Genomic DNA, 72089 nt, shown 5'->3' with positions numbered 1-72089 from the left:
ACTCTGTATCCTTGTCAGCGTCTAGGGGTGCATGGCACAGAGTCCCTAGTTCGAAAGGGTGCATGTGGTGACACACTTCCTGTGGTCGCTGGCTGTAGCTGTTAACATCGTTCTACCCGTTGGCGAGTTGTTAAGATCAGATAACACGTCTCGTGTATTACTGATAAGGGAATATAAGCTGCAGCGTTCAGGAGATATGGTGAGAACGTTAGTTGCGCGAGTTGTAACGGCGTATTTCTAGATTATATGATTTTTCATGTTTGCATTTGTGTTTAGGCCCTTCGCTCATCTCATGTCTTTGCTTGGCTTAGTGTAGATTAATACCTACTTTCGCTTGACGTATCTGCATATGCCAGTCGTTGTTCATTTCCACTTTCCCACTCATTAAGCAGTCAGCAAACATTTGAAAGAGTGTTGGGTTAATTTTCTGTTTCTGTTGCGTGTATGATATTTCATACACACATGGTCCCTTGGAAGATGCTTGTATCTACTATCCCTGAAATTTCACGCTTCTTTATTAAATAGTAAATGGAGTTAATATTAATCCCTCATGAGTTACTTTCCTTCTGAAGTATACTCTCATTCTTACGAACTTTCATGTTCGATTACACGTGTACCTGTACTGCCTTTGCTGGCATTAGTAGCTGGTACGAGCACACATTATTGCAAATGAGCTGCTTTCAGCAGAATTAATGGTCCTATAAAATGCCTTTACCATACAAATCCATGGAACTTTCACACTTTTTGTCAATCACGCCCGTTATCGTTAGGTATCAAGGCATACAATCTGGTCACGTCAGCGCTGCATACGTTTTTTCTACAAGAGGACAGTCATTTGCAATTATAGGCTGTATCACAACAATTAAAGCTCTTGCTTCCTGCAGTACATATCAAACGCAACCCTTATTGCAATCCGTTGCACTATGAAAGTGTGATCACTACCTCATATTTCATGAAGGCCAGGTTCTCATTGAAATGAGTAAATATGTAACAGGCGAAGTCTGAAATTTTGGTAAGACATCGAAAAGACATACAAAGGATGTTTGGAGATTATGACTGACCATACTTTCAACTTTTAGATTTTCAGTGCAAGAAACAAAAACGAAATTGTGCCCACAATTATGGTTTGATCAAGGGCCTGCGAGTTTGAAGCATTTCAGACTGCGTGCAGCGTAGTCCCTCAGGAATTATCTGAAACCAAAAATGGATAAAATTAGACGACATTAAATTAAATTTTAGAGCTAGCATCTAATCACAATTAGAGAATCCTAAATTTAACGGTATAGCGCCAACTACAACTTTGAATTCGATTTGTGACTTTTTTCACTCTATATGGCTTTATAAGAAACAGTTAATATTAACAAGTTTCACATATTATAGGTATAAGCGCCTAACAAAAGTGCTTACTTTCCTGGGATCAAAGGTAGAAATTAGTAGGATGACTCGTTTTTATTTTATGCTAAAAATAGTTTTGAAAATTTTCTTCTGGAGATGAACCTGTTTAAAGTTTAGGGAAAACTTTTGTATGTTTTATTATTTAAATTTGCATGAAAACTACATGTCATTGTAAACTTTTAATGTTGCTGAACACAAATCTGAAGTAGATTTTCAACATTCAAAATTCATAATCCAATGTGGCGGACAGGAAATTATGTTTTGAGCAATTTCGACAAAAAGAATTGTTTTCGTTACTACGTTTACTCTGCGATTTCAGGACCGTATTTCAATCCTTCCTTTAACTCGTGTTGTTCCTGGAGAGCAACTCTGTCGTTCTCCTTGGCGAGAAAAGCCGATCTGGCTCAGCTGGATAGACTGTGCCCGGCTGCCTGCATGCATTGTTCGACAGCTTTTTCGGCGAATGTTTTTGCCTGCGTACTGCTATATAAATGATTTTGTGAACGTATGTCGCAGCGCGAAAAGTTCTCAGCCAGAGCCAGATATCTCGGGCTGAGAGCTTCCCACGACGGCCGTGACACTGCGTAAAAAAATGAGGTATAGAAACTTTTGTAACGCACGCATTGAAAAAACCTTTTCGTCCCACCATCTTAGACACACATACCTTTCAAAAAATGCAATTAAAGAAATCGAATTTTCGACCATTTTGAATGACAACCCGGCTTTAAATGTTGCCAGGCTGCGCAGTTATTCATTCGTGATTAAAATTTCACAAAAAAGAAATCATTTCAGGAAATTAACACAACTGGCACTCTAAGGGAAAGCAGAAATAGGTTGTACCACTTTCAAACTATGTCAGACTAGTCTTGCGACTGAAGTCTATTACAAATACAATGTAAAATCGATAAGTATCAAACTTTAATTGTCTGATTATTACATACACGGTGACTGTTATTGAACTATAAGGAATTAGATCGTAATAATTTACGAACGTTTTATGTAAGTCTGCAGTCTTTCGTGGCCGTTGTCACTGAAGTTAAAATCTTCTGGGTTTTTAGGCAGGGTCATGTTTCTTCTAAAATGTTCGTCGTTTCGATCCCTCTGCTGGGATCTTCCTCAGGAACTTTGGTGTCCAATACTGCTAGAACACTGTCAGAGACGAGTGTCGAGTCCACTTATAAAGTGGGAATTTTCTGCCGTTCGTGCTGGATAAGTGATAGTATTGGTTAAAATTCATATGGCTAACATTGGTGGGCCGCAGTCACAGGCTAATTCTCCCGCTCTGATGCAGAAGAAGTTGGTAGCTCATCTCCTGTGGATACCATTGGCGGTTCACCGTCATTGGATAGAAAGGCACTATTCCACACCTATGATGGAGAAGACTTTTTCCGACGGAAAACGGATTCACCTGATTACCTCCACAATGCAGGCGTCTATCAAGTGTCTTGTGGCAGCGGCAAAGTGTGTATAGGCGAAACGGGAAGAACTGTTAAAGAACGCATTAAGGAACACGAACGGCACATGTGGCTAAAACAAAGTGCAAAATCGGCATTAGCGGAACATCGGGAGAACTGTGGCTCTGACATCCGTTTTGATAACGTACGTGTACGGGCTAAAGAAACAAACATTTGTAGACTAAAGGTGCGAGAAGTGGTTGAAATTTCTAAGAATGCATCTAATTTCAATAGAAAGGACGGCTATAGGCTTCCGGCATCGTGGCTCCCCGCCATTAAGGAAGTAAATGCGCGGCCACTGTGTGTGAGCGGCTAGAACAACGCGCTGCAAGTCACCTCGGCGGACAATAATATTTTGGGAAAATATTCCCCTTCTCTTGATCTGTCCATTTCGAATCTAGCCACTCATGACGAAGAACCAATAGCCGTAGAAGGCATTTCAACCAATAACCCTTCTCCAACATAAGTGTGGAGCAGTGCCTTTCTATCCAATGATGATCGACCGCCAATGGTATCCACAAGAGATGAGCTACCAACGCCTCTTCTTGTGCGTCAGAGCGGGAATGTTAGCGTATGGCTATGACGAACCAATGGTAGCCATTTCAATTTTAACCAATATTATCACTTCTCCAGCACGAACGCCAGAAAACTCCCCCTTTATAAGTGGACGCGACACTCGTCTCTGATAGTGTCCTAGCAGTATTGGACACCCGAAGTTCCTGAGGAAGATCGCAGCAGGGGAGTAGAAACGTCGACCATTTTAGAAGAAACATGACGCGGTCTAAAAAAAACCATAAGATTTTCACTTGAACTTCTGAACGGTTTGCGTTGGAACGTTCAAACTGCATCGTTGGCCGCTGGGAATGATGAGAATTAGTATGCGCATTATGGTTTGGTTTAGCGTAAGCTGACTTTCATTTGGATAGGTTCGTCAATAGGCCAAATTGGCGCATCTGGATCTGGGGGGGGGGGGTCTGAGAGTCCGTATTTCGTGATCGAGAAGTCTATTCACCCTGTGTGCTATGTAATGTCCATTAAAAGAGTAATCGCTGAGATTTTGCTTCAAGACACTGTGACTTCCTAGCGATAAGTGAATGTTTTGTAAGATGATTTCACCCCAATTATCCAAAGTGACCCCGCTTTCAAAAAGATGTGGTTCATGCAAGTCGGAGCTCGACCCTATCCAAGCAGGAGACCGTCTGATGTCCTGGAGGAGCAATCTGGGGACCGCTATCTGGCTGTGGGGTACTCAACCGAGCGAGGTGGCGCAGTGGTTAGCACACCGGACTCGCATTCGGGAGGACGACGGTTCATCCCGCGTCCGGCCATCCTGATTTATTTCCGTGTTTTTCCTAAATCGCTCCAGGCAAATGCCGGGATGGTTCCTTTGAAAGGGCACGGCCGACTTCCTTCCCTGTCCTTCCTTAATCCGATGAGACCGATGACCTCGCTGTTTGGTCTCTTCCCCCAAACAATCCAATCCAATCCAATGTGGGCTACTCAGAGGCCATTAGTATGGGCCTCGATTTGACGCCATATTCTCCGGATCTGAACAGTGCTCTTTGGGGACCTATTTTAAAGACAAGATGTACAGCAATAACCTAAAAACCATTGCTGAGATGAAAACAGCCATTATGGAGGTCGTTGACAGTATCAATGCTCCGACACGTCAGCGGTTCACGCAGAATTTCGCTATTCGTCTGCGCCACATTATCGACAATGACGGTAGTCATAGCGAAAGTGTTGTTGTTATTGTTGTGGTCTTCAGTCCTGAGACTGGTTTGACGCAGATCTCCATGCTACTCTATCCTGTGCAAGCCGCTTCCTCTCCCAGTACGTACTGCTGTCTACATCCTTCTGAATCTGCTTAGTGTATTCATCTCTTGGTCTCCCTCTACGATTTTTACCCTCCACGCTGCCCTCCAATACTAGATTGGTGATCCCTTGATGCCTCAGAACATGTCCTACCAACCGGTCCCTTCTTCTAGTCTAGCTGTGCCACAAACCTCTCTTTCCCCCAATTCTATTCAATACCTCCCCATTAGTTATATGATCTACCCATCTAATCTTAAGCATTCTTCTGAAGCACCACATTTCGAAAGCTTCTGTTCTCTTCCTGTCCGAACTATTTATCGGTCATGTTTCACTTCCATACTTGGCTACACTCCACACAAATATTCTCAGAAACGACTTCCTGGCACTTAAATCTATACTCGATGTTAACAAATTTCTCTTCTTCAGAAGCACTTTCCTTGCCATTACCAGTCTTCATTTTATATCCTCCCCAAAGTATCATAACCTATATCCGAATATACAGAGTATGTAGTGACGTTTACATGCTACATGAAGTGTGTTCACGCCGTAGTTTGTATCTAATATTTTTTACCTATTGTTCAGTAATTGTCACCCTACATATTGAGGAAGGTACTGAGATGGATGCCTCACAACATGAGCGCCGGATAACAGTCAGCGAACTGATTATCTAGCGATAGTTATATTCAACTGGAACAGTGCCTCCGCGTCTCGGGTGGAAGACGGCCTGGAGCTGGGAGGAACCGGGTAGCAGTCGGCGCGGTGCGGTAACTGCGCTCTGAGCACTCAGAGTAGCGAACGCGGGAAGCCGACGCACACACCGATGTCATTACGCTGCACCGCCGCTGTGTATCAATCGAAGCGGATTACACCCGGGAATTAGGCTAATGGCCAAGATGAAGCAGTGTACTGTATGCAATCTCGGTAATTGCAGATCAAGCCTTACAGCGTTTCCACTGCTACCGACGCCGACCGCCGTTCCGTGTGTATCAGTTTCATATCACAACAGGCGCCACCCGTAAGTTTACACCGGTAAAAAACACGGTTAAAGTCCAGCTTCCACGAAGGCAGGATACTGCAAAAACTTTTGGTGAGTTGCTTTATTAACTGCTTCTGTTTAACAACATTCTACGCCAAGTCTCACTGGCAAGTGAATGTTTTCAGTCACACTTGAAATGCTATCTCCCAGTTTCCAGTTTCATCGAAACACACCGAGATCTTAGTATTCAATCGTTTCACACACCCATAACAAGTAGAGGAAGAACGTTATTTCAATATAACTGTTACGATCGTGACTTGCCAACGGTAAAAGTAAAGAGAATTTAGAAATATTCATCCAGTTTCACAAGAATATTTCTGGCCCGTAAATGAAGACAGAAAATTATAATGAATTTTATTTTTCGGCTATGAACATAAAGTATTTATTTTCCAAGCAATCAGTCTGTTGTACAATATTATATATTTTACATGACTCCACATACGACCTTGGAGTGCATTTTACAGCTATCTTTACAATCAAAATTGTTTACTTCTCACGAAAGCTCTCGCAGCCATTTTGAAAGACAAATAAAAAATAATGAATAATTTTCAGTTTCCCACCCATGAAGATATTGCCGGGTAGGCAACAAACTGGGCCGGCCACTGTGGCCGAGCGATTCTAGGTGCTTCAGTCCGGAACCGCGTTGCTACTACGGTCGCAGGTTCGAATCCTGCTTGTGGTATGGACGTGTGTGATGTCCTTAGGTTAGTTAGGTTTAAGTAGTTCTAAGTCAAGCGGACTGATGACCTCAGATGTTAAGTCCCATAGTGCTCAGAGCTATTAGAACCATTTTATCAACAAACTGACTTTGTTACATGAACAAACCGAAGTGACTGGCCCAACATCTTGCTGATAGAAACTTCACCATTGGACGCAAATTGCGTGAGACATGGACTACGGATACTCAACCTGAAAAGCGACATGCTTTGGACTCTCACGGCATGAGTGGAAGAATATAAATCGCATCCGAACAGGGCACGCAGTGCGTGCATACCACCTGCATAAGTGGATTAAGCAGCCCAGCCCCAACACTGACCGTAGAACCTCGGCACAGAGCATCCGGCACGTTTTAGAGGAGTGTACATTGAGAATCTATAGGGTGGACACAAACAACGTTTTCATGGGTACGCCATCAAACCTTGACTGAATAGGCAGATTGAAAATTAGGATATAACAACTTCTTTAATGTGTTGTGTGTATTTAGGGATATTTATGTGCTAAAATCATTAAAAAATTAATGCTACGCTTTGTTTCTGAAACTGGTTGGTTTGGTTCACGATTCAGATACACCATATTATTTCCAAGTTCTTACTCTACAAAACGTTATTTTTCACCACAACCTCCGTTCACTTACAGATATCCATAGAAATTCTGCAAGCATTTATAAATATCCGAGGTACTCTAATTTTCCGTCAAAACAAACTAAATGACAGCTCAGTACTTTTAAAACTATAGGAGGTCACCAGTCCCCTAGAACTTAGAACTACTTAAACCTAACTAACCTAAGGACATCACACACATCCATGCCCGAGGCAGGATTCGAACCTGCGACTATAGCAGTCGGGCGGTTCCAGACTGAAGCGCCTTCAATTGCTCGGTCACTGCGGCCGGTTCTGTACTTGGATCGCAACTCCGTTACAGACTTTCTTTTGAAGGATATGTATAGCACCGCCACCTATAGGATATTTGTGAAAGTAAAGTCGCTGAAACTAGAATATTCCACGAAGTCCTGCAACAAAATCCGCGTTTTTTCCAACGAAATTTTCCGAGAAAATACACTCCTGGAAATTGAAATAAGAACACCGTGAATTCATTGTCCCAGGAAGGGGAAACTTTATTGACACATTCCTGGGGTCAGATACATCATATGATCACACTGACAGAACCACAGGCACATAGACACAGGCAACAGAGCATGCACAATGTCGGCACTAGTACAGTGTATATCCACCTTTCGCTGCAATGCAGGCTGCTATTCTCCCATGGAGACGATCGTAGAGATGCTGGATGTAGTCCTGTGGAACGGCTTGCCATGCCATTTCCACCTGGCGCCTCAGTTGGACCAGCGTTCGTGCTGGACGTGCAGACCGCGTGAGACGACGCTTCATTCAGTCCCAAACATGCTCAATGGGGGACAGATCCGGAGATCTTGCTGGCCAGGGTAGTTGACTTACACCTTCTAGAGCACGTTGGGTGGCACGGGATACATGCGGACGTGCATTGTCCTGTTGGAACAGCAAGTTCCCTTGCCGGTCTAGGAATGGTAGAACGATGGGTTCGATGACGGTTTGGATGTACCGTGCACTATTCAGTGTCCCCTCGACTATCACCAGAGGTGTACGGCCAGTGTAGGAGATCGCTCCCCACACCATGATGCCGGGTGTTGGTCCTGTGTGCCTCGGTCGTATGCAGTCCTGATTGTGGCGCTCACCTGCACGGCGCCAAACACGCATACGACCATCATTGGCACCAAGGCAGAAGCGACTCTCATCGCTGAAGACGACACGTCTCCATTCGTCCCTCCATTCACGCCTGTCGCGACACCACTGGAGGCGGGCTGCACGATGTTGGGGCGTGAGCGGAAGACGGCCTAACGGTGTGCGGGACCGTAGCCCAGCTTCATGGAGACGGTTGCGAATGGTCCTCGCCGATACTCCAGGAGCAACAGTGTCCCTAATTTGCTGGGAAGTGGCGGTGCGGTCCCCTACGGCACTGCGTAGGATCCTAGGGTCTTGGCGTGCATCCGTGCGTCGCTGCGGTCCGGTCCCAGGTCGACGGGCACGTGCACCTTCCGCCGACCACTGTCGACAACATCGATGTAGTGTGGAGACTTCACGCCCCACGTGTTGAGCAATTCGGCGGTACGTCTACCCGGCCTCTCGCATGCCCACTATACGCCCTCGCTCAAAGTCCGTCAACTGCACATACGGTTCACGTCCACGCTGTCGCGGCATGCTACCAGTGTTAAAGACTGCGATGGAGCTCCGTATGCCACGGCAAACTGGCTGACACTGACGGCGGCGGTGCACAAATGCTGCGCAGCTATCGCCATTCGACGGCCAACACCGCGGTTCCTGGTGTGTCCGCTGTGCCGTGCGTGTGATCATTGCTTGTACAGCCCTCTCGCAGTGTCCGGAGCAAGTATGGTGGGTCTGACACACCGGTGTCAATGTGTTCTTTTTTTCATTTCCAGGAGTGTAGTTTGTTGCATTACGTTTTGAACACACGTCGTATTTTTACGTATTTTTGTCAGTCTTTTTTGTGTAGTACTGCAAACGAAATAAATAACTACGTTCTGTACTTCCGCAAAGGAAGTCTGGCGTTACCATGTTCTCTGCTATGCTATGTGGCGTCGCAGTTCACCCGAAGTTCTTAGACGAAGTGGCGCATAGACAGATTTCTCGACAACCCCACTCGCCAAATATAAAAACTACATACCGAAGATCAGATGACGGTTGAAGACAATGGTGCAATGACAGATCCGTAGGCTTCTTACAGCCTGTACAGTGTTAAGAAATGCTTTTACCCATAGGTGATGCTTCATCCATTGGAAATAATAAATTTTTGACATGATATCGGTTGCGTCTAACGATGAGCGAACTGTCATCTGCATGGATTGACAAAGTACAACTATGCGGTAGATCAAATTTAGTTTAGATGTGTAACTAGTAATAATGCCCATGGTACTGTTTTCATTAACGTCAAAGATCTCTAGTCTTCCGAAAGCGGATGATTCTCTTTCGAACTCCCTATAAATCACTTCCACTGAATGGTGTGTACTAGTTGTTTCTCCTGTTGTATTTTATCGCTTCTTTACTAAGTCCACTCTTCTCTGACTTTTCGAATGTTATTTACCACATATACGCTGGTCACCATCGCCACACTACCGCCAGACCGTCTGTGACAACTGGAATTCGATGTGGAACTTTACTAACAGATGGAACTGTAGAGTAGTGACTAACTTTTTGGGAAAGGATGAGAGTGATTTAAACTAGAAAAAGAGAATGAAAAACAACACGAAAATTGGCGAAATACTCACCGGACACAGTCAATCTCGTGTACACAAAATCTACTTGCCTTAAACACTGCCAGCTGGTGTGGCAAATCGGTTCTAGGCGCTTCAGTCTACCGCTACGGTCGCAGGTTCCAATGCTGCCTCGGGCATGCATGTGTCTGATGTCCTCAGGTTAGTTAGGTTTAAGTAGTTCTAAGTTATAGGTGACTGATGACGTCAGATGTTCAGTCCCGTACTGCTCAGAGCCATTTGAACCATTAGAACCTTAAACAACCCAGAGTTTACCCAGTGCGCTTCTGCGATTCACTATTATTCTTGAACTGTTAATGGTTGGATTCCAGACTGAAGCCTTCACTCAGAGGCGGAGTGCCAGCTGTATGGAAACTGTGTCTCAGATCAGGACTGGTACCTGGGACATGGACACTTTCTTTGAGCATACCTTGCTTTTGAATATTCTGTATCATGTTTCGCACGTCGTCTTTGTCAACCGTCGAGAAGTTTCACAGATCAGAACTATGGATTGTTGTAGTCGCTCTTGTAGTAGCGGTTGGGGTGTTGAATGACTGCTGTGGAGTAATGGGGTTCGTCTTCTTGTACGTCAGAGGGCGTTCTACTCCCACCTTGGGGATCGGTATTACTACAGAGTTAGGGATGTGCAGTGTTTTCCAGAAGGCATTCCAATACCTTCTGGAGCGTCCTAGGTCCGTATGATGGCAAGGGAGGTTGAAGACCATAGTAGGTAACTTCAGCAAAATAATCGCTAACACAACTGTTATTAATTATTCGATTTCACTTGAACAATAAAATGTGTGCACTTTGATCCGGCGTAAGGTCTAGTGCCGCTACGTAGCGTCCCAGTGTCGGTACAATAGTCACGGCGAATGTCCCTGTGGCAGTTCGGATCCTGGATGTGGTGCCAGTTACAGACCGAAGATGGCGCTGGCAGTCAGTGGGTGGAGGTGAAGACTTCTTACTTTGTGGTTGAGTGACCTAAAGACATGACAACTGAACTGTTTCGCCTGGAGGACGAAGTCAGAACAATTGGCTGCTGTCCTGCATTAGGTGCAATGGAACGCAGTGGCACGGATCTGGGTGATCCTTGTCTGATGCTTCCGACTGTGAGGTAGTGGCAGGATCCCAGCGACGTAGACACATGTAGGCGGCTATAGCCTGGGAAGTCCGACGGCGGTCGTGGCTGCGACTGGCACGGACATGGGGTCACATCCCAACCCAGCTTTCGGTATCACTATGGGCTGGCATCAACACATATAAATACAGCTGTCTGCCTGCTGACCGTGTGGGAGGAATATCACTGTCGATGATATCCATGTCGACTAACGCTCTTGCTAATACTGGAGCTTCCTGGAAGCAGATTATGTAGCAGGTCGACAAAAAATTGCGCTATCGGGTAAGTGCAGGGACAGTGGCACGGGGTAGGATGGTGTGCCGGTAAGTCATTGACTGCGGCAGTCGGCGGCTAACGCTCTGATTTCAGTCCTGCAAAATGGCTTTGATTTGTGCCGTTACATTACAAAGAAGGTAACTGCGAATAAACCACAGGTAACACAAGAAATAGTTCAGTTGTTCGATGAAAGAAAGAAGTACAAAGACGTTCAAGAATACAAAAATACAAGACACTGAAGAATGAAATAAATAGGAAGTAAAGGGAAGCTAAAACGAAATGGCTGCATGAAAAATGTGAAGATATCGAAAAAGAATCGATTGTCGGTACGACTGATCAGCATACAGAAAAGTCTAAACAACCTTTGGTGAAATTAAAAGCAATAGTGTTAACATTAAGAGCAATACGGGAATTTTACTGTTAAACGCAGAGGGAACAGTGGGTGGGTAGAAGGAGTGCACTGAAGGCCTCTGTGAGTGGGAAGATTTGTTGACTATGTGATAGAAGAAGAAACGGGGGTTGCTGCACAAGAGTTAGGGGATCCTGTACTAGAATCGGATTTCAAAGAAATTTAGAGTACTTAAGACCAAATAAGACAGGAGTGATAAACAACATTCCATCAGAATTTTTAAATTTTTGATGGATATGCCAACAAAACGACTATTCACGTTGGTGTGGCGAATGTATGAGTCTGTTGACATACCATCTCACTTTCTAAAAAATATCATTCACAGAATTCCGAAGACTGCCAGAGCTGAGAAATATGAGAATTATCGCACAATCAGCTTAACAGCTCATGTTCCCAAGTTGCTGACGAGAATAATATTCTGATGAATGGAAAAGAAAATTGATAATGTGTTAGATGACGATACGTTGCGCTTTAGGAAAGGTAAAGGCACCAGGCAATTCTGCCGTTGCAGTTGATAATGGAAGCAAGAGTAAAGAAAAATCAAGATACATTCATAGAATTTGTCGATCTGGAAAAGGGTGCTACAGTGTAAAATGTTTAAAGATGTTCGAAATTATGAAAAAAAGAGGGGCAAGGTACATGGAGGGGCAGGAAGTGATGGAAATAAATGCAAGCGATGATAGAATTAAAGGGAACGTTCTGGAGTGGGATTGAAAGGTGAAAAGATACCTGCTATAAGATTCGTCGATTACATTGCTAGCCTGAGTGAAAGTGAAGAATTATATGTTCTGCTGATTGAAATGAACAGTCTAATGAGTACAGAGTATGGATTGAGAGTAAATCGAAGATACTAATGAGAGCCAGCAGAAATGATAACAGCGAGAAACTCAACATCGACATTGACGGTGACGAAGTAGATGATGTTAAGGAATTCTGCTACCTATCCAGCAACATAACCAATGACGGACGGAGAAAGGAGGACATGAAAAGGAGATTAGCATTGGCAAAGAGAAGTCTACTTGTATCAAACGTTGCTTTAATTTGAGGAAGAAATTTCTGAGAATGTACATTTGGAGCACAACATTGTATAATAGTGAAACATGGACGGTAGGAAAACCGAAACAGAAGAGAATCGAAGCATGTGAAGGTGTTGTTGAAAAGTAGGTTGACTCATAAGGTAAGAAATACGCTGAACCGCAGAGGAAAGGACCACGCGGAAAACACTGACAGGTAGAAAGGATAGGATGAAAGGACATCTGTTAAGACATCAGGGAATGATTTTCATGGTACTAGAGGGAGTTGTATAGGGCAAAAGCTGTAGAGGAGGACAGACATTGGAATACTAATTGCAAATAATTGGGGATGTAGGTTGCGGGTTCTATTGTGAGATGAAGTGGTTGTCACAGGAGAGGAATTCGTGGCCGTCCTCTTCAAACCAGTCAGAACACTGAAGACTCAAAAATCCATAGTGGAATGTCAATGAACGTACCAGAAGAAAGCAACAACTAAACTGCCAGGCCATTTACCGCAACTCGTTTGTTACTTCACTCTCTCTCTCTCTCTCTCTCTCTCTCTCTCTCTCTCTCTTTCCAAGCATTAATCCCAACTTGTGGGGTCTACTGTTTTGCTGCATCTCTATTTCTCCCTGTCGTTGTCATCTTCTAGTCTTCAGCGACGAGGCTGTAAGTACTGCGCTCTGTTGGCTGACACCGTGTTATCTCCCTCCCGTGGCTTCTTTGCGGGGTGATATGGAGCGCACTGCTGTTATCAACTTTTCGATCCGTCGCGCTGCTGCTTCTCTTCAAAGAAGCTTCTCAACCGGCCTCACAAATTTCAGCGCGTCCCTCTCCTGGCCATCTACCGAGGAAAGTCCGTTGACAGACAAGGAAAGTGAACCCGGATTCTCCACACGATAGTCATACAATTCGATCACTTGGATAAAGGTGAACCATTTTGATATGTAAGGCTTGTAATGTTTAGTGAGTAAATGTGCAATTGACCTTTTCCGTTGAACAATACTCTTACAATCAGAACTGTAAGGTATTAAGTAAATTCTTCCACTCTACGCAGTAGCAGTACCTGTGTTCTTGAGACGTTCGATGCATTGTTCCTTTGGATATGCATGCGTGTTCGAAGGAACATTGCATCTTCCTACTTAATAACACAGACACTGCTATTTCGTATTTATTTGCCAATACCAAGCCCGTGACTCTCAATAAATATGTCGTTTCTGGGCGGGAGTATACATTCCGTTCGAATGCAGTTTGTGAAAATTGGACTGTGATATATGGAAGTTATTGTCTGGCTATGACTAGTTCTCTGATGGCCTAAGCATTTAGGGTGACCGTTCACGTAAAGCAGGAATTCCTGGTTCGAGCCCCGATCCGGCACAAGTTTTCATGTTCGTCATTACAATATACAGCCGTAGGTGGTTCGTATTTCCTACTGTGAATGCTTTTCCCGTCTTTCAATTTAGTTCGACATTACGGACAGCAAAATGAAATACGCGTTTCAGTGCAAGTAGTTGCCTTCATTGTACACTTTGCTCTCCTGGCTTCGTATACAATTAAGTATTTATCGGGGGCAGTGATGTGCCAAACATTTGTGAACTGGTTTTCTTTTACCAGTCATAGCAACATAAAACAATTAACTGTTGGTAAAGAGAAACAAACTTTATTGTCTTAAGGGAAAAACGAAGATGGTGGTGTAATCACTAAATTTCTTCCGCTTCCTCGTAAATCTTGAGCACCTTTTTACAGAGGGTAGCTGTACGAAATAGCGCCAGCAGAGAAACAGCTGGGGGTGAGGTGAATGATTACAAGACTGTGATTTGCGACCGTGTGCCGTGCTGGTATATAGCGGGAGTTGTTAGCACCCGCTGCGTGCGCACCCGCAGCCATTAATTTCCCGGTTGCGACATCGCGCCCTGAGGTGCTGTGTCTTTACCTGCCCGTTCATCACCCGCGGTCCCTCAGCAGTCCTACATTTTCTTTCCATCCACGCGGAACGTTGCCTCGTATATTAAAGAAAGGTTAGCTTTAATATCAAGATAGGGGGAGGGGGGGGGGAGAAGAAGGAATTAGTGCTTGAACGTTCTGGAGGAACTGTCCCTACATTCGTCGGACGCACAGGAATCAAACCTAAACTGAACGAAGGTCATATGACTAGCATATAAACCTCGAGGATCTTCTCTTTATGCCAGCCGCGGTGGTCTCGCGGTTCTAGGCGCGCAGTCCGGAACCGTGCGACTGCTACGGTCGCAGGTTCGAATCCTGCCTCGGGCATGGTTGTGTGTGATGTCCTTAGGTTAGTTAGATTTAAGTAGTTCTAAGTTCTAGGGGACTAATGACCACAACAGTTGAGTCCCATAGTGCTCAGAGCCTTCTTCTCTTTATCCACAAAACCATATCTCTTGCAGCTTTTGCTTTTTGTTTTTTCATTCAGAAGTAAGTCACCTATATTAACTAAATATTGCACCGGAACCCACTATCGGTTGCAGGGCGCCTGTCTAATACCTTCCAAGGGCAACAAAAACTGGTTTTGAATACTTCACGTGATTATTGACCAAATTTAAAAATTGAAAATTCTGTGATAATCAACTGATTACGGGCTACAATCACATAATAAAACTTCAATACAATTAGGTAATATTTTTACATTAGTATTTGAGGATGAAAACACTTTGCAGCTTCCAAAAACTTTGCACTTAATTTCAAACCTCTGTGAAAATTATTCTCGTTGAAAACCCCCACATAATGGCAAATGGAAATGATTGTTGGGCGTCATTGGCCTGGAGACCCCTAACGGGGCAGGTCCGGCCGCCTTGGTGCAGGTGTATTACATCGACGCCACACTGGATGACATTTGAAACTGACTCTATTCGCAACACAGTTTGCAGTAAGTATCGACATTTACCGCTGAATATAGCTACAAAACTGTATCACTGTACAATACATGTTTCAGGAAATATGACGTCGTAAATTTTAAGTTGTCTGAAACAGCAACATATGCATAGCGCAAAGCAGATCGATTGTATTCCACAAGTGTTTCATAATAAGAACATTTAGAAAGTATACAAACTTTAGGCACAATTATAAACTTATCTTAAAAATGTTCACCCTTGTTGGTTCTTCAAGAGTCGGACGATTACAGGTCAGCTATTTCCTAAGACAGGAAAACAGTGGAAATGAGTACAACAATTCTCATAGTGAAATCTCCCGGGTGTAAATTAAACATATGCTTTTCACTCGGTATTAAATGGTATCATTAGCTCTTTTGACACAAAGTCTTGTATGAGGTCCATCTCAGATCTTATGCTTTTAGTGTGGAGCAAAATTATTCGCAAGTTAGAAGAAGGAAAATAGAAGACAAAATAGAAGTGGGCTTAGTTCTATTCAGAAAATTAACGTCGCCGAAAAGCATTTCGTCCTAGTATGAATAAATGAAATCGGGAATACTATTGTTTACTTCATGGACCGAGAGTTTTCTCGGTTATGGTAGCCATCGAGCTCTTCGAAAGCCAGTGACAGAAGATATAAAATATAGAGACATATATAATATTTCCAATGTCTACAATAACCACACTGTAGTAACAAGAAAGCGAAGTAAACACCGACAAATTCGTGTCGTAATGTAGAAGGGTATTTTGCAGTTAATTGCAACTGACGTTTAACGTTTATCTCGAAGAAACAAAGGTCACAAATGTCAGTACTGAGAGGTAGATGTTGGTGCGCTTCTGTTGTGGCGACAAAACGACTAAATAGAACTCCCGAGAAACTTGTGAAAGTGTAGAGAAGTTACCTTACGTTGACACCTGGACTGAAAATAAAGAAAATATTATGGTCACGTAGAGTTTTAGAAAGGACAAGACCCAATAGTACGAAAGCAATATGGTATCGAGAAAAGGCTACTACCCTAATGGTGTCTAATATGGTCATAGAACAAAGAATACATTTGGAGCACAGCGGTGTACGGGAATCGTAGCAGCGCGGAGTGACCGCGTGGCTTAAGGCGCCATGTCACGGATTGCGCAGCTGGAGGTTCGAGTCCTCCCCCGGGCATGGGTGTGTGTGTTGTTCTTAGCAAAAGATAGTTTAAGATAGTTTAAGTAGTGTGTAAGTCTACGGAAAGATGACATAAAGGGTTTAGTCCCTTAGGAATTCACACACATCTCAACATTTGGGAATCGTAGGAAATACAAACGCCTGGCGAAATTCACTGAAGGCACCTTTTGAAGTGGTATTCAACCACAAAGGAACCACCTAACAATATTCAACTTCAATCTATTCTTGAATACTGCTTCTCAGGGAGATCAACAGCTAGGATTACGACAGGTGACGTAGAAAATACAATAAAAGGCATCTGATTTGTATCGTTTAGTAGGTAGAAGAGCGTTACGGAAATGTACTGCAATGACTGCCGAGAAAAGAGGGGTGTTTTCTGCCACAGAGAAGTTCACCGTTAAAACTACTGAGTCAACCAACATATTGCTTCCTCTCTCACCGTGAAATTGCAATGCATGTTGAGTGATAGAAATTGCGTCTTACGCGGAAGCTTATCGACACTTATTCTTCCTGTATGCTTTCCACGATTCGAACAGGAGAGGTGAGAAATTATGTTGGTACACGAATTACTATCAGGAGTAGTTCTATAGGTTAAGTGTGAAACATCATGCAAGAGGAAAATGGAGGGCACTTGCTTTAGGAATATATTGAGAAATATGTGGTCAAAGAATGTACGAAACTAGGAAAGAAAATTGTCAGATCAGATGAAAAATAAGAGTGAAAAATAAGAGTACAAAAGGAATAATAAATGGACAAATGAACGTAACAAAAACACCAGTATGGAAAGACTGTAGAACAAGGAGGAATAATCAGCTAAACATTGAAAGTAGTATATTCGTAGCGGATGACGAACATTTTAGTAGGTAATCATATAATCATAAACTGTAGAAATTCGTATTCAAAATGATTAGCATGGTATAATTAGTTTGACCAGTCGTAAGAAGAAACGTTGGGTATTGGGGAAACGTAACTGAATTCTGTACTTCAAACGTCAGCAACTCGATACTAATGCGGACTGACGTGTATGGCTTCGTACAATAGGTCACTGCTTAAATCATTCTATTGCCACGAGATTAAATATTCACAGCTACAGTGGAAAGATTCATGTTACCAGTAGCTGACCCGCAATACTTGTGACCCTGTAGGCAACGTACAGGATTGAAAATATCACTCCTTCCCACTCATTTTAATTTTCAGATTTATGTATGGTGAATGTCAGTTTAACCTTCGTTTAATACTGCTGAGATGACGTCGTGAACAGTAAAGTCAAATAGTCCCGTGGAAAAAAAGCAGGTGGATATATTTCAGTTGTCGCTATGACGTTTTCAGTGAAATTTATGACATTTTTGTTTATACTCCTTTGTTGGTTCATGTTTTGTAGAGACCTTTTACTAGTTATTTGAAATCTCCCAGAGGAGTGGTAGATTTTCAGATTTCATTTATAACCCACTTTCATTTCAATTCGTTCGCCACGCAGTAAATAGTGATTCTATAAAATTTGTTTTGGCGATGAGGCCGGAGTCATCAATACTGATTTAATTATAAAGATTCGCGTTGATTTTAATGGATACTTCTCTTTAACCTTAAGGAACAATCTCCCGTTTTCCTGTTAGGTTACGTAGCGATAAGAAAGCACATATCGATTTAGTAATCGATGAACAAAATTAAGCGTCAAGAATATCCCGACCCCTCAAAAATTGTGCTTCAGAATCTCTACGTGATAGTTCTCTTTCCTGATCGTGCATCGACACTGCACATTGTTTCAGACGCGCTCAAGTGTCGTTATGATCCACGTACTTCTGTAAATAAAGTGGATAATGTTTTTTGAAGACTCCGACAATTTGATCAAACCCACGAAAGGTAATTCCCAGAAATAAATGTCTGCTTCATGACACATATCTAAGTGAAGTATTTTCAGATATGAGGAATACTGAGCCGCTATTCTGTACAAAAGAACCTCTGTGTGTCTTACACCAGAGATTGATGCAGATCGTAAATTTATGTAAGAACTTTACACGGTTTTAAGGTTTTAACAAAAGTATGTTCTTGTACCCTTGAAAACTCAGTCTGTGGCCTTCTCTCGAATAGGCTGCTTTACGATTGTGCAGTCAAAGATCACCTTTGGAAGCCATTATATATGGCAGGCTCTCCAGTAAGAAACTATAGCTGAAAGAACGTAACCATTATTCGTTTTTCTTAGCAATAATTTGACCTGGTTATTGGAATACGTCGAGAAAAATTAAATTCGATGTCAGGTCGTGGTTCAGTGCCGAAATTTCTACAGGCACCAGTCCCGTCCATTTCCAGAAACGGGCTAAACTTTCGCTCTCACTGTTGCTCATTTCTATTACTTCTGAACATTGCAGCCAGATGTTCACAGTGAGGTATTACAGGAGCCAGGGTCACCCAATAAATCCATTCCTCTGGTTATGCTATGCTTCCAAGTCTCGAGAAATTATTAATCATGTAGTTGTAAGCTACGAGACAATTGGAGGGACGCAAAAGGATTACAGAAAACTTTGACCAGCTTTGGAGACGTGATTTATAAGATAACAGCCACAGACGGAAACCTGCAGCGGTTGCGGGTTTGAATTCTGGACTGACACAACTATTGAATTGTTATGACATACTCATTATACGCAGGATCAGCATTTCCGAAGGTTTAGTGATATCACTTCATTACTTTGCATGCGATTAATTCCAATCCCCATTACGTCCAACCACCACATTACGTTAATCTGAATTCACTGGATGGGTTGCCAATGAGATGTAACTGAAAGCTACAACTTGAAATTGACAAACGTACAAGACAGCAGCATGTAAATTCAGTATTAAAAGAGAGGGCAGAATAATTCATTCATTAAAAAATCACAATGAATGTATGGCCCTAATAAATGAAACCGTCACCGTGATAAAACGTGTGGAAGGTTCCTATTTCATTGTTAGGATGCTGACAATTAGAATGCTAGTTACAGAACAGTTAGTTTACGATTTACAAGCACAGCAGAATGACAGACTGAAAATCAACAAGTGACACACGCGAAAACAATGCTCAATATCACTTAGAAAATTCCAGGTACTATGCTCCAGTGACAAGACTCCTTTCTAGCGCTCCATTACAAACACTGACGATCATACTAGACGCAGGAATATCGGCTGAAGTTCTTCCGATGCTTGATGCCTAAATCATACTATACGATGCATCACACAACGATTTTGCCAAGTACCTTATGACGTCTCGGAGATGCTGCATGTAGTAGGCCCTGTCTAGCATACTGAGAACAGCACACGGTAAAAAGAGTCGTAGATGTGAATTAGCGTGGTCTGAGGACGTAAAATGTTCTTAATAAATATAGAAGCAGGATTGCATACGATAGAACTAGTTTATGTTACGTATATATTGTATTCATTTGGACACGACTGCATAAATTTCACTTATGGGGGAAATTAAACTTATAAAGAGAAAGTCGACTTGATTTTTATCTAGAAATGAAGCTGCTAGAAAGTGATTTGCGTATATATATCGGTTCAGTCTGGAACATTGCAGGCTGCGTGAGTCACATCTGCTGGAAGGAGTACGGCAGGTTCATCAGCGGAAGCGAAGTCGAGGTTGCAAATGCATATCAGAGACGGGGCTACTTGCTGTAGCTTCAGATGACGTAGGACCTTGCGGGTGTGGGTCACACAAACAGCAATGGACAATTTTTCACCAGAACCAGTTTGGAATAGATCACCAGTCCCACGCCCCGGTTCCAAACCAGGTTTTCGGTAGATTTCCCTTGGTTATTATTCGAATGCCGGAACTGATAGTCTCCTCCGTTTATTCCCAGTTAGCTTTACCTAACAAAATGTGTCACAAGGTTTAACTCATTGAGGTATATTCCAGGTGAAATCTGAAGTCATTTACAAGGCGTCGGTGCAGTGGAGTTGCAAGGTTGAGATATAGTCAGTAAAACATTGGGCTCAGTTCACATGGCTTAGGAAGAATAGCCATTCCTTTCTTGGCAGGCAATTGTCAGTACAGTAGAGCGTCGATTATGCGAACGTCGGTCAACCGAACGACCGCTTAACCCACCTGTGTACTCGCTCGCACCTGTTACTCTCCCACCCTACCTTCCGCCATCCCCCTCAGTCCCAAACCAAGCACTTTGTTTCAAGCACGTTAATATGTCAGGCTTTCTTGTTGTGTACACCTCACAAAAGAGTGCCTGGATGAATAGTTCGATTTTTATGAAGTGGTTTCTGGACGTTTTCGTACCCTCTGTAAAAGCTCATCAGCTAAAGAATGGGAAGAGGGAGAAAACACTACTTCTTCTTGACAATGCACTAACTCACCCGTCATGTGGTATTTTAAACGAAAAAGACGAGTTCATAAAGGTAATATTTCTTCCACCTAACGTACCCTCCTTATTACAGCCCATGGATCAAGGCGTTATTGAGACTTTCAACCGATATTACAGGAAAGAATTGTTGCGTAAGTTATTTTTAGAAAGAGAAGAGTATGGAGAAGAAAGTCTCTTAAGAAATCATAAGAATATTGAAAGACGCGTCCTACATGATCAGCGCAGCATGGAATAGTGTAAAGAAAGAGAATTTGAAGAAAGCCTGGAATAAAAATTTGGACACAGAAGAAAATTCACAAGGTATGATTGAAAATGATGAACAGAATTATATGTCCGAAATTCTCGGTATGCTAAAAGAAATAGATTGCCACGAATGTGATGAATATCGATGATGCAGATCCAGGACACCAAATTAGGCAGGACAGCGAGATTGTAAACGTCGTCACTGATAAAGATGACGCCGCCAGAATCTCATCAATCAGTGCTCTAGAAAGTGAAGTTGAAAGTATACCAACAGCTTCTGAGGCGTTTACTTGTTTAGATACTGCATTGCGATGGTTTGAAGCCCAAGATGAAAGGGACCAGTTTCAGATACCTGTAATGAAAAAAGTGCGTGACTTAGCTGCTCGTAAGCGTAAGGGCTTGCTTAGACAGACCAAAATAAAGGATTTTTTAAAACTTTAATTTTGTATACTGTGTGTATTGTTCATGCAAAACGCTTATGTAATATGTACATATTTTTGTTTAATAAACTGTGCCACATACTGTATATTCGTACTGAAGTTGCCTTTCTATGTTAATTTGTAATACTAGAAGAGATGCTTGTTTTTATGAATAAATTTACGGTACAGTACTTCTTTTTGGCAAAGAAACATGTGCAGTTCGATTATCCAAACAAACCAATTTCCCGAACACCCATGTCCCCCAATTACTTCGGATAAACGACGCTCTACTATATTTACGAAGGCGAGACTAAACCTTTCACTTACTTCATCTTGAGCGCACTTTAATTCGAAAGTGGCGTACAGGATATCACCACTGTCTCTTTCCAGGGATTATGTGTTACAGTCACCTTCGTCACACTTTGTCAGCCAGCAACATTTTACGAGCTCTACCTAGTACTTTCTTACAAGTTGGCCGATAATTTCTTCTATTTGCACCCTACTTCTCATAGTTCTATCAATATGATCCTTCTATTTAATTTTAATTTTTTATCGCATCATTACCCGCAAATATTTTCAAATCTGATCTTGTTATTCATTCGCCATTGCATTGACTATATTTCAGCACCTTGCAAGTTTCATAAACTTCAGCTCTGCTTCCTGTATATGTGATTTTCCCCTCTTTTGTTATTGTCTATGATTGGAACCATACACATGTCTGGGTATAGGCATTACATTATAGAGCTCTATTGCGTTTCCAATTTTTCTTGCCGAAATTGCTTGAAATTTGCTAAAATTCTTCTTTTTGTCGTAGTTAAATCCTAGATAACTGAAGTGGGATACTTGTAGTAAGATTTTCTCATTTGTTATTGTATACGATCTGACTTGATTCTTCCCTTTGACTGTCAGTATCCGTATTTTAAAGATGTAGTTAAATTGTAGTAAACGTTATGTTAGCTCATGCTACACATTGCTATTTGCTATTTGCTTTTTGTAAATTGTCCCCTGTTTCCTTTATAATAACCTGGTCATCACCATATAACAGAGTATTTAATGGTGTGCTAGATAACATATTTATTCATAACTCATTTCACCTTTCTGCTTCATAACTATGTCGTCAGTAAATCAATAAAGTAGATATAAAGTAGATGATAGAGTAAACCTGCGTTGAAGTACTTGATATATTAACATTTTTCTGACTAATTTCGAACCTCAGTTTATAACTATTTTCGTATTTACATATATTGTTTATGGTATTAGAAAGGTGTTAAGTGAAACCTTTCACTTCTAACGTTTTTCCACAAGTGGTTCTTTTCAGCAGTTTCTCTAACAGTAAATAATCATTTCATGAATGTTTACTCCAGAAGACTGATTGACCTTCTGAAATTACTATGTCAGCAAAAATTTGCACCATTGATTAAAAATTTTCCTGTTAATTTTATTTCCTGCATTCAGTATATTTATTCTTCTGTAGCTTCCTGTGGCCTTTTTTTTTAAGTATAGAAGTAACTTTATCTGTGTTACATTCTCCAGATGTGGTATCGTTCTTAAAAGTTTTATTTCTCAGTTTTCTGTGTTTCTCAGACCATTTTTGTGAATTCGTGCAGTTTCTTGTTCTTTAATATTGCTGGCTATTTTTATATTCCATGTCTTCAGACTACTTTCCCAGTTTGATACTTTAATTTTCACTAGTACAGGTGCCTCGTTAACTATTTTCAACACGGCTACTTTTAATCTTTCTCATTCTACTTCAATAACGTCTTTAGTTGAAACCATTTGCAGCTTGCGTTTCAGTCTTTGTTGATATAAATTTCTGATACTTTCTTCCTGTAGTAGATGACGTTTAAACTACAAATTTTGGCTTTGAGCTTTCTTTAAATCTACTTGTTTCCTCCATCTTGCACATATTTCAAGATTTGAAGTTACTAGGTAGTTATTGAGTCTGTATCATTACCTCTAAATACATGAGTACCTCAAATTTGATAGCTCGCTTTCTGTTAACTGCTAAATAAACAGTTGTTGAGCTTGAACCTCTTGTGTTCCAGCTATATTTATTTGTCTTTCTTTCAGAAGAAGGTGTTTGTAGTATTTAGCTGATGAAATGTAATAAAATCTGTGAATGTCTTACTTGTTCGATTAGTTATTTTACCAAATGTGCCTATTGTATCCACTAATGATACTTTCCCCATTGTTGCGTTTCGTAGTGTTACTACTATGTGTAAATGCTTTCTGTTAATTCTAAACTTAGAAGATGGCATACTTTCATTAATACTTAGCGTCAAAAACTTAAGCATGATGTGTCACTGCCAGGTAAGAAAGCTCCATGAAACTCCGACCATGCACAGAAAGAACTCCAAACTTGAAGAAATATGCAGTAAGGCTAATGTAAATGAAACTCTTATTGAAATACAGTAATTATGCTGAATTCGACGCTATTTATGATGGTCCGCTGGACGTTGCAAAATGCAGAACGTGGTTCTTAATAGGGCGTGCGATCACTACGTGCTCTGCAACGTGCTACATGCTTGCCACAATGTTGGTAACAAGTTCTTACGGTAGGCGTTCCATTCCTGTCCCAAAGTGGCTGACAACCGCTGGATGGTGATTGGTGCATATGCACTTCCTACAGAATGTTATTCTCAACGCATCCCACATGTGCTCGGCTTGTCTGGAGTCGGGCTAGCTGGCAGGCTTCCTCCGTGCTTTACGTGTTACTAACTCTCACATATGAGGTCACCATACTAACACTTATTGACAATGTGGGGTACAACAATGTGGGGTATAAAACCAAATCTATGAGTAGACTGATGATGTCATGGTGAGAAGGAAATTGTATGTTATCTCTGACGTATAATCTTTAACAAATGTAAAAGACACTTTAGGCATGCATCCAGGAACTGTGTTGGGACCCTTGGTGTTGATGATGTACATTGCTACATCACTGACTGACAGACAATATTGATAGTAACCACTGGCTAAGTGCAGAGGGTGTCATTATCTATGGTAAATTAGTCTCAAAAACGCTGCACATATATCCAGTCAGTTATTAGTAAGTTCCAAAGTGGTGCTAAGATTGCCAAATTGCCCTAATGTTCAGAGATATGAAACTGTGTTCTTCACAGAACGAAACGACATAGTATTTTTCTTCTAAATCGTTGAGTCACAATAGAATGAGTAAACTAACAGAAACGCCTGAGAGGAACAGTTCATGACTGCTTAGAAGGAGCCATGGAAGCAATACCAGAATAGTGCTCAGTTATTTGGGATCCAAATCAAATAGGTCTGACAGTAGGTATCTAATGTATACAAAAATTTAGCACGATTGGTTATATGTCGGGAGGTCGTCACTGAGCTGATGGAAAATATTGACGTACGCTCATGATAGTCGCCAGGTGTCTCGATATGTATTGCAACTCCATATATGTTGCTCTCGTAAGGACAAGGAATATACGTTTTCGAAATGTTGTTGTACAGAAGAATGCTTAAGCTTTGATAGGTATCTGACGTAACCAATGAGAGGGTACTAAATAGTGTTGAGGAGGAAATAAATTTGTGGCCCAATCTGACTGTAAGAAGGGATCGGTTGACAGGGCACATCAGAGATATCAAGGGATCACCAATTTAATACTGGAGGACAGCGCGGAGGCTGAAAATCGTAGAGGGAAACCACGAGGAGGGAACGGTAAATAGATTCAGAAGCACATAGCTTTCTGTAGCTATTCGGAGATGAAGACGCTTCTACCGGATACCGCAGCACGGAGAGCTGCATGAAACCAGTCTCCGGACTGACAATCACAGCAACAACAGTGAACCAACAATATTATTTCTCACAGATCACAGCACGAACAGAGATTTAAAGCTATCATTCTTCCCTCGTTCCATATGCGAATGAGCAACAAGGAGTGCCCTCTGCCATGAATTTATCAGCGGTTTGCACACTACAGATCTACACGTTCGAGTACACTTGAAAAAAGTAAGCTGCACATTATTATTGCAGGCCAAATAACTTCTTGTGGATTTTGTACTACATGTGAGACTGCCACAAGTACATGTCTGTATTTTTCATACAAATTCACCAAATCTATGTAAACAGCGATCGGAACGTTCCACCTACCGTTCAGTTCCTCAACGGTGGGAATCCGCTTCTTCGAGACGGAGCTATTCGATAGCTGGCGTGTGAACTTCACGATCGCTATAGAAGGTTACCCAGCCACATTCTTTCAAGATGCTGGAAAAATGAAAATCGTATGATGCAAGACCTGGACTTCCCGATCCGCATCACCCACTTCTTTGACACCATTTCACTACAGTTAGATGCGACATTGCGTTTCGCCATTTCACTCACCCATTGTGGTGCACCTGTTATTCGTACAGTAACGGACCTTTGTTTTCAGAGAATCCGGAAAAAATGCATTAGGTAGCAGGGAATAGTATTATAGTATTTAATAATAGGCCGTGAAAATCATAATTTGTCCAAGGAATTTTATGAGCTTACCCATCTACAGAAAAAAGTGACAATCTAAAATTTCTCAAGAATCTCAACATTTAGTAAGGTAAAAACACTTGGTAAGAGATGAAGGACGTCACATAGTTAACTGAATTAAGTAACTTTTATTTGTTGTCACTCAAGAATGCCTTTAAAGTGAAACGTCCCCTTAGAAAAATTATTACAAGACTGTGCTTAAACTGAAACAATATTTTTTAGCGCAGCGCAATCTGACTTTCAAAAATCGCTACGAAAGAATGGCCCTGACTAACAATAACCTATACGTTTCACAAATCACTTACCTCACAAAAATCTTCGTTACTCAAGCTACTGCAATACAGCGAGCGCCACTACTGCCAGCTAAATAAAAGATTCAAACTACTGAAGGCACTAACTACTGATAGGCATAGTTAGCAAATGAAAGATTTTAATAGAGAACAAACAATGTATTTACTTTACTAGTCATAATATATATAGCAGTTCATGACACCAATTCTTACAAATTTCAAAACTCCGCCATCTCTCTCCCCACGTCCACCACTGCTGGCGGCTCACCTCCAACTGTGCAACACTACGCGCTGTTAGCATCCAGCTGCCGCTGCTCAACACTACAATGGCAGAAAACAATGCAAACTAAACACAGACTGCGCACAGCACAGCCAGTGATTTTTCATACCGAGCGCTAAGCGGCGTTACCAATAAGAAAGCCTAAACAGCCTACTTACAAAAGTGCCAAAGGTGGCATTATCAGCACCTCACTGAGATAGAACGAGGTAGTGTAATAGGCCTATGAGAAGCTGGATGTTCGTTCTGCGATGTTGAAGAGAGACTTGACAGGAATGTAGCCACTGTAAATGACTGGTGGCAACGGTGGTTACAGGAATGTACGGTCGCAAGGGCACTATCGAGAGGGAAAACCATCATCTTTGGCATATGGCTGGTGAATCGCACTGCATCTGCAGCAGCCATTTGAGCAGCAGTTGGGACCACAGTAACGCAACGAATTGTTGCAAATCGGTTATTTCAAGGACAGCTTCAAGTCAGACGCCGTGTAGCGTGCATTTCACTGATCCCAAGCCACCGCCATTTGAGACTGTTGTGGTGACAAGCGAGAGCTCAGTGGAGGGCAGGGTGGAGGTCTTCCGTGATTTCCGATGAAAGTTGGTTCAGAATCGGCGCCAGTAATGGCCGTGTGTTGGATAGTAAGAGGTAGTTTAGGACCTCCAGCCAACCTGTCTGCATGTTAGGCACACTGGACCTGTACCTGAAGTTAAGATCTGTGGTGCGATTTAATATTATAGCATAAGCACTCTCGCGATTACCCCACGTACGTCCGTCTGGTAATTCGATCTCTTGTGATGCCATTCATGTACAGCATCCCAGGGGGTGTTTTCCAACAGGATAACGCTCGCCCATATACCGCTGTTGTAACCCAACATAATCTACAGAGTGCCGACATGTTTCCTTAGCCTCTTCGATCACCACATCTCTCTCCAATCAAACACATGGGAAACGTCATTGGACGACTTCAACGTCGTCCACAACCAACATTAACTCCCCTTGTGTTGACCCACCAAGTGCAACAGGCATTGGACTCCATCCAGCAAATTGACATCCGTTACCTTTATAGCTCAATGCATGCACGTTTTCATGCTTGCGTTGAACGCTCTGGTGGTTACACCGGTTATCAATGTAACAGCATTACATATTCGAAATGGCTTATCTCACGCTTACTTTAATCTGTCATCTTACAGTGTCAATCACTTCAATATGTTACCTTTGCGGATGTATTCCAGAAATTCCTTTACCCTATAGTAATTACCTTTTGGTGTTGCGATATTTTTCCCTCAGTGTGCTATCGATCTTGTGCAGTCACATGGGTCATATACAAACTTCTGACAACTCGTGTTGCCCAATGGTCTTAGCATGGGAGGGCATCTGTAATTTACTTCCTGTAGTTGTTATGAAGATGTAGTTCAGCGAACTATATTTGTATTACCATTCAATGACAGTTCTAGATCGATGCTGCTAGATATTCAGAAGGAAGGAGCAGTTTCATAGTTAACATGAATTACGGCTATCGCTTTTAGCAGATCTCAGCTACAGCTGTCACTGCCAGTGATATGTTCAGACAAGTTATGTAAGTGGAACTGGAAACGAAAACTTTTTTGTTTCTAGTGGTGACAGAACAGAAACGATTCGCCTGTAATGGTATCTCTTTACGCAACAGAGCGTGCGGATGACGCGTGAGTGGACCAGACGCGGGAGGCTGCGGCACCACACGCTCCGCACGCTTCGCACGTGGCAGACCGCTGTGTCACGTGCGGCTGACAGGCGGATGCTCGGAGCGGCTGGCAGCCAATCGCGAGCCGGCTCGACAGCGTCGCGACGCGCAGCGACTGCGTGTCCCGCGGGGTGTATCGGCTTCCATAGCGTCCCCTGGGAGGACCGCTACCCGCGTCTCAGCCACGCTAAGCTCAGCTCTGCGCAGCAAGTACAGCGCGCACTCGGGTAAAGGAAGACATCGCAGCAGTTCAGAGGCTGGCGCTGGAGCTGTTGCTGGTAGGATTGATAAACGCGCGATGGTTACGGACATGCTTAGTGAACTCTAATCACCATCCCTGGAGAGAAGACGCCATTCTTAACACTACTGTGAAATAATACAATATCTCCTTTACACTTTTGACAAAAGTAGCTGCAGATTGTTTATTTCTTATCGGTTTTATAGGTGCACGACCTGATTGTTTTCGGCATATTTTGCACTATCAAGTGTTCGTGTTGATTACATTTATACAGGGTCATCTAGCTGACTGTACCGCTGTTTTATGCAATGCTGTAGCTGGCTCTGTCTCTCTCTCGCTATGCGAAAACTAGTAGTCCTACAGAAGGATGAGTAGGATGTTTATGTAGAAAATTTTATAGTGGGACACGGTCTCGCTGGTGGCTAGGGTTTTCGAGTTAGCCAAGAGAAACGCACGAAAGTGATCTTCAAACGCACCGCCAGGCAGAATTTCTTGTATGCTGTTCACGGCACTCCCTCCGACAACTGTACAAAAATATCCGAGTACACTAACTATTCCCGATAGTCGACATTTCTTTGGTCTTTGTTGATTGGGCTATGACGCCACCAGCATAGTCCACTACTTCGCTAACATTATTAATTTAAACGTCCCCATGAGGGCAAAAAACAAGAAATGGCTTTTGTAAACGTTGAGTTAAAACTAATTACGTTGACAATTTGATCCAAACGTAACCTGTGGAAGCGCAGTAACCTCGAAGGCAAAAGGCCTGGCGAATACAACGATGTAATTGTTTATTAAAAGCTGTTAAAGTCGACAAATTTGTTAGGTAAAATTTTCAAAAGCCTTAAAATATGTAAGTGTTCGGCAAATTTGGTGGGGTAATAAAGCTAGTCAATGAAGACCAAAAGAAGTCGAATGTAGGAAATATTTCATGTAACCACAAATATTTGTGCATTAGTAGGAAGGTGCGGCATGAACAACATATTGGAAATCCTGACCGGGTGGGAGGGGGGGGGGGGGGGCTGTAATAGTGGGCATGTCTTTGACGGTCACTTTTGTAGGGCCTCCAGCGGAAATAAGACCCAGACAGAATTTAAATATATTAAATTTTCACAAAAAGGTACTGTTTATTTTTCTGTAAAACCAATAGTTTACGCGTAGCGTTCGAAAGAATATGAAAATCTCGTGCATGATTTATGGTCACCTATAACATTGAGTTTTGTATAAAACGACAGTGGTAGGGGCAGCTGAATCACTTGTATATCATTTTTTTCTATCTCTATGTAATACCAGTCAGGTTTTATTGTATTATACTAATATCTAGATGGAGTGACGTCCATAAATCATCCTGGATCGCAAGTTCTATTACTTACAATGTTCGTAATACACGCCAAGTATTTACATTCTATAACAGTAACAGTGAAATTTCGTGTAATGTAATGGCAGTTATAAAATGGTAGATTGTTCTAGTGGTGCTTCATGTTCACACGTAAATTATATCTTAGGTAATAAGACATATTTTACTGTACGTTGATCTGTGATCTTAATGATGTGTAATGTTTTCCGTTTATCGTGATCTCTGCGTCTTTCTTTCTCCACTGTGTGTATAAAGTTTTCTGCACAGTTTCTCTTTTTGAGGTGTGCCTTTTCACATAGGATGTCATTCGGATATCTGTTTATATGTGCATAACTTTCCAGTTTTTCCAAAATGTATATCGTATGACCTTTAGTCTCCTCTGTAGAATTTTAATAGTATTTTCAGTTATGTTCCGTTTATGATTTCTATTTTTTAAATGTAGATAAAAACTTGATTGATTGCTTTTACAATCTCTCAAGCATTCTTTTAATTTCATACTAAGACTTGTTCCTGTTTGTAAAATAATTAAGTGTAAAAAATAAAGACATCATTGTAACGATCTGTTATTTTACAACTGCCAAAAATAGCCAGAAATGTATGTGGAATATATATATAGAACATAATATATAACTTTATATAAATATAAATAATATAAATATAAATATAAAAATATATAAGTATAAAAATATATAGAATATAAATATGTAAATATAAATATATAGAATATAAATCGCGGCCTACGTTAAGAACGTAGGACGTAAAAGAAATTACGTTCGAAGATGATTTTACTGACGTCACTCCATCTAGAGGCAAATATAATATGATATGAAAAATAATAATACGAACTTTCATGTTTATTGATGAATAGAAAGTAAATACGTGACCGATGGTAACAACGTAACACACAAAAATCTTACGTTCCAAGACTACTTATGGACGTCACTCCAACTAGCTGTGAGTATAATTTAAGATCAAATCTCTTTGAGTACTATTACATACACGTAGAATAAAATGATACATAAAAGTAATGTCAACAGGAACACTTGGCAATGGCACATATGCCGAATCTAGCCTATCGTGAACCTACGTAATCAAAGAGAAATAAACAATTCGCAGCTGATTTCGTCAAAAGTGGAAAGAAGATGTCATATTAGGACATAGACAAGCCGTGGATGTAGCAGAGAAGCAGTGACTACCGAGAAGCTAATTGTAGAACTATTCTTTTGTCGCCATCGTACAATTCGCCTAAGGACACGAAGAAAGGATAAGGCAAGAAAAGAGAAGATAAGGAGAGATTTTTGTTCATACGGAGACAATAGACGGTTGCTTTTTCCTCGCTTTTCTGCGAATTTAACCGGGAAGGAACTGAGTAGTAGTGCTACAAGATGCCCTCCGCCATGACTCGTACCGTGTATGTATGTAGATGCAAATGTAGATGTACTGTACTTGCATAAAGTACTTTCCAAAGGCAACGATCCGAACAGGATTTCTCCGCATTATTTAGAGGTTTAGTATCAAGACATAATTTGTGAAGCGCTGCCAACAGTGTCGCGATGTGGTAAGAACAGTAATCGTATTCGAAGGAGAAGTGGAAAACGAAAGAAGAGGTTCAATGGTTCAAATGGCTCTGAACACTATGGGACTTAACATCTATGGTTATCAGTCCCCTAGAACTTAGAACTACTTAAACCTAACTAACCTAAGGACATCACACAACACCCAGCCATCACGAGGCAGAGAAAATCCCTGACCCCGCCGGGAATCGAACCCGGGAACCCGGGCGTGGGAAGGGAGAACGCTACCGCACGGCGACGAGATACGGGCGAAAGAAGTGCATTGACAAACCGTACACGTTCACAGTTATCGTAGACATCATTCGTAGAGCTCTAAACGATTCTGAAAGTCATTGCCCTGAGACTTTTGCTCGAGCAGAATACGGAAAGACTGAAAGTGCGTGGACATTTATTACTGAACGGAAACTACTTTGGATAACCTCTCCGCACATTCTAGTTGCCCATTAGTGACATGTTTTCTTACTTTTACCAAAATCTTACTTGCTTTTCTCTCATCAGTTGCTGTTCCTTTATGTTCGCGTGTTTTATTCTAACACTTCTTCGTCTCTCATTGCCAAACAACTCTCTAACGTACACCCAAGTGTTTGGGGACCTGCAGCATACCGAAATGAAAGGTAGGAACTCCGTTGTAAGTTGCATTATGACGTATACATTTATTGCTTCGAGAACGGACAGAATGTCCGACAATAGTCACCAGCAACAAATAAAGGCTATTTCGTAATGAATCTCACGGTGGAATTCCAATAACCTATTTCGACTTCAGTGTTTTCCAAAAGGTACACAGCATCAATTTCAGACTGTTACCGGACGGTCTTACTCGCGAACAGCACGTGGAAATGATGAACAAGTAAATTTTTCCTTGCGCTCCCTCATTTACTTTGTTTTACTGCGAAGGTCATGTCTCCTTGAGTACGTGGGAGCCAATAAAATTTTTATATGTTCAGAGAAACAAGCTGGTGATTTAAATGTCGGGATAAGATTTCGCTTTCTTTGTTTTACTCACTGCCATCCTCGAATCACTTAGCATATCCGAGACAAACTTTTTGCTATTCTGTGATACTACAAAACGAACAACCCTTGTTAGAACTTCTACAATCTGTTCTCCCGAACATATATGGTAATGATGCTATACTGCACATCAGTATTCCATAAAAGAACAAGCAAGCGTAGTTTAGGTAGTTTCTTTGTTAGTAGATTTGATGTATACTGCTTTGCTAAATGTTCTACCAATAAAACAGATTGTTTGTTTCCTCTGTAACGTGAATATTTTCTGTTTGATTTTTGCAGTATCAATTAACTGTAATTTTACATGCCTAAGAATGTGAGTCTATAACTTTTAGATTTGTGTTGTTTACCATGTGACCTAAATTTAACGCATCTTGTTTTAGTAATTATCTGGGGAACCTGACATTTTTACTGTTGCCTAAATAATTCTGCAGCTCTTCCAAGTTTAGTATTTCAAACGTTTGCAAAGACAGGTCGTGTCAGCCTGACACTGTCACGATAACTTTTAGAATACGACAGCGCCACTCCTCCAATTCTTAGAAATACTTGCCAAATACGAAAACCATATCCACTTTTTCGACTGTCGTATAAACTGCGAAAGTCCGAATAGTTACACGAGTACGTACTCCAATCACAACAGCAGCAGAGCTCAGGCTGATGGGCGTCAAACGAATAGATACACAAACAAATCGTAGCACGGTTACGTATTTTCTCATTTTCTCTCTCTCTGTCTTTATTTTTTCCGTGCAGCAGGACAGACGTCTCTATGACCTGTGACGGAGGTGAGTACTTGGCAGCAATATTATCTTGTTATTATTTTATCAAGTTCCACACTCATTATACTTCTAATGTTCATTATGAAGGCGCTTATGAATGCCAGAGAAGAAATCAATTAATTCCTGTTAAGGAAGTAAATAAGATGTCATAATTCGGCAGCTATAAACGCTAAATATCATTCATCTTAATAGTTGCCTCATTGTCTTCTGTAGTTTGTGTACACTGAACATCGAAATATTTATTTATGCTTGGTATATTAGGGGTGGCCTGTGTTAGCTCTGATATTCCCATGTAGCAGTGGTAATAATAGCGTACTATGGAATATGTTTTGTGGAAGGACATATTTTATGTTTGGTTTCCTGCTTGTTCTCTTGCATTTGCACTGCTAATTTTGTTTGCTACTTCGGTGGAGAGACCAAAGCTCGTTTGCTTGCAGAAAATCCCAGTGTGCTTGATATTGTATAAAATAAAATAGGACTTCTTTCCGCGTCAGTTCAGCGTATAACCACGAGCTGTCGACGAATCCCACCGTCGGCTTTGTCAGGAGCAATTGACTGTCAAAATTGCTGCTGTGGTGTTCTTATATTGTCCAGAGACAGCATCTGATCGCTCGATTGTTAGGTCATGCCGTCGCAGATGGTGTCGACGTCTGCGCTGTTGGTTCCACCGCTCCAGCTGCAACGTAAACGTTGCGACGAATATCTCTGGCTCTTGTCATATCAAGAGCTCGCTTCCAAACACGGCTAAGATTATATCCGCGTTCGGGATTGAAGCTTTCCTCGCACATTCTTATGTGTATAGCCCCTTTAATTATAGAGTCCTAGTATGTAGGAGTCCAGGACAAAACTTTTGTTTCATCAAACAGTACTTTATGTTTGTTTGTGAAGCTGTATTGAGCAGCTGCAAATTTTTCGAGTTCTCGATTTTCAATATGCCGCTGATGTTCTGCACAGTGGCCGTAAGCGGTGCCGATGGAATAACCGATATAACTGCTTCCGCGCTCACATGGGATTTATAAATCCCGCGAATTCTGAGGCCGCAGATGTCGGAAAGGAAGTGTGATACCTAGTCTTCTAAAGACACTGACTATTCTCCTGAACGTACCACCGCACAAGGTAAGAAATAAAATCGGTCGCTCATCACGTGAATATTCCACATTTCATCTTTTCTTTTCTTGGGCATATTGTTGAATGTTCTGTGCTGCTTCAGAGTCTCGATGTCGAGAACTTCTGTAATCTTCTTTTAGTAGACCCAAAAGCATCTTCTACAGATTGTAGGACTGATTTCTTCTCCTTATTTCTATTTGTAATGACACATTTAAAGGCAATTAGAAGAATGGATAGCATTGGGGGTACTTTTGATGATTTATTAACAGAAAAATTGATTTTCGATCACATAATGATCATTTTCAGTGCTCGGAGTTAAACATCTCACATAGCGATCAGGGCATAAGAACAAAAAGACCACAAATAAACCTGAGTATAAACCAACTGTTTGTAAGAACATACCTTTAGCATGTAAATTAAAGCTCGTAGGCACTTGTTATTAATAGTAACATAAGCTACGAAACAATCACGGTAACTAATAACATTTGCCTATACAGCAGACCTCGGTGTAACAGGAACTTGGAATGCCCTGTACGTGACATGTGTCACGTGAAGACTGAACATTACTTTATTTGGCAAGAGATTACCACAAAATACCAAATGTGCACTCGCAAATCATTAACTGAATATATCAAACTTAAAATTGCGCATTAAAAACGCATAGCAAACAGGAAGGGGGTAATGCACATTTTGCCTACATACACTGGCGTGTTCTTTCCAAAACAACTTAAAAGTCTTGCAAGAATAAAAATCAATAGGTAAATTATAAGGTGTCAGATTACAGGACTAGTAACAAGGAAAAATATACAAATAACATGACACCAAATGTAACAGAATTTGTTATAGCACAGTAACCACCATCTGGCGTGGGAAGTCAGAGGTGCAAAGTTCTTAATTTACGTAAAATATTACTTTGAAACCATGAAGTCAAATACATAAATCGTGATGATTGTACAATACGTCACGATTTAACAGGGCAAAACGTCATGAAAAACAATATTCTTTATAAGTAAAATAGTCCGTTAGACACTAACAATTTTTTATCGTATTTAACGACATGATAATACACACAACTCATTCGTCCCGTTGGGACATGTTAACACATTATACCTGTTTCTGAGGCTTTATTGCCAGAAATCATCGTAATTATGAAAAGCAGAATGATATAAACAGTTAGTTTACACTCAGGTGTATTTGTGGTCTTTTGGTTCTTATTCAAAGTTCGCTATGTGAAATGTTCAACTTCCAGCACTGAAGATGATCAATATATGATCGAAAATTGATTTTGCTGTTAATAAATCATGAAAATTACAGCCAATGCTGACCTTCCTTCTAATTTTATTTACCATATGGTCGTTGTGCACACAGCACTCTATGGAGTCGCCAATCAGTAACATTTAAAGGCTTTGCCGATAACCAAGAGAAGAGAGTCGGACCCGTATGGAAGCAGTTTATATTTATCTGTTTATTGATGGTTATTCGCCACTGCACTTCTGTACGCTGTTGAAAAAGCAAATAGTCGTTTCTAGCGACACAGGTGACAAGTTTTTTGTACCAAATTACTGAGCATGTTTCCTTTTGCGGAAGCGTTCTTAACAAAAGTCATGCGGAATTACTGAAATCAATAAAACAAACATGAACGCGTACACACGAAATCGCGCACATGCATATGTACAGAAACAGGGTAAACTATTGTTGTTAACATTGCAGAACCATCAGTTTCATAATTCACTGTTAAAAGACAGTGACATGAATTACTTATAGAAAAATGGAAAAATCAAGAACTTCGCAGATGTGTTTGGTTTCCGGAGAAATGTAGGAACGCGGGAGCAGAAATCTGTTGTCAACTTCAAATACATCTATGAAATTCTGAAGACGGTATGGATGAAATAAACGGAGGTGAGGTTTATTCAGAACTTCTATAGAGATCATACAGCAGTCCTAAGAGTCGAAGAACATGAGAGGAAAACAGCAATTAAGAAGAGAGTGAGGCAGGGACCTAATGTACTCCTGATTTTATTCAGTGTGTATGTTGAACAATAAGTGAAGGAGACCAACCGGAAACTTGGAAAGTACTTTGAGATGTTGAACTATAATTATGTCAAAAGGCAAACTACTCGAAAAGACAGTTGAACGAAGTAGATAGTGACACAGAAATATTTTGTAAAATAAAATTAAAAGCAAAAAAAAGTGTAAAGCTATGAAGTCGAATTAAACAGGAAAGAATTTTAAGGAAAAAGAGGCTTACATAACACTTGAAAGACCAATTCTTGAGTAGTGCCCACCAATCTCGGACACAAAACAAGGTTAGATTAATATAAGAGACGGACAAGATGTAACGTAGAGAGAAGCGTTTAGTCTCGGGATCTTTTAGTTGAGAGCGTTACGGAGGTGCTGAACAACTTCCAGTGGCAGGTTGTGGGGCGGCGAAGAAGTTGTCGAATGAGTTGTTTGAATGTTCATTTCACGTAACAGACTATTGCCGATGCAACATATGTGGGACGGCGAAGAAGTCGTTGTTTAATGTTGAATGAAAGTTGAACATTGCCACCTTAAATCACGCGAGCCTGGCAACTAATTTGGTGGCCAGTCAGAAAGCGAAGGGAAACTTACTGACCTTAGTTCCCAGTCTGCACGGCCACATTCCTGTACAGCCCAGCTAAACGAAAAATATCCATAGTTCTTCACGGGATTAGGGCTGCTTCAATAAAATTTAAAGTTCCAAACAAGATTTTATTATCTTAAAGGCTCACACAAATTACTCGAAACTTCTGAAAATGCTAAAGACATTAAATATTGTTAATTCAGCCAATCGTTTAATAGTTCAGAGGCGACTTCTACAGCAAGTTCCTCCCGAATAGTTCATTACTCTAACTAGCGGTGCTCTATTAATAGTTCGCAATAATGTTAAAAAAAAAAATTAATGCTCGCCTTAAAAGTGGAGTTAGTCACCACTTGCCACGCGGAATTATACTTCACACGGACGGCACAATAACAGTTTGTTACCGAAGTCTAAACGATCCAGGACGGTGTACAGTCCTCGCGATTTTCAATGTCCGTTTACATTGCTAAGTACGCGCATGTCACAGCCCACTATGACGTCACCCGAGGCGAGACGCGATCGGACGTTAAGCTCGCGTGGACTAGGCGTTGGTCTAATGCGGAGTGAGCTTACTACTGCCTCTGCCGCTCTTTTTATATAGCTCCGGCGCGTACCGCCAAGAGAGCATCTGTTCTTTCCGTTCCTATGCAGATGCCTGCAGCCTCCAAATGATCGCTATCTCAGGCACATAATCTTAAATATCACATTTAATAATAGCTTTACGAACTTCTCAATTTTTGTATACATACATCTGAGCAGTACAGAAGCACGTAGAAAATCTCAGCCCGCTAAAATTAAAACTTTACTCTCTAGAATTTTTACAATGGAACTAACGGTAGATTGTTACCTCTGAACCATAGCTTTATAAAGACTTGTATCAGCTGTTAATTATGCTACAAGACTAAAACTTGGTGTAGCTTTGTTAATTGTCCTATCTGATCATTGGTCTTAAAGAATTTGTTTTATCATTAAAATTTAAAGTACTTAATCTATAATGCTTATGTACATTCTACTCACAAAAGTAGTTTTTACTAAATTACTAAAAAACTAGAAGAGGTAACTGATTGTGGTATTTCCATTATTATTATTAGGGTGAACTGAAGCATCCTACCAATTTTCAATATTGTAGCTCTATTATTTCGCGCCTCTGATTTTTCCGAAAAACGCGGATTCTGGAGTCAATTTTAGTTTTATGGTTTTGGAAACCAGCACCACTCATTAATGACTTCTTACTGCACCTTCTCACCAAATTTTGACTTCCTAGCGTCATTATTTAGCGCCTCCTATTTTTCTTTCAAAACGTGAATTTTACGTAAACTACTAATTTTATAACATTAAGATTTGTTACCTGAAACATTATTACATAGAACTATACTTTAACAAAGTTTTACACACAAATCTTAATTTTTACTTTTATGTTAAATGTGGTGCAATACTATATGCAGGCGCGTTACGATGACGTGACGCTACTAGCAGTGAACTAGGGTAAGTCCCGTGCACTCGCTCGCCTCTGTATCTTATACATGATACAGCGCTTGCTTTGCTTCATCACCCCCTTTTTAATTTTCGTGAAAATCTATTTTTAAACAAAATTAAATTTCTAAAAGAACAAACAAGCGATGGATTACTTTAGTATACCTCTTTCAGCTTAAGTTGCTTCTTCTTAGGAAATTCCTTATTACTACATACACAAAATAACCATACTCATATACACATAGAAAACCTAGTACAGAAGACATTCACAAATTATTTACATATATTTACATGGAAATATAAATTTTTCAATGGTTACAAAATAGTTATTTTTTTTTTCTTTAAAATCAGTCTCTTCCTGAAAAAGGAAATACACACGACTTTTATCATTGCAACGCACTCACATTTTTCTTTTACTATAATACTCGGCACTGTGGTGGGTGTCCTATTGTAACACTCATTTAATTTTACTGATTGACAAAATTGTGGGAGGAAATTGTATTCACTGTGGTTTGCGTCTCTACTTCCAATCTCCCTACCGCTTGTTGTCAGTCATTCATGCAGCCTGCATGTCCCTGAGAAACAGACAATACAGTCTAAGTTTCTGTTTTCAACTTATATCTAAGGTAGGACAAAGTACATTTTATAGTTTATATTCTGGCACTATTTTACTAATTGTGAAGTTGTCAGAAAGACATTTAGCACTAAGTCGTATCTGATACAATAGCTCCTACTTTCTTCTTTCATAAATAATCTTTTAGGTTCCTAAATAGTGAAAATTCTTTTAGCAAATTAATATATTAAGATCTTGCTTCAACTTAGAAAATTGAGTAACCTTTTAGTTTTAATGTACTCTGGCTTAATTATCGTATGGATTAGTTCATCAAAGAAGTCATTTGCTGACCAGCACTTTGCTTTATTGTATGAATTACTAAAGAAATTAGTTATTTTCAGTATACCGATTCCAAATTTCTGCATTTTCCAATATTTGTGTGTTTCTGTTGTCTGTTTAACTATTTATTTGCCTCAAGCAAGATTTAGCGTTTTTCACCATTTCACGAGACGTGAGGGAATTATTCTTTAATCCTACATCATTTACTTCAATTTACTTACTTCACTTCTTCACCTTATTCATTTTCTCCCTTTTCTTCCAGATTCAAAAATACTTCATTTCTCCACTTCTTTCTCCCTTTTCCTTTTGTCAGCCTATTGACGTCCTGTTTCTATATATTTGGTGCGATCCTCACACCACTTCCACACATCTCCATTTATTTAATTCTAAAACGCCATTGCTTGCCTCTATGAGCATTACCTTCTTACGCTGTTTTCCTTCAGACAACCTTATTTCTAGCAACATACTACCTTCTGCATAATCTCATGGATTATTCATATTCATACCGTACGTCGTATACTGCAAAGTGTCTCTCTTAGTTGTAGTTTCTAACCCTTTACAATTACATGAAATATTTTAATTTATTTATTTTAGCCATGTTTGCCTCTTATTGGTACTCAGACTTTTGTTTTGCCATTCACTAGGTAGATCCTTACTAAGAATACTTAAAACCTAATAGCATATATACAACATGAAGACATATGTGATTCTTACCTGTTATGATAGACCAGAAGAAGGGAATGAAACTTGAAAAGGAAATAAAGTTTCACCCAGCTAGGACTGCACAGTACGCCAAACCGTGTATCCGCCAAAGAGTGGCAGACTCCCTACAGTAATTAATTACTGTTAATTTCATTACTATGCTTAGTTAACACACTCTTTAACTCTGATCTTTGTTCGTCAGCAATTTGCTTTGTTGATTGTACCTTTTCCTCTATTTCCTTTAGGATGTGTCTCTCTTCAACCTTAGCACTTTCCTCATTCTCACTGAAAACCAAATTTTCCTGCAAGTATCCTTTATTCTTTATTACTCTAATAGGCAGTTCCCAAGTTTCATTACTACCGCCTATATGACTTCCTATAAAAGACTCTCTTATCACTTTAGAGTCAGGTAAAGTTAAAATTAAGTTGTTCTGATCAAAATTGATCTTTCCCTGGTACTTTGATAAGAAATCAGTACCAATCAACATATCAACACTTAAGCCTAGCACAATCAAACAAGGATGATCTATTACTACGTCATTTATACCAATGGGTATCAAAGCTTCGTGTTGAACTGGTCTAGAGACTTTTCCAGTAGCACCTATAATCTTTAAGCCACTTACTTTCATAACTGTTAACTTCTCTTTATTGGGTATGGTGTCAAAAAATGTTTGTGATAAAGCACTTGCTTCACTGCCACTGTCAAGCAGACAACGCACAGTGACTCCTGATATGTTTACTTTGATAACAGGGTGAGTTATTTTACATTGAACAGGTTGCTCACACACCTCGTCTAATAAATCTCGTTCTATGTTCTTCCAGCTAAAGTAATTCTGATCAGTTGCAATTACATTTACATTTACATCCTGGGGCTCATCATGCTCTATAATCTTAGCTGCTTTCTCTAATCTGTCCACTAACTTTAAATCGAAGCATCTGACGACTTTTTCTACTTTTGTTTGCTGCACATCAGCCAAACTATCCTCTACCTCTGAGCAACTGCGTCCCTGCGCAATATTGCTGTTCATAAGAATATCGTCACCTTCAACCATTTGTGGCACGTTTACACAGCTACTAGATTCTTTCACCTCGTTACTATTTCTACCCCCTTCATTCATCATTTCCTCCTCTCTAAAGTTTTGCAGTACTGATTCTACTTCTGCTACTTCTACTTCAGCTTTTAGATTGCCATTTTCATCGAAGATGTAAGCTTTTACTTCATCATTATTCCCATCAGACTCAAACCCATTATCTACCTTGAGTTCCTGTTCTTCCTTGACCCATTTTTCTAGTGTATCCAAAATACTATCCACTATTTTGTGAGAGTGGCTTAACACATCACTGGTATTATCTGTATTTATTTCGTCATCCATGTTGTCTGTCTGTGTATGTTGGCTGATTGTCTGTGTTTCCGTTACTGGCTGTGTTACTGTTACCGCCTGGTGAGCGCCAGTTTCCTCATAGACGGGATTTAGTTTCCCACACGCGGCCTGTTGCGTTCATCTGTGACACCACTAGATATAGTAGCATCATGACTCCCTTCTTGTCTTAATGGCATAGTATTTACTTCTCCACTTTCGTCATAGTAGTTGTTACGAAAGCGTGGTGAGTATCTACCCCCTCTTCCTCTGCCACGGCTTTGGTTTCGATAGTTTGTTTTGGTGTGCCTAACTTCCATATTTCTAACGTTCACGTTTCCATTATTTTGTACGTGATTGTTAGAAGATTTGTTATTCTGCTGCACCTGCTCCTCAGCAGCAGCTACTCTTTCCACTCTTTCCAGATATTCAATAAATTTGTCTATATTATCTCTAGGGGCGGAAATGATCCTCTTCTGCCAGTACCACGGCAGCTTACCTTCTAAACCCATAATGATCATTTCTGGCTTCATCTTTTCTGTCAAATGTGACAGTCTTGAAACCCACTTCCTAGCGAAATCCTTTACTGATTCACGCCCTGGGAAAAACTTCTTACCACTCCAGAATTCCCTTAACACATCATTTTGTTTGTTATGTGACCAGTATTCGTTGAGAAATGCAGACTTAAATTCAGATAAAGTTTTACATTTGATCATTACATCCGCTGACCATCGCAAAGCATCACCTGACAAATGACTTCTTATAAATGAAATTTTTTCTCTTTCTGGCCAAGTTTTGGGGAGAACATCCTCAAAGTCATTCCAAAATTCAAGAGGGTGAATGTACTTATCAGGATCAAAGCGCAAAAACTGTCGACACCCTATAAAAGCGGCGTCAACTGAAGTCACATGCTGTACAGTAGAATGACTAGAATTAACAGAGGTTACTCTATTTTCTAGGTTAGCAATGTTAGTATTTAATTCCTCTACTTGTGACTCTACTGCTTCTATCCTGGCAGAACATCTTTGTTCCACTGCACCACGAATTTCGGTACAGGTTTCTTTTACTTTCTCAATGTTTTTCTGACAAGTATCTACTTTAATTTGTACCTCTTTAACTTTGTCAGAGCAAAGTTTGGACTCGTTGCTCAATCTTTCGGACAACCTCACTTCCAAAAGTTCATCTGCCTCTTGATAATTTTTTTGAATTTGATCTATTTCACATTTGAAAGTACTATGCATTTTAGTTAACTGTTGCCCTACTTTTACTTGAATGTCATGATGAATAGCATCTATCTTATAATTCAAACTATTCCATTTTGATTGCAGTTCTTCTTTTAGTTCTTTATTACTATCCTCAATTTTAGCCTCAATTTTATTTTCCAACCCTTTATTACTAACCTCAATTTTATTCTCCAACTCTTTATTACTATTTTCAATTTTAGCCTCAATTTTATTTTGGTTTGATTCGAGTTTGGCAAACAGTATTTGCATCCAATCCGGAGCTTCTACCTTGATACTTTGTATCTCTTGACTTGACTGAGCTGGAGATATATTGAGCTCAGTTTCACTACCTGACAAAGTTAGCAACTCTACTGGCTCCCTTTTGACTTCTATTTCACTTATTGATTGCATCCCTGCACTCTCATTTAAATTAAAGTCATAATTTACTGGTGACAAATTACGTTCTAGTTCAATATTTGAGGGATTAATGGAACCAACCTCATTAAACTCAATTCCTGATCCTGAGGATTCTTGGTCAAAGACCGGTTCCCTTCTGAAATGTACACTACTTTCCATATCTTTTAGTTTGTTAGCAGCAGTTAATAAATATTTTAAAAGTCTTTGACTTAACTTAAATGCTTGATTTCGACGAATGATGTCGTCGCGGTGTACCAGCAATCGTGATGCGACGCGTCGCGACGTATTGAAGGCAGCAGCAGCAGCTGTAGCGTCGAGTACCGCCACAGGAATCGCCTACTGCAATAGCTCCAGGGGGGGCAGCAAGGCACCGTTGACCGCTCGGCGCAGCCGGCAGCTGTCTCGCAGATCAGCGCAGCTCCGCGATGACGCACCGTCTTCCTTTAGTCTCAGCGCCGTCGGCAGCCGCGATCCAGCATCGTCGCCTTCCGCACCATCGTCACTAACCAACGTACAGCGGTAGACACTTATTGTTTATACACTACACCCGCCTTTACTGGTAACACTGTTCCCACACTAGTTCAATTCAGTGTCCTGTTATTGCCTACCGAGTTCGTTAATTTATACCAACCATTTTCACACATCTAGCACTTTTATTTGCTTTTAATTCAGTTTTCCCGGCCGATAAGCACCATATGTGGGGCGGCGAAGAAGTTGTCGAATGAGTTGTTTGAATGTTCATTTCACGTAACAGACTATTGCCGATGCAACATATGTGGGACGGCGAAGAAGTCGTTGTTTAATGTTGAATGAAAGTTGAACATTGCCACCTTAAATCACGCGAGCCTGGCAACTAATTTGGTGGCCAGTCAGAAAGCGAAGGGAAACTTACTGACCTTAGTTCCCAGTCTGCACGGCCACATTCCTGTACAGCCCAGCTAAACGAAAAATATCCATAGTTCTTCACGGGATTAGGGCTGCTTCAATAAAATTTAAAGTTCCAAACAAGATTTTATTATCTTAAAGGCTCACACAAATTACTCGAAACTTCTGAAAATGCTAAAGACATTAAATATTGTTAATTCAGCCAATCGTTTAATAGTTCAGAGGCGACTTCTACAGCAAGTTCCTCCCGAATAGTTCATTACTCTAACTAGCGGTGCTCTATTAATAGTTCGCAATAATGTTAAAAAAAAAAATTTATGCTCGCCTTAAAAGTGGAGTTAGTCACCACTTGCCACGCGGAATTATACTTCACACGGACGGCACAATAACAGTTTGTTACCGAAGTCTAAACGATCCAGGACGGTGTACAGTCCTCGCGATTTTCAATGTCCGTTTACATTGCTAAGTACGCGCATGTCACAGCCCGCTATGACGTCACCCGAGGCGAGACGCGATCGGACGTTAAGCTCGCGTGGACTAGGCGTTGGTCTAATGCGGAGTGAGCTTACTACTGCCTCTGCCGCTCTTTTTATATAGCTCCGGCGCGTACCGCCAAGAGAGCATCTGTTCTTTCCGTTCCTATGCAGATGCCTGCAGCCTCCAAATGATCGCTATCTCAGGCACATAATCTTAAATATCACATTTAATAATAGCTTTACAAACTTCTCAATTTTTGTATACAAACATCTGAGCAGTACAGAAGCACGTAGAAAATCTCAGCCGGCTAAAATTAAAACTTTACTCTCTAGAATTTTTACAATGGAACTAACGGTAGAAATGGCTCAAATGGCTCTGAGCACTATGGGACTCAACTGCTGTGGTCATTAGTCCCCTAGCACTTAGAACTACTTAAACCTAACTAACCTAAGGACATCACACACATCCATGCCCGAGGCAGGATTCGAACCTGCGACCGTAGCAGTCGTAAACTAACGGTAGATTGTTACCTCTGAACCATAGCTTTATCAAGACTTGTATCAGCTGTTAATTATGCTACAAGACTAAAACTTGGTGTAGCTTTGTTAATTGTCCTATCTGATCATTGGTCTTAAAGAATTTGTTTTATCATTAAAATTTAAAGTACTTAATCTATAATGCTTATGTACATTCTACTCACAAAAGTAGTTTTTACTAAATTACTAAAAAACTAGAAGAGGTAACTGATTGTGGTATTTCCATTATTATTATTAGGGTGAACTGAAGCATCCTACCAATTTTCAATATTGTAGCTCTATTATTTCGCGCCTCTGATTTTTCCGAAAAACGCGGATTCTGGAGTCAATTTTAGTTTTATGGTTTTGGAAACCAGCACCACTCATTAATGACTTCTTACTGCACCTTCTCACCAAATTTTGGCTTCCTAGCGTCATTATTTAGCGCCTCCTACTTTTCTTTCAAAACGTGAATTTTACGTAAACTACTAATTTTATAACATTAAGATTTGTTACCTGAAACATTATTACATAGAACTATACTTTAACAAAGTTTTACACACAAATCTTAATTTTTACTTTTATGTTAAATGTGGTGCAATACTATATGCAGGCGCGTTACGATGACGTGACGCTACTAGCAGTGAACTAGGGTAAGTCCCGTGCACTCGCTCGCCTCTGTATCTTATACATGATACAGCGATTGCTTTGCTTCAAGGTGTCATAAGAGAGGCTTTCTGCTTCACGAAGAGGTTGACAACTGAGCTTCAGAGAGAGTACGCTTAGGGGAGTTGGGCAACATATGCATCCCAACAGCGAACAAAACTAGAAATTCAAAGAAACAGAAGCTAATATGAAGGTTTACCCACAATCATTCTGCTCACTTGCCATTTACGAATGGAACAGTGAATGTTGAATCAGATATTTGTACCAGAGGTAACCTGCAACACACAATGTATGATGGCCTGAGAAGCAAAGAAGTAGATGTATGAACTATGTCAGGAACCATGTCAGGAAATGACAATTAAGTGGTATTTCTATTTGAGCCTCAAAGTAATCGACGATGTACAAGTAGAAATAATCGAAAATAGAGTCGGGCAATAGCAGGTAAATCGTTTCTGATGAGAAATCTCTTAATATTGAATACGTAACTGGAAAGGTAAGAATTATTGAAGTAAGATTTTTATCTGTGCTTTCGGCAGGTATAGATATGACGCGTGGTCGGTGAATAATTCAGAAAAGTGAATGGAAGCTTCTCCAGTATGACGGTATAGGAAAATGACGAAGGTTAGATGGGTAGATGGTATAACCAAGGAAGAGGTAATATGACGAAATGAAGAGAAAATGGAGTGATGGCACAACTGGACTAACAGAAGGGGTCGGTTGGTAGGACCCAACCTGGTGCACCAAGAAATCGTCGGTTTTGTAACGAGAGGTATGGGCGGCGGGGGCGGTAGTGTGTGTTTCGGTGATTGAAGGGGCAACAATTAGAATATCTGATGTAAAGTATCCGCATACGTCTATGTAATACGACGTTGACCTCTAAATATCACGAATGAAACGAATCGGGGAGTATTGTACTGTCACAGGAGAAACAGGAACTACAGAGCTTATCGGTCAGGGAAGCCCAGTGTCTTCGAACGTGCACTAGTAATAGGATGCCACCTGAAGTACAGATCTCTTCTAAAGCTAACCAAGTCGACTGCTGATGATGTGACTGTGAAGGAGAAACACGAAGGAACAACCACAGGTAAAGCTAGACCAGAAACGAATGTGAAGCATTGTGGACGGTGAGTGTCAAAAATCGCATGAAATCAGTTGAAGGGGCCACCAGTGAGTTACAAGGCGTTATCAACAGTCTACCTACCACAACCTCTGTGCGTAGTCAGTTACTGCATAAGTTTAATAAACACAACACATACGCGTAACAGAGACTTTAGTCATCCAATAATATATTCTCCTTCACTATTTAGAACAATCTGCTAACACTGGGGTATCTTTTCGATTCAGCAGCTGTAGAAATCTCGTGGTTTTCAGGCGAATAGATCGTCTATCCATGTTGTGAGCGGATTTCCATCCAGAAAAGAAATTCCTTGAATGTTTTTCGACGGAGGTCGGAAAAGGTGAAACTCTGAGGGCCCAAGGTCAAGTGAATAGGTTGGGTTACGTCTCGGGGAAGCAATTCGTAGTACACTCCACCGTTGATGTTCTATCAACTTCATAACATCATTTGTGGATAGCCGGCCGCGGTGGTCTCGTGGTTAAGGCGCTCAGTCCGGAACCGCGCGACTGCTACGGTCGCAGGTTCGAATCCTGCCTCGGCCGTGGATGTGTGTGATGTCCTGAGGTCTGTTAGGTTTAAGTAGTTCTATGTTCTAGGGGACCGATGACCACAGATGTTAAGTCCCATAGTGCTCAGAGTCATTTGAACCATCTTTTGTGGATACAAGCAGGTGTCACGACTTTGTTTGGACTAAATCATTTCCTTCTTTTCGTAATGTTAACATAAAGACACCCTATCCCGTCCCAAATAACGATACAGGATAGAAATGCTCGGTGCTGTTCACGAGCCAATTGAAGACGAGCAACCCGGATGCAACTCTGGCCACCCTCTAATTTTTGTGATTTTGGCTTACAGCATGCTGTGCATATAGACATCCGCCAATGCATGCAAATGTCACACGATGGTGGAATGAACACAGTTCAGCACAGTTGCCAGTTCTAGAGTACACTGATGAAAGCATTGTGGATTGACGGATTGACCAATTTAAACGATCTTCATCGTACCCCGCAGCTCTTCCTGAACTTGGAGAGTCACTAATATCAAATCAATACTCCTTAAAACGCGAAAACCACCTTCTTGCCGTACTCTCTCCAATGGTGTTATGCACATACACGGTGCAAATGTTTCTGGTGGCTTCCGCTGCTGTCACACACCTATTGGACTCAAAGAACAGAAGAATACTACGGAAATGTTCTGATTTCAGCATTTGGCACTCCATTTTCTAGCGTCCACAGCTCAACACACGATCTCCTAATGACAAAACGGTAATACGTAAACACAAACAGCAACGGTGAACCACAAACATAAATGGCAATCGATGAATAAACCCATAAGAACCACAACAGGTGTCCGGCAACTGACGACCAGATAACGCAGGGAGTGAGGTGAAGGCTTGTTTACAGTAGTCAGGCTCGAATGAATGTTGGTTATTGTAGTTACACAGACATTGCGCAGGAATGGCTAAAATACAGAGCTGTTGGTAACCAGTCTCGAGACTGAAAAGAACAACAACAACGTTGTTTAAGATTTTATTTAGTGACCGCGGTCCTCCCCCCCCCCCCCGCCCCCCACCAGTTTACACAGTGACATATTTTACATTTTGATAAAAAAACCTTGAATTATTACCTGAAGAAATTGACTACTTCTGTACATGCAGAGAAAGTAGTCTGTAAGTTAATACAAATTGTGATTGTGGTAATTTGGATGTCTCCTTTACATGCTGATGAGCACGTCGACGAAAGGTTAAAACCTGTGAAGGCGAGAGACGACGCCTGTGTAGAGCGCTGTCCCGTGGGACGGCAGGTGTGTGGTGTGGCGCAGTATAGTGGAGGAGTCGCCACCTGTGGGGATCGCCTTACGTGGCTGCCTCCCTGGAGAGCACAAAGGCCACAGGCGGCCCGATAAAGCGATAGCTCCTGACTGGGGCTAGGTGTGAGCCAGACCAGCCTCAGGAATGTCCTGTGGCAGAGTTTCGCCGTGTATCTTCCTCAGCAGCATCCTCTCTGCTGCTGCCGTATCAGCATGCTGCAAAGTCAAAAGCAAAATTCGTGTCAGTAACGAACTGGGATTTTGCACAATATGTTGGGTTGTTTTATAGTGCCACTCCTTCCAGTGTACAATAAGTAACCGTTGTAAGTGAACCGACTACGTGATTTTTCAAAACACTGCATTCTACGGCAGTTTTTTAGGTATGGCGGAACTCATTAAATTTCCTTGTACATCACATACTTTCCAGTTAGTTAGTAAGTTATTTGGTTTCACGATCCACGGATTATTTGCAGGATAAATAACAATGTATTTTAAATTCAGATCACATATTGTTTTGTAAATACGCCTACATGTGGTAATTGAAAAACTTTATTTCGTTCAGTTTAAAAAAGGAGACATACAGTTGTGATATGGTAATTGCTACCAATCTATCTTTTACTCATTACAGTAACAGAAATTATTCAGCATATTAGGAACAGTTGCCAACTTTATTTTCAAATTTTACTTTGCTGCCTATCAGACATTTTATATCACTCGGTAAGTGTACAAAAGTTTGGTTGAAACATTGTGCACCCCTTTCTGTGGTAAAGATAACTTTAATGTAGTGTAAAAAATGTCGTTTTTTCTTCTGGTACTTTAACTGTGTAAATCAATGTTCTTTATAAACGGTCGTATGCAATTTGCAGCAGACTTCCTAAGAGAGTGAATGTACAGGAGAACAGTAGTTAAAATGTCTAACAACTTGAACAAATGTCTACACGATGACTGATTGGGGACTACATATTATTCTCACAGCTCGTCTTTAAGCAGTGAACATTTTCATTCTTAATGACAGATTACCCACAACATAATTTCATTTTACATTATTGAATAAAAGTACATAAAATATGTCAACTTACTGAATTGCATCTCTCCAAGGCTTCCAATGATTCTAAGTGCAAAAGTGACTGAACTAAGTTGTTTAAGGAGATCCAAAATTTACTTCTTCCAGTTTAAATTCTGATTGGTATAGATGCCGGTTTATTATTTCCTCACTATTTGTTACGATTATCATTAGTGTAGTATCCACAGATGTGCAGAGCTGAATGCGTTGTGTCTTTTTGAAATTAATTGTGCGACCTTTTGCAGAAAGCGTCAACAACACTTTTAAGAACACTTACAGTTTCTTCAGTTCCTGCATGTAAGCTTGATTAAAATACTAGTGTCATCTCCAAAAATATGAATTTAAGTTTGTAATACATTGCATAAAAGATTATATACTGTACTGAGAATACCATGTTCATTACAGTAACCAAATTTTAGTGGCATTAATTAACAAAATAGCACCGACTGTTTCGTTCTGTGACCTATCTAAGGGATTTGACTTTGTGAATCTCATTATTTTGATAGACAAACTGAGATTTAATGGGAAAGATGGTATAGACAACTAGTGAATGATGTCATATCTAACCAAAAGAATAGAAAAGCTGCTTTTATGAGTAAAGATTTCTGTAATTATGATTTTATGATTAATTATGATACACCGTGTATAACCGACTCAAAGTCACTCTGCATTTCTCTGTATTTGGTCTTCACGTTCACGTTTATTTTATGTTAACTGTAACGTATCCTTCAAATTTTGAGAAATAAATTGGTTCAAAAGTCATTTCAAGACATACGCAGCTACAATACTACTGACTGCTCGCCCTTTTGGAATGTTTCTGCTCTCATTGTTGCCTTTTATGCCAGTCAGCTCCTTTTGGTTTAATATCTCGCAGATACTGATGATTATCTTTGGGATGTACTACAAATTTCGATTGAATAGGATAAATAAGTAATTATATTCACAGTTTCTCTTACAAAGTACATTTTATCATTTGGAACAATTTCGTTAAAATGAAAGCATCCATTTTACAACAATTCTGCGATTGTAAGGGGTTATAATTTCCAGAGCATATGTGGACAAATAATGCTCCATCGGTATTAAACTTTACGTTCCTGTTATTTATTCAAAAATTTGAACAACCATGGTACCGTTACACTCTTCTGAAGTTGTAAAATGTTTAGTAACTGGTTACAGAGAAATGGTGTACATCAATGCTCACATATCATTGAAGATGGAAAAATCATCAAAAATCGATGTGCCAAAATAAAATCATTGTTTATTACTGATTGGCGGTAGCTATTATTATCTTACCTTATTACATCTAATAACATTTCTTGATCAAATGAAACAACAGAAGTACTGAACTACACAACATTCCACCAAATGTCCGATACGCAGTGTTCGATATCAGTGCACCATGTCAGCCATTTATAGCTTATAACCCTGATGAAAAATCATTACTGGTCGCAAAACAGTGAACTAACTGTTGGCCATCCATTTACAGTGTTATCAAAAACAATCCGAATAGTTTCTAAGGATGTTGCAGGATAGGTGGTGCTGAGAAACTTTTTTTAAGAAAAAATTGTATACTTTGCGCCCTTTCCGATTTTATTGGCACTGAAGTTATCCATTATGGGCTTCGTAGTTGCAATAACAAGAACAAAGTTCTCCGAAATAAATGGGTTTACGATGTCGATGCTGTTTTTGTCCCTACTGATAAATCTATACATTCAAGAAAGAATGACGGCAGATTCAAGAGTGGTCTCAATATTCACGTCGAAAGCATACGAACGATAAGTATCGCTGATGACATCCTCAGCGAAGAGGAAGAAGAATTTAAGGTTCTAATGAATGGAATGTAGCCTCTAATGAGTACAGAATATGATGAGAGTAAATGTGAGAAAGTCGAATGTTACGAGGTTATGTGGTAGAAATGAGAATAGAGAGAAAATGTCGAAATACGTGATCACGAGGTAGACGGAGTTCAGGAATTCTGTTACCTTGGAAGCAAAGAAACCCATGAGAAACAAAGCAAGGAGGACTTGATATCTGAGCACCAATATCAGCCATTCTAAAAAGCCCCTGCAGTTGCTTTTTTTAGACCTTTGACAAGTTCATAAGACCGATTTGGACCTTTGCATTAGCCCATTATCAAGTGTATATGAAACTGCCAAATGTTAATTCACACAAAAAATTGACACAAAGTGAGCTGCTGCATAAGAAACAATTTTTCGTTACCTTCCAATGATTGGTCTCCTACAAATTAAATACGATTTTTAGAAAGTGTACTGCACAAGTAGCCTGAAAATCTCAGCTGTTAATTTTACGTCTTTACACAACACTAACACTACCCAAAACATGTAGCAAAACACTGGCGTACATAAAATTCACCGCTCAACTGTAAAGCGAGCTACAGCGAGAAAACCGGAACAATTTTTCAAAACGCAATATAAAGAACATACAAAATTGCATAAAAAAGGAAAAAAACGTAGGAAAAAATCATAAGGTATGCATTACTGGAAAAAAACCTCGTAACCCTTCATACAACGAAGAACGGAAACGTTATGGATATTTATGAAGATATTGGAATATACGCTCACCTGAAAAAAGACGCTTAATGAGCAACGAAAATTAAGTAGCATCACTTTCTTGTAATCTGCCGCTAAGGTATTGACAACTTCCTTTAAGGAAGTTCGCAGATGTAGCTACTTGTCTGTAAACATATTTCTGTAAGCAGTCGACGTTGCGTCAAAACTATGACCAGCCCTCGAGAGTTCCTGGTGGTTGAAATTCTACTCGTTAGGCGTCGTACCTTTACTCACGATTTGGACGCTTCGTTCAGTGCAACTGTTGGGCACTTTTATTAATCCGAAATTATAGCTTCCACATTGTATTTGAAAAACACGTCACTGTAATTCTGAAACACTTCAGAATATAACGCTTTTAAACTAAAGCATGTTAGCAGTTTTTTGACTATACGTTTTTATAATTACTACATGGCCGTTTTTCTCATGACGTTACTGGACGCGAAACTTTTTTTTTTTATATCTACTTGACTTTTGTTGTTTTATCTTCTACTGTTAGCGTTTTAACCGAAAAATATGCGGCGTAATTTTGATACACATCAGGTAACTCTTTGTAAGCCAAACTATGTTATCAGTTTTAAGGCATCGTTTCCAACTGTTTTTATAGCTACCACTCGCTCATGTGTGCGTGAAACTTCCATAAGTCCACTTGACATCTACAGTTTTTATCATTTGAGGTTGCTTCTCTAGAGTATAACGTACTGTATATTTATAAGCATTGTCTTTCATATCCTATTACAAAAAAAAGACTATTTATATACCCATCATGTTATCTGTTTAACATTCCACAGTTTTAGATGCACTTGATAAAGGACTAATATAAAGGTCGAAACCGTTCCTTTGAGCTTAATAAAGTTATAAGAGACCAACTGTAGTGGCTTGCCATTAATTTAAAAACAGTTACGGAATCGGCATCATCCAGACGTGGAGGAACTAATAAGAGTGTTGCTCCCTTTACTTTCTCCATGCTCCTTTCGTCTATCAGTTTTCCACTCGGTATTCATCGCCAACGTGATGTGAGAATGTCCCACATTCTTTGTGCAGGGAAGTTAACATTCAATCCGTCTCCAGTAGCCAACGTACGGAATTGCACGGGCGCCAATTCGTCGTTATCTGCGTGTCGCACAGCGTTGTTACTTGAACACTGACGCGAGTGATTGAAACATCACTGAGGAGAAACTTACCGTCCGTCCCAAAATACGTTACACTATATATGCGAGTCGCTGGTGTAACGAACAGAGTCTGGTCACATTCCCGAACGTTCTTCTTGGACACCTTGAGTGCCCGGCGATGCTTTAGAATGCTGGAATACTTTACAATAAGTCTGAAATCTATAGTGTGATTAATGCAGTTTTTTTCAATACAAAATAAATTTTAATCTTCTGTTAAGAATGCATGAGGAGTTAACAGTTGTGTAAGCAAATGAAACCCTACTTCAGTTTCCTTTGGGGTTGTTATAAAACAACACTATTGTTCATTTTAGCTGATACTGCGTGCTACATTTTTGTCTGTTGAGAATGTTAGATTTAGAACATTATGTGTGATGTGTAATGTTTCAACCGATTAAGAAATTCAATAATGTGACCAGTAAATATTAGGGTAAAAGCACTGCTTGTATATAAACTGCTTACACTTAAATATACTGTAGACTTAAAGCGTTTAATTTACCAAAACACATACAGACATCTATCACCTGGGGTATCCACATTTTCTTTAGGGATGTAGTTGCTGAAGGAAACATTAGAGAAATTTCTGGCTACTTCCGAAGGTTCTTACAACAGTTACAGTGCGTCTACACTTTTGTTCAAGCGCTTTGGTTATTTTGAGCATCTTTGGAAAGGTAATAATCTCTCCTAACACCGTTGCTTAGCTATAAAAGTAACCACAAACGTAGAAATAGGAGCTTTCAGTGTTGATTTTTATTTGGTTTCGTGATTTGTAGTGATACATGTCTCACAGTGGGGATTAATCCGATACTGAGGTAAGAGAAATATAATGTATATCCATGAAAATGTTAGTAAATACATTTGACTTCCATTTCCACGTCTTTTTAATACCGTTATCATTAATTTACAGGGGAAATTTTAAGACAGGTGAAAAAGTATGGTTTGTTGTGTATTTTTATGTTTATAACGCGAACATTGAATCGCTGGTGTTGGTTGAAACTCTTTGCTCCAAAACGTAAACTTCTCAAACTAACCAGCTATCTGTCATTAGTATTTCTACTAGACTTAACACACTTGGCGAGATTGACTGGAACAGAAAATGCTACCTAGCTTTTCCTGTGTAGACGTGATGATCCAGCAGTAACTGAAAATCGTCTAAACGCTGCTGTTTAGTCCTAATTTAGACCGTCGGTTGTGTGCCTCCGCTTAAAATACGATCTTCATTACACGCTAAGCCACAACAGCTAACGAGCATTTTTCGAATTCCCTCTCTTCTTCGTTTTTGGCTACACTCACCTCAACAACTGAGATAACTGATGATGTTTGAATCAGTGACGCGTGACACGGGCGACGATAGTCGCAATTCTCAATGCGGAAGAAACTTTCCACATCAGTTCTTTTCGGTAAGGTAGTAGAGGTTGGGGAGCTTCATCAGTACCTAAGATTAACGTATAAACATCTTCATTACACATCATGTAGTGAAGGTATGTGACTTCCACTGGTAATGGTGATGGTTCCATCCGAAGTGGACATTTTCTTTAGCGGCGCGCTTCATGCTTATTGAAGAAAGTAGGCAGTGTACGAGTATGTAACATCTTTTGTTCATGTTTCTTAGAGAAAGAGCCTAGTATATTTGCTAACTCTCTTTCTGTTAAACATCGAGAAGTGAAGCGTTGATGAATGGAAATGTGTTGAGTAGCTTTGAAACTTTTATAATAGTCCGTTATTATGTTAAGTGTTTGTAAATAGATGTCCATTACAAAAGCAGACATCTCTGTGCGCTACTGCACCCCCAAACAGGAATGAAAGCGCAGGTCGAGACAGCTGGTGGAAAATGCAGAAATCAACTGAGACATCGCTTGAAAAACGGTAATTTAATTCGTAATGAACAAATTCAATCCACACTAACCGTTACACGTATTGATAAAAGGCTGTGAAAGAATGATAGTGATTAATGGAAAGGAAATAAGAGGTGTTAATTTCCTAAATTAAAGGAATTTTGAGAAGCTTATTGCCTGCGGCCATGATCGGAAGTGTTTGTTGGTAGAAGCTGCCTATTGTAGATTTGTGTTAAATATAGCCTTTTTAGCCATAAGTTTCTGAGACTTGTAACTGCGTATTTCCATTGGTACTTCATATGGTTAGAATTATTGGGCAGCAGATCGTGGCTGAAGTGAGTAGAATTTTTTTATTAATCTGTTCTAGAGAAACGACAAGACAAAAGCAGTAGGAATTGTGGGAAAAATACAATATTTCATAAGCCACACAGCGAGTTTATTTCTCCGAATAAATGTCATAAGTGGTTTTGAATGAAAATTTTGGTAGAATGGCATCTGAAAGCTACAGTAATTATAATTTATTGGCAATAGAATTCACTGAAACCTGATCTCAACGATAAAGGTCAAATTTAAAAGAAAAATCATTGAAAGGAAAGATTACGCCTGGTAATACCACTAACATGGATTGAAAGAAAGAAAAAAAGATTTCAACGAAAATGTGACTCTGAATAGCCGTTGTTAAAATAATGCAAATTAGATTCTGTATCTCATTCTGTAAGTCATAGATAATGCTGTAACACCGGCGTCTGTAGTTGTGGTTTTTAGTCCAGAGACTGGTTTAACGCGGCTCTCCACGTCACTCTACCATGTGCAAGCATGTTTGTTTACAAGTAACTATTGCAACGTACATACTTTTGAAACGGGTGTATTCAATCTACACTACGCTTTTTAACCTCCACGCTGCCCACCAGTACTAAATTGGTGATCCCTTGATCCCTCAGAACATGTCCTACCAACCGATCCTTTTTCTAGACATGTTGTGCCAGAAGTTCTTCTCTCCAATTCTGTTCAGTATCTCCTAATTAGTTACGTGATCTACCCATCTAATCTTCAACATTCTTCTGTAGCGCCACATTTCGAAAGCACCTATTCTCTTCTAATGTAAACTATTTGTCGTTCAGTTTCACATCCATACACGGCTACACTCCATACAAATACTTTGAGAAAAGACTTCCTGACACTTAAATCCATACTCGATGTTGAGAAATTTCTCTTCTTCAGAAACTCATTTCTTGCCATTGGCAGTCTACATTTTATATCCTCCCTACCTCGCCCATCATCAGTCATTTTGCTCCCTAAATAGCAAAACTTATCTACCACTTTAAGTGTCTCATTTCCTAATCTAATTCCCTCAAACTTACATGATTTAATTACACTACATTCCATTATCTACGTCTTGCTATTGTTGATGATCATGTTATAGCCTCCTTTAAGGACACTGTCCATTCCGTTCAGCTGCTCTTCCAGGTCCTTTGCTGTCTCTGACAGAATTACAATGTCATCGGTGAACCGCAAATTTTTTATTCCTTCTCCATGGATTTTAATCCCTACTCCGAACTTTTCTTTTGTTTCCTTTAATGCTTGTTCAATATACAGATTGAATAAGATCGGGGATAGGCTACAACCCTGTCTCACTCCCTTCCCAACCACTGCTTCCCTTTCATGCCGAGCTTTTCCTTTGGTCTGTAAAGAATACGCGTTAGTATTTTGCAGCCGTGATTTATTGTGCTGATAGTTCGGTAATTTTCACACCTCTCAACACTTGTATTCTTTGGGATTCGAATTATACTATTCTCCTTCAACTCTGAGTGTATTTCGCCTGTCTCATACGTCTTGCTCAGCAGAAGGTAGAAATCTTCCAGGGCTGGCTCTCTCAACGCCATCAGTAGTTCTAATGCAAAGTTGTCTAGTCCCGTGGCCTTGTTTCGACTTAGGTCTTTGAGCGCTCTCGTGAATTCTTCACGCAGTGTCATATCTACCATTTCATCTTCACCTTCGGTCTCTTCCATTTCCATGATATTGCCTTCAAGTACATCTTCGCCCTTGTATAGTACCTCTGTAGACTCCTTCCATCTTTCTGCATTCCCCTCTTTGGGTAGAATTGGTATTCCATCTGAGCTCTTGATATTGATACAAGTGGTTCTCTTTTCTCCAAAGGTTTCTCTAATTTTCCTGTAGACAGTATCTATCTTACTCCTAGTGATATATGCTTCTACAGCCTTGCATTTGGCCTCTAGCCATTCCTGCTAAGCCGTTTTGCACTTCCTGTCGATCTCATTTTTGAAACGTTTATATTCCTTTTTGCCTCTTCATTTACTACTTTTTTTATATTTTCTCCTTTCATCAATGAAATTCAATATCTCTTATGTTACCCAAGGATGTCTACTACCCCTCGTCTTTTTAACCTACTTCATCCTCTACTGCCTTCACTATTGCATCTCTCAAGGCTACCTCTCCTTCTTTTACTGTATTTCTTTCTGTTGTGGTTGGCAGGAGAGCCTACCGTATAACTAAAGGAGGCCGAAATGCACGCGTTTTAGCTCACGCAGGCTGGCGTGAGGTCTGGAACATGACAATGGAATTAGAAGTGAGAAAAACGGACGTAACTTTTATCCATTAATGTCGAACGTCGCTCTTTATGGTACATGAGCCACAATATCAATAGTACGGATATTGGCGCCTTGCTAGGTTGTAGCAAATAACGTAGCTGAAGGCTATCCTATCGTCTCGGCAAATGAGTCAGTGAATCATCGCTATCAAAGTCGGCTGTACAACTGGGGCGAGTGCTAGGAAGTCTCTGTAGACCTGCCGTGTGGCGATGCTCGGTCTACAATCACTGATAGTGGCGACACGCGGGTCCGACGTATACTACCGGACCGCGACCGATTTAAGGGCTACCACCTAGCAAGTGTGGTGTCTGGCAGTGACACCACACTTTCCCCCATTTTTTGTCCGACGTTCCCTAATGCTCTCTCTGAAACTCTCTACAACTTTTGGTTCTTTCAGTTTATCCAGGACCCATCTCCTTAAATTGTCACCTTCTTTCAGTTTCTTCTTTTTAATCTACAGTTCATAAACAATAGATTGTGGTCAGACACCACATCTTCCCCTGAAATGTCTTACCATTTAAAACATGGTTTCTAGATCTCTGTCTTACCATTATATAATCTATTTGAAATCTTCCCATGTCTCCGGGCCCCTTCCTCGTATACAACCTTCTTTCACGATACTTAAACGAAGTGTTAGCTATGATTATTTCTCCGTGCACACTCTAACTTCACTATCCTTATTTTCGTGGTACTCAAACGAAATTTACGTTGCATGAAGTAGAATCGTAGGAAAAAGTGTTCCACGCAAACAGTTAGTATTATTTAAGAGGACATCTGTCTATGCTACAAATGTACACTCCAAAACCAACGCTGCTGCGTGGGTGGCATTCTACTCCAAAAGAAATAAATAAATAAAACACCTACAGTTCTTTAAAGCCATTGTTTTCCGTCCGTGGTGGGCGGCGCTGTAATCGACAAATATTAAGTATGTCTGTTTTTGCAGTTAAGAACCGCCGCATTTGAAACTACAGTTCACTTACGATGCAAATGTAAGGCTTTGTTTCCAACGGTTGATATTTACGTTCGACATTAACATTAGTGTTGAAAATTAGATTGAACACGGCCATATAATTAGTCGTTTCAGTGTTTCAGGTGAGACATTACGTTTAGCGTGATTAAAGAACGGGTGGACGTAGTAATTTTCTGATCTCATCGCGATACTTGGTTCCGGACACTTCCCTTGTATCTCACCATTGGGATGTTTGATTTCGCTGAGTGTGAACGGCAAATGCGCCTACCGCTGTCACTTCATACGCATATTACCGTATAACGAAGTTTATGGTTTGTATTTCGCCGGTAGCTCGAGCGTTACGACGGTTGGGCGGAAACACACTCCGAAATCAATCCCCTCATTTCGGGATTCGTAGACGGCCAACGAAATCAAGTATTCCGATGGTTTGGGTCTCATGACAGTAAACTCAGTAGGGAACAGAAAACTACATTACCGTAAAAGTATCTTACTTGCCACAAATGTCAATGTATAGCCATATTATTTGCACTGTGCAAATTACATTTTGGACATTTCAGTAACGTTTCAAGATCATTATCAACCGTTGCAACACATTTTCAGAGTAAATGAAATGCAGACTCAAATACGTCAAGTCCTAATTTCAAAAACTGGCACAGGCATTTGTCGATTACGCCGCCATATACCACGAATGAAAAATAACGGTCAGAATAAACTCTATGTATTTTTTGCCGTAGAATCCGAACATGTAACCAAAATTCCCTTTTGAAAATACATACGTAACCCTTCCCAAGCTAAAGGGGTAGTTAAGTAGTAGCCAGTTGTAGCACAGGTAGGCGATCGCTTAACTAATATTAACGTTTCGCCCAGGATACTGTCTTCAAACGACGCTTCATTTTCGAGATGTTCAGTTGTTTCAATTAAAACAAGCACTGTCTTTAGTTACACTCCTGGAAACTGAAATAAGAACACCGTGAATTCATTGTCCCAGAAAGGGGAAACTTTATTGACACATTCCTGGGGTCAGATACATCACATGATCACACTGACAGAACCACACGCACATAGACATAGGCTACAGAGCATGCACAATGTCGGCACTAGTACAGTGTATATCCACCTTTCGCAGCAATGCAGGCTGCTATTCTCCCATGGAGACGATCGTAGAGATGCTGGATGTAGTCCTGTGGAACGGCTTGCTATGCCATTTCCACCTGGCGCCTCAGTTGGACCAGCGTTCGTGCTGGACGTGCAGACCGCGTGAGACGACGCTTCATCCAGTCCCAAACATGCTCAATGGGGGACACATCCGGAGATCTTGCTGGCCAGGGTAGTTGACTTACACCTTATAGAGCACGTTGGGTGGCACGGGATACATGCGGACGTGCATTGTCCTGTTGGAACAGCAAGTTCCCTTGCTGGTCTAGGAATGGTAGAACGATGGGTTCGATGACGGTTTGGATGTACCGTGCACTATTCAGTGTCCCCTCGACGATCACCAGAGGTGTACGGCCAGTGTAGGAGATCGCTCCCCACACCATGATGCCGGGTGTTGGCCTTGTGTGCCTCGGTCGTATGCAGTCCTGATTCTGGCGCTCACCTGCACGGCGCCAAACACGCATACGACCATCATTGGCACCAAGGCAGAAGCGACTCTCATCGCTGAAGACGACACGTCTTCATTCGTCCCTCCATTCACGCCTGTCGCGACACCACTGGAGGCGGGCTGCACGATGTTGGGCCGTGAGCGGAAGACGGCCTAACGGTGTGAGGGACCGTAGCCCAACTTCATAGAGACGGTTGCGAATGGTCCTCGCCGATACCCCAGGAGCAACAGTGTTCCTAATTTGCTGGGAAGTGGCGGTACGGTCCCCTACGGCACTGCGTAGGATCCTACGGTCTTGGCGTGCATCCGTGCGTCGCTGCGGTCCGGTCCCAGGTCGACGGGCACGTGCACTTTCCGCCGACCACTGGCGACAACATCGATGTACTGTGGAGACCTCACACCCCACGTGTTGAGCAATTCGGCGGTACATCCACCCGGCCTCCCGCATGCCCACTATACGCCCTCGCTCAAAGTCCGTCAACCGCACATACGGTTCACGTCCAGGCTGTCGCGGCATGCTTCCAGTGTTAAAGACTGCGGTGGAGCTCCGTATGCCACGGCAAACTGGCTGACACTGACGGCGGCGGTGCACAAATGCTGCGCAGCTAGCGCCATTCGACGGCCAACACCGCGGTTCCTGGTGTGTCCGCTGTGCCGTGCATGTGATCATTGCTTGTACAGCCCTCTCGCAGTGTCCGGAGCAAGTATGGTGGGTCTGACACACCGATGTCAATGTGTTCTTTTTTCCATTTCCAGGAGTGTATTTACATCTGGCTGTGTTAAGCAGCACCCTATTAATACTGTATTTGAGCATTATAGGATTGTTTACCCTGATATCTGCTTCGACTTGCATTTTTCTACAATTAAAGCAAGGTGCTATTTCTCACGCCAAATGGAAATTCTGTTAAAGTATAGAGAACAAGATAGAGACTAAAACAGTTCACTGAGGCACTCCTGACCATATCGTTGTTTCTTATGAACACTCACCGCCGACTATAACGTACATACTATGTTCCATTACATGAAAAGTCTTCGAGCCACTTAAATATTCGGGAATATATTCCATATGCTTGGACTTCCGTTAATAATCTGCGAGTGTTTTCCGCAAAACTAGAGACAATCACGTGGGTTACATGCAAAGTTTTCGATTAGCACACACGTGGTTATCCGTACAATTTGCTACAACATTTCACCTTAAGTCAATGTAAAATTAACATCGCGTCCATACTTTACTAATTTTTGGAAGGTTCAGGAGTCACCCACATTCTTCCCGTCATGATGCCCCATCGATTAAAGCAGCGAGTGGTAAGACACTGGACTTGTGTCGAGGAGGTCCGTGGTTCAAACCCACATGACCATCGGGATTTAATTTTTCCGTGGTTAACCTAAAATGAATAAAATCAATCATACAAATGACAGGACCGTTTGTTCTAAAGGACACGGCCGACTTCTTTTCTCTGTCCTTCCAAATCCGAGCTTGTGCTCCGTCTTCACTAGCGTTGTCGTTGGGAGGAACTTTAAATCATAATCTCCCCACCTTCCTTCCTTCCTTCCTTCCATAAAGTTCTGCAAACTATATGTTACACTCGGCGCGTCGGAAGCGACGGATTGTCACAGGTTTTAACCCATTCATCACCCAAACTCGGTGAATCCCAGATCGGATTCAGGCAATGTCTTCTTTATTTATACACAAATGATGTTGTCAAATACAGGGTGTTTCAGAAGTAATGGTCAATAACGCACGCATGGAAAGTACAGGTCAAAAGTAGTTGAAAAGCTCCAATAAACAGGTCCACAAATCAACCGTTGTCGAGATACAGCACATTTTATGTTGCGGTTCATCAGTGTCTCGGAAAACATGGCTTCTCTAAACGTTAAGGTACTTGTTATAAATGTTGTCCATGCGTCAGAATGCAACATTGAACTCTTCTCTGAAATTAGATACGAATCCTCTCAGGCAGTTCTGCGGAATTCTGTAAATTCTGGAAGCTACTTCTATTCGGGAGCCCAGTTAAAGAGAGTTGACCTCTGTAGCGTAGACCAAGCTTTTGACAAGACTCGACACACATAAATCCATGGGATTTAAATCCTGAGACCTTGGAGGCCATGGAACAGGCCCTGCTCTACCTATCCAATGCTGACTATACGCCCGAGTTAGAAAAAAAATGGTTAAAATGGCTCTGAGCACTATGCGACTTAACATCAGTACCTTAGAACTTATAACTACTTAAAGCTAACTAACCTAAGGATAGCACACAACACCCAGCCATCAAGAGGCAAAGAAAATCCCTAACACCGCCTGAAATCGAATCCGGGAACCCGGGCGTGGGAAGCGAGAAAGCTACCGCACGGCCACGAGATGCGGGCCCGAGTTAGAAGCCGGCGCACTCGTAAATGAAATGGGCTGGATCACCGTTAGGCAAGAATCGCGTTGGTTCAGTGGGACTTCATTATGTACATCTGGAAGTACAGGCAGAAAGCGCATGTACTGCTGTCCGGTTAGTCTCTGTTATAGAGTGTGTGGTCCACTTATGCGGTCTACGAGCAGTCCTGCCTGGGGTTCAACGAAAACGCTGCTGATGTCGTATTACACGTGTTGCATTAGGATTGAAATCACCCCAAATGTGACAGAAACGGTAGTTAAAAATACCGTGATGAGTAAATCCTGCAAGATCTGTTAACATAATACTGATTACAAACAGGAAATTCAGGATACGTGTTGTCTAGTATGGAAGTCTGCACTGGTGAGGGTTCGCACACGCTGGAGATGATATGGATAGAGTACTTGCACATATAAGATTCGCCACACACTCCTATGACTAAGGACATGCTCTTGGGTGGTAATCCTACTTATTGAAGTACTCGGACTTTTGTGTACAATGCTCTTTCCTCAGCATCGCCCGCTGTGGGTCAGGGTCCTCTCGTACATGATGTGCGAAACTCCCGGTTTCTCTAAGGCGCTGATATAACCGGCTAAATATACGCCTTTCTGGCTACCTGCAGAAAGGAAAACATTTTAGTGCATTCGTGAAGCTTCAATGGACCTACCATTCGCTTTGCAGTACATGAAGTGCATGTCAGCATACTCTTCACTAGTGCAACCTCTGTCCATGGTGCCTCCAAGTTCGTAGCTGATTGTAAGGCTGGAAAGGCAGACTGCAAGGACGGGAAAAGGGAAGTTGTTAAAGCATGCGTAAACAAAGAGATTTTTTTTTTTGGTCATAAGTCTACTGACTGGTTTGATGCGGCCCGCCACGAATTCCTTTCTTGTGCTAACCTCTTCATCTCAGAGTAGCACTTGCAACCTACGTCCTCAATTATTTGCTTGACGTATTCCAATCTCTGTCTTCCTCTACTGGAACAGCTCCCTCTAGTACCATGGAAGTCATTCCCTCATGTCTTAGCAGATGTCCTATCATCCTGTCCCTTCTCCTTGACAGTGTTTTCCACATATTCCTTTCCTCTCCGATTCTGCGTAGAACCTCCTCTGTCCTTACCTTATCAGTCCACCTAATTTTCAACATTCGTCTATAGCACCACATCTCAAATGCTTCGATTCTCTTCTGTTCCTGTTTTCCCACAGTCGATGTTTCACTACCATACAATGCTGTACTCCAGACGTACATCCTCAGAAATTTCTTCCTCAAATTAAGGCCGGTATTTTATATTAGTAGACTTCCCTTGGCCAGAAATGCCTTTTTTGCCATAGCGAATCTGCTTTTCATGTCCTCCTTGCTCCGTCCGTCATTGGTTATTTTACTGCCTAGGTAGCAGAATTCCTTAACTTCATTGACTTCTTGATCATCAATCCTGATGTTAAGTTTCTTGCTGTTCTCATTTCTACTACTTCTCATTGTCTTCGTTTCTCTCCGATTTACTCTCAAACCATACTGTGTACTCATTAGACTGTTCATTCCGTTCAGCAGTTCATTTAATTCTTCTTCTCTTTCACTCAGGATAGCAATGTCATCGGCGAATCGTATCATTGATATCCTTTCACCTTGTATTTTAATTCCACTCCTGAACCTTTCTTTTATTTCCATCATTGCATCCTCGAAGTACAGATTGAGGAGTAAGGGCGAAAGGCTACAGCCTTGTCTTACACCCTTCTTAATACGAGCACTTCGTTCTTGATCGTCCACTCTTATTATTCCCTCTTGGTTGTTGTACATATTGTATATGACCCGTCTCTCCCTATAGCTGACCCCTACTTTTTTCAGTATCTCGAACAGCTTGCACCATTTTACATTGTCAAACACTTTTTCCAGGTCGACAAATCCTATGAACGTGTCTTGGTTTTTCTTTAGCCTTGCTTCCATTATTAACCTTAACGTCAGAATTGCCTCTCTCGTGCCTTTACTTTTCCTAAAGCCAAACTGATCGTCACATAGCACATTCTCAATTTTCTTTTCCATTCTTCTGTGTATTATTCTTGTAAGCAGCTTCGATGCATGGGCTGTTAAGCTGATTGTGCGATAATTCTCGCACTTGTCAGGTCTTGCCGTCTTCGGAATTGTGTGGATGATGCTTTTCTGAAAGTCAGATGGTATGTCGCCAGACTCATATATTCTACACACCAGCGTGAACAGTCGTTTTGTTGCCACTTGCCCTAGTGATTTTAGAAATTCTGATGGAATGTTATCCATCCCTTCTGCCTTATTTGACCGTAAGTCCTCCAAAGCTCTGTGAAATTCCGATTCTAATACTGGATCCCCTATCTCTTCTAAATCGACTCCTGTTTCTTCTTCTATCACGTCAGACAAATCTTCACCCTCATAGAGGCTTTCAATGTATTCTTTCCACCTATCTGCTCTCTCCTCTGCGTTTAACAGTGGAATTCCCCTTGCACTCTTAATGTTACCACCGTTGCTTTTAATGTCACCAAAGGTTGTTTTGACTTTCCTGTATGCTGAGTCTGTCCTTCTGACAATCATATCTTTTTCGATGTCTTCACATTTTTCCTGCAGCCATTTCGTCTTATCTTCCCTGCACTTCCTATTTATTTCATTCCTCAGCGACTTGTATTTCTGTATTCCTGATTTTCCCGGAACATGTTTGTATTTCCTCCTTTCATCAATCAACTGAAGTATTTCTTCTGTTACCCATGGTTTCTTCGCAGCTACCTTCTTTGTACCTATGTTTTCCTTCCCAACTGCTGTGATGGCCCTTTTTAGAGATGTCCATTCCTCTTCAACTGTGCTGCCTACTGCGCTATTCCTTATTGCTGTATCTATAGCGTTAGAGAACTTCAAACGTATCTCGTCATTCCTTAGAACTTCCATATCCCACTTCTTTGCGTATTGATTCTTCCTGATTAATGTCTTGAACTTTAGCCTACTCTTCATCACTACTATATTGTGATTTCAGTCTACATCTGCTCCTGAGTACGCCTTACAATCCAGTATCTGATTTCGGAATCTCTGTCTGACCATGATGTAATCTAATTGAAATCTTCCTCTATCTCCCGGCCTTTTCCAAGTATACCTCCTCCTCTTGTGATTCTTGAACAGGGTATTCGCTATTACTAGCTGAAACCTGTTACAGAACTCTATTAGTCTTTCTCCTCTTTCATTCCTTGTCCCAAGCCCATATTCTCCTGTAACCTTTTCTCCTACTCCTTCCCCTACAACTGCATTCCAGTCGCCCATGACTATTAGATTTTCGTCCTCCTTTCCATACTGCATTACCCTTTCAATATCCTCATACACATTCTCTATCTGTTCATCTTCAGCTTGCGACGTCGGCATGTATACCTGAACTATCGTTGTCGGTGTTGGTCTGCTGTCGATTCTGATTAGAACAACCCGGTCACTGAACTGTTCACAGTAACACACCCTCTGCTCTACCTTCCTATTCATAACGAATCCTACACCTGTTATACCATTTTCTGCTGTTGTTGATATTACCCGATACTCATCTGACCAGAAATCCTTGTCTTTCCCTACCACGTTTAAGCTTCTGACATTCCACGCCCCGACTCGTAGAACGTTATCCTCTCGTTGATTATTCAATCTTTTTCTCATGGTAACCTCCCGCTTGGTAGTCCCCTCCCGCAGATCCGAATGGGGGACTATTCCGGAATCTTTTGCCAATGGAGAGATCATCATGACACTTCTTCAACTACAGGCCACATGTCCTGTGGATACACGTTACGTGTCTTTAATTCAGTGGTTTCCGTTGCCTTCTGCATCCTCATGTCGTTGATCATTGCTGATTCTTCCGCCTTTAGGGGCAATTGCCCACCCATAGGACAAGAGAGTGCCCTGAACCTCTATCCGCTCCTCCGCCCTCTTTGACAAGGCCGTTGGCAGCATGAGGCTGACTTCTTATGCGGGAAGTCTTCGGCCGCCAATGCTGATTATTTATCAAAATTTGGGCAGTGGCGGGGATCGAACCCGGGACCGAAGACGTTTTGATTACAAATCAAAGACGCTATCCCTTTTTTTTTTTTTTTTTAGGCAGTGGCGGGGATCGAACCCGGGACCGAAGACGTTTTGATTACAAATCAAAGACGCTATCCCTAGACCACCTTGAGATACAAACGTAAATACCTCGGTATCCAAGAGTGTCTAGAGGTGGTTCCCAACTGGACTAAATGCGATATCTCTTCAATGGTTGATTTGCGGAGCTATGTTCTCTGGAGTGAGCCGTGCGCTGCTCGCTGCCATGATATTTATTGCACGTTACCTTGTTTTCTTTGATCTCTCGTCTCTTTCTTATTCATTTATTTGGAATCACTAAGTTGCTGGTTTGCTTGCCCGTGAGTGGCAGCAGCAGCGCTTATCGATAGGTGCACGACCGTTAGTATTTCCGGTTCGACGTCTGTCGGGAGCTCAGTCGGGGACGAAGCAGGAGTGCGGACAGAGCGCCAGTGAGGCGCTCACTGTCAGTACTTGTCGACCGCTGGCCTCACACATGAACTGTCCGACGGAAGGAGATTGGAGAGGGAACGACCGCCAGTCGGTCGTCTCATCGGGCGACGTATATTTGGTCTTTCGACCGTTTCTGGGCCTCGTCAGTTGGTCATCTTGCCGGACGTGGGTCGGTTCCTTCCTTGTGGAGAGATGTCGCCGATGCGCAAGAGTTACCTCTGATTGGTTGGATCCGTGCCAGTGTGCCCGGGTCGCCTTGTCTCCGAGTTCCGAACGGACATGGAGTTGAGTCGGGGTGAAGCTGCAGTGAGCTCCAGACATCCAAGTCTCGACCGAACGTTGCCGACACTCGTACCTTCACTGGGGTCGACCTTGGTTAGTCGTTCGGTCGGTCGTTTCATCGGACGACGTGTATTTGGTCGCCGACCGCTGATGGAATCTCTGGGTGTGTGACTTGTCATTTCTCGTTGTTGTTCCACGGTGATTGGCTTTAGGATTGTCGGAGTTCTTGGTGACAATGTTTACTTGGAACTGTGTGTAGGTTCTGTGATTTTCATTGATCTGATGAATGCTGGAGTACGGAGACGGTCGGCTGCGACAGAGCAGCGAGGAAGTCATTTTCGCTTGTCGTGCCGTTGGTTGGGTTGAAGGGAATTGATCAGGTTGTTAGTTGGTTCTTCAGCCGTCCATATGTCGCGCTGCCACCCGATTATTTAGTGTTACGCTTGGCTGTCTGTTTCACCTAAACTGTGGTTAGAGTTTCCTCTACAGCCCGACCCTTGGAACACTTCTGAGCACCACTCTTTTGCTTGTGATTGTCACTTTATTTGGTCGCAGGTACTGTGCCAGGCCTTGAGCTGTGTATTAATATTGTCTGTTTTTGTTTAGCCACGTTTGTTTCAGAATCTGTGCCTTTAATATGTAATTCCTCTTCTGTAAGGTTTCTCTTTATCTTGAGTTCTTGAAACGCCATTCAGCCGTGTTCTTTAAATGTTTATCTTAATGTTGTCTTTAATTAATCTTGAGTAATTGCTTGGGCCTTCAGCCGACAAGATACTTCATGTTTTCTTAAGATGTTTTTCTGTTGTGCTGTGTAAAGGCTTGTCTTTAAGTCTCTCTTTTATCATGTAAAGAAAATTTTTTATTTAGCTTTCACCCGGAGCAATAACTTGGATTTTCCTTAATATGGCCTTTAGCCGGAATTTGTAAATGCTTGGCTTTTTAAGAATTTCCATAGCTGATCTGAAATATTATTTTGGCCTTTACCCGAGAAGATATTGTAATTTTACTTACGTAAGGCCTTCATCCGTTACTCCAAATCCTGGTGTTTTAGAAGCAATCATTTAAACTTATTCTGGAGAAGTTACATGGGCCCTCAGCCGTGAACTGATCTATGTTGTTATGAAGAGAAAACTTTGCATTGAGGAATAAAGTTGTGTGTGTTCTTGTATAACTAGCAGTAATTGACCTTGGCCCCCACTCCACAGCCTGATCCGCTCTGTCCTGTGAAACAAGGTTTCATGGAGCTTTTTTAACTACTTTTGGCCAGTACTTTCCATATGTAAATTATTGACCGTCACTTTCGAAAGAACCTGTATAGCATGGTGTAGCGGTATTTCAACACACGGTGTGTATGACAGCTGCATCCACATAATGTCAATAAAGTTAAAAATAAATTAACTGCTGGTGTGAAGTCCACATCGCTGCCACGCAAATAATATATCAGCTCCGATGCACCGATGAGCACAGCGAAATTGAAACGTTTTGCGTTTACCAGTTTTATTGATGAAATTCCGATCAATTGCTGTTTGAAATAACTGACTCTTACGAAGACCTCATTGCATTCATACTAGCTCCAATTCAAATGAAAGAGGTATTGGAGGAAAATGAGAAGGATGAGGAAGTACGTCTTTGGTCAGCAACAATGGCCACGTCTTCAGTGTTGTTAGGAGCACAGTGTGAAGTTTCCTCTTCCTTGTACGTAACAAGATAGCTAATAGTGTATGAAAAGACCCCATTCCTCACAAGCTGACATTCTTGAATCACACTTCTTTACTGGGCGATGGCTCATACGCTCTGTTGCATCTGTCACAGTTTAAAATTGATTGTCACAGCTTTGAAATCGATTATTTTCCTCGTATCATTATTTTACTTTTCATTTAATATCCAATCAGCAAATTAATATTCAACCTATCATGCTTCCAAGTTTACAGCTGAAGTTTTGGCATTCACCTCTCTTCAGAATCTGATCGCAAGCCACAGCCGATGTAAGACACCATGTCTCTCTTTGGCCGTTCTTGGTGGAGCCGTTGGGAATAAGTTTTCCTGCACACACAAACGTCGTAGTGCGACCAGTATGAGCTGGCTTCGTATATAAACTTGGAGCAGGTCACGCATGTTTCTTATTAGAAACCCCGAACTATGAATTTAATCATTCTAGCTTCTCTCAATGCGCGTCGCAATATTGCCAAATTAAGTGTAAGACTCAATGTTCCATTTCAGAACACATGGTAATATAGTGCTATCACAGTGCATCTACAACTCCGCCATATTTATTGTTAAAGAAACTATAACACCGATTAATTTACGTCAAGATGTGCTCCCTTAATTTGCAGTTACCTTCAGGGAACCAGAGACACTCACTCGTCGCTATACACTTATTTATGTAACCGCTCAAGAACTAGGCAACTAAGAAATACTTACAGGACATAACTACATTGGTACACAGAAATAACTTGATCAACACTGTGGGTTTAAAAAGTGTGAACACAAGTAATGGAGTAGGAAGGAGAAAGTAAGAGGAATGGAAGCGTCAGCTTCACTGTTTGGTACGTCAGTTCTTTACGGGAATGTTATGACGTTGAGGAAAAGAACTGCTTTAACATTTTTTTAAAAAATGCAATTTTGTATAGAGTACAAGGTGACTTTTTCAGAAGCGGACAGTAGTGACAAAGAAAGGATTAGAGAATGTTCTCTTTTCATGCGTGGGCATTGCTTGGACTCTATTTAAGTGACACCTTTTGTTAAGATACTGATCGAATGACAGGTACTGTGGCGCATGATTACTCAGGAGGTGAAGTACAAACAGCGTCTGGAAGTAACGCGGCTTCTGGCCTTGTAAGCTGGCGAAGGTATAACACTTGCTTACCATTATAGCCTCCACTGTTTTGAGGCAGGACGTCTTAACATTAGAACTATCTGCAGGAACGTTACCGAATGTCAGTTCTTTCATTTTGACTAAGACGTAACAGGTCTTAACTGAACATACATTGCTTCGGAACTTCGAATAAACTAATACCGCGAATTAGAACACTGGTTTTCTACAATCGTAGGCCAATGGTAGACTTAGATTTGCGAATGACACACAGATGTGTACTTCTTGCTATTTTAGTAGACTCACGGAATAAAACAAGAAACTACTACTACTGGTACGAAGTACCCTTCGCCACGTACTGTGAAATGGGTTGTGCAGTATCCGGAGTGCCCTTCTAAGAATGGTCAGGTGCATTTTCTTCTAATGTTATGGCAAATACTAGCAATTTGGTTTTTGCAAGGTGTAGCTAGAGCAAACCCAAACAACTGTTGTCCATAATGAGTATCACGTGACGAACAGTGTCGACAGAGAACTTCGGTTTCCCTTCCATTACAAGCAAAATAATTTATGAAGCCCAGTTTTACGTGCCCATTCGACAGAGCGGCCTCAAATTATTTTAGTGCGACGTTACTCTTATCGACACTTATTTTTAGGGAGAGTGAAACACGAAGGATAGCCACTAGTCCAGCAGCGAATGAACAGCACTGGTGCATAGGGGTAGAAGCTAGCGCGAACCAAGACGATGCTGTCGTTGCTGAAATATTGGTTTTTCTTCATGTTTCACTGTCCCTGTTAATACGTATCGGTAAGACGTAGTCGGACTAGAATAATTTGGGACCGCTTAATCGAAAGGGGGCAACGGCTTTGCCACATTGGTAACACCGGTTCCCATCATATCTCCGAAATGCTGTCGTGCGTGGCCGGCACTTGGGCTGGTGACCGTCCGGGCCGTCATGCGATGTTGTCACTTTATGGGGTTCACTTAGTCTCGTGATGCCAATTGAGGAGCTACTTGTTCCAACAGTAGCGGCTCCAGTCAAAGAAAACCATGATAACAACTGGGAGAGCAGTGTGGTGACAACACCCCTCTCCTATCTCCATCCTCATCTGAGGATGAAACGGCGGTCGGATGGTCCCGATGGTCCACTTGTGGCCTGAAGACGGAGTGCTGTCTCCTTTTTATCGAAAGGGCACGTAAAATGTAGCTTCACAATTTATTTTCTTTCTAATGGGAAACAAACGGATGTTCTCCGTCGACACTGTGCATCGTATGAAAGATGCGATGAGGTATTGTTGTTAGGATTGACTCCAACTACTCACTGCAAAAACGAAACTGCAAATAAATTTTCCGCAATACCATTGAAAATACGCCTGACGACTTTTAGGAGATACTCTCGGTACACGTAGAAGTAGATATACTGCATTATCGAACTGGGGTCGTTTTATTATACGGCGTGGATACCGTCTGTGCACATAGCTGAAACCTCCTTAGTGTGAGGATAAATCAGTCTACAACCGCGCGAACACTACGGTCGCAGGTTCGAATCCTTCCTCGGGCATGGATGTGTGTGATGCCGTTAGGTTAGCTAGGTTTTAGTAGTTCTGAGTTCTAGGGGACTGATGACCTCAGATGTTAAGTCCCATAGTGCTCAGAGCCATTCGAACCGTTTGTGAGGATAAAAGTGTATGCAGACGACATTAGTTATACCACCCAGATAAAAATTTTACACATTTTTTTGAGAGTGCGTGA

Source organism: Schistocerca gregaria, chromosome 6 (genome assembly GCF_023897955.1).
Source record: "Schistocerca gregaria isolate iqSchGreg1 chromosome 6, iqSchGreg1.2, whole genome shotgun sequence".
NCBI lineage: Eukaryota > Metazoa > Arthropoda > Insecta > Orthoptera > Acrididae > Schistocerca > Schistocerca gregaria.
This window is presented reverse-complemented; position numbering follows the sequence as displayed.